Genomic DNA, 71,805 nt, shown 5'->3' on the forward strand with positions numbered 1-71,805 from the left:
TGCGCTCAGGGGAGGTGTGCGCACAGGGGAGGTGTGCGTACAGGGCAGGTTTGTGCCTTTCGGCCTGGATGGGACTCTCCCCGGAGCGGCCACCTGCTTCGTTGCATTTATTGGTTTTGACAGCATGGCCACTACAGGTGCTGTGGCCGTCCCTCCCGAGGCCGCCGCGACATAGATCGGGCTGCCCTTGGGCTTAGAGCTGGTGGAGCCCGCCTGCTTTGGGGAGTGTGCGCGGGGGGGGGGGAGAGGGCCCTGTGCCCCTCAGTGTGTGTCCCCTGCAGGGGAGGAGGCCCGCCACCCTCAGCTCCGCTGTGTGACATGCTCTGACGTCTCCTCCGCGCTCACTCCCAGGACGCCCTACTACCAGTAGGTCCCTGGGCTGTGGTCCTCCCCTTGGTACCAGTTCCACGCCCAGAGCAGGACCGAGGCTTTGTGCACGTGGGGTGGGCTCCTGCCCGGTAAGCCATGGCCATGGGCACCCTGTGTGCCCTTTCCTTCAGGTGGGTGCCAAGAGCTTTTCCCATCTGCTGTCGGGTTCTTAGGGTTCCCAGCCCTCAGGACTGAGACGGAGGGAGGGACCTGCCGCTCTGCAGAAGTCAAGACGGAAGGCCTGTTTCCACAGCTCCATGCCCTCAGCTGGTCCCTTTCCTCCTCCAGTCTCCAGGGGTCCGTGTTCCCTGAGCCTTGGGTGACCTATGCCATGGCGGAGGATGGGCTGCTCTTCCTGAGGCTCATGCCAGGTCACACATCGCGCCCTGGCCACTATCATTCTGGAATCCCCACAGGTGAGACAGCCTGCACCCTCCCTGAGGGACTTCCTGAACTTGGATGTTTCCCCAGCCAGTTTCACCTTGTCCCCCTTCCCGCCTCACCCTTCTGGTGCCCTAATTCTAGCATCCATGGCCTTCCCCTTTGGGCTCAGTGACCTTGTGGACCTCACGTCCATTGGGTCCCTGCTGGCCTACTCCCTGGTGGCCTCTCTGTCCTGGTCCTCAGGTGAGACTCCCTCAGCCCTGACAAGCTTGCTGAGCCTGGCTGCCTGATGGTGGATGTGTGGGGTGGCTGCAGTCTCGCCCGCTCACCTCTCATCCAGGTGCAGCCAGAAGAGAACTCAAGTTCCCGCAAGAATGAGGAAAATAGAGGTGGACATGCTTGTGGTGAACCCTGGACAGAAGCAGCTCAGGAGCCTGTGTGTCCCCTCCACTGCCACCCGACTCTGAAATCTGGCCAGCTGGTCTCTGATGTGCTTCCTTGCTTGGTGAGCTGCAGGATCACTTCTGGGTTCTGAAGCTGAGGGTGGGGTTGGGTTTGTGGGGATGTGGACAGGGGCCTTTTTTACTTGGCTCTGGAACTGGACCCGTCCTCCCCAATGTCCCTTTCAGTCCCCCTGCTTACCATCCTGTGCCTGATCCTGGCCCCTGTGGCCCCAGCGCCTGTTCTCTGTAGACTCTGATTCCGTGACAGTGGCTGTGCTGCTGCTTATTGTTGGGATGGTACTGGCCATCTGGAGACAGCCCCAGAATAGCACCCCTCTTCACTTCAAGGTAGGAGACCTGCTGTCCCTAGACTACACATCCTGGAGCACAGACCTGGGAGAACATGAAGGGAGCGGGCGCAGAAACCAGCAGTCGTTCACTGCCCCTGCCTGGTCCCTGGCACTCAGTGCTAATCCGTCCCTCTCCCGTCTCTTCTGGAGTGCCCCACGGGGTCCCTGGCATGGACTGGCATAACTGCACAATGTGAATAGGGCTGGTCCTCCCACCCTGAGGGGGACGGGAGCTCTCAGATGGCTGGTGTGCTTGGGGACATGGCTTGGTCCACAGGTCCCTGTGCTGCCCGTCCTCCCCTTGGTATCATTGTGGGACCTGGGTGTGATTTGGGGTCTGGATGGCAATCGGTGAGTGGTCTTCTGGGGGAAGAGGGCTCCACAGTTCTCTATAGCTTCCCCCGGACCAGTCTCCAGCCTGACGTGGAAACCCTTGAGGCTAAAGCAGTGACTGCCTCCCACCTGGCTGTCCTACTTCCCCACTAGGATTTGCTCTCTGTTTTGGATTTGGGATCTGGCACAGCCTGGAGAAGAACGAGCAACAGCCATCAGCCTCAAGCTCCCCAGCTCCCCCTGAAAACACCTCTAATGCTGAGTCCATTTGAGTTCAGAGAAGAGCAGCTCCGGGCCCTGTAGGCGCCCCCTGGACCAGGACGGCCGGACCTGCTGGACTGTGAAGGCTGGGCGTGTTCAGAGCCCTCCAGCACCAGGGAGCAGAATGCCTTGAAAAGTGTTTTTTTTTTTTTAATATTTATTTTTTAGTTGTAGTTGGACACAATACTTTTATTTTATTTATATGTGGTGCTGAGGATTGAACCAGGGCCTCACACGTGCTCAGTGAGTGCTGTACCACTGAGCCATAAACCCAGCCCCCTTGAAAAGTTTTTTATTTTTTGGGGGGATACCAGGGATTGAACTCGGGCACTTGACCACTGAGCCACATCGCACCCCTATTTTGTATTTTATTATAGACAGGTCTCACTGAGTTGCTTAGCACCTCGCTAAATTGCTGAGGCTGACTTTGAACTTGTGATCCTCCTGCCTCTGTCATCTGAGCCGCTGGGATTCCAGGTGTGGGTCACTGTACCCGGTCTTGTTTATTCTTTTAGTTGACAAAAATTTTTGTACATGCATGACTCATGTCTTGACATCTATGGACTGTGAATGGCTAAACCGAGAGGGGACATGTTCATTCCCTCAGGTACTTATTTTTTTGGGGGTGAAAACGTTGGGGATGGAACCTAGGGTGCTTTATCTCTGAGCCACACTCCCAGCCCCTTTATTTTGAGACAGTCTGGCTACATTGCTGAGGATGACCTCGCTCTCCTGCCTCAGCCTCCCTCAGGCTCCCTCGTGGCTGGGTACGGGTGGGTGTGTGCTGCCACTGCTCCCGGCTTGTGAAAAACATCAAACTCCCCTTAGGGGTCTTTGCATATACAGTACATGGGCATCTTAAGGCGGATGAACTTGGGGGACACTAAGTGAGTGAAATAAACCAGGCACAGGAAGACAATTATCATATGTTCCCAATGAGGGACCTACAGGAGCTGCACTCAGAAGCAGAGAGGGGCAGGGGTGTTGTGCGGTGGCAGGACCCAGAGCCCAGCAGGCACTGGGTGGGGAAGCAGCAGAGAGCATGGTGCCGAGGGGCTGGATCCAGTGAGCCGGCAGAGTGAGTTCAGGAGAACCGCGGGCACACAGCATGGTGGAGGTGCCTCTCATGTACAGGGGTCTGCCAGCCCTTTCTCAGCTTAAGACAGGATCTCACAAAGCTGCCCCCGATGGCCCGGAATGTGCGATCCTACTGCCTTGCCACCGTGGTGCCCGGCTCCACCTCCTGTCAGCCACCCAGGAGGCGCTCAGACTGCCTTTCTGCTCGGGAGCCTCGCAGTCCTGTTTCTGCTCCACCGTGGAGCACACCCCTTCCACGGACTTCCAGCCCCTCCTCACGACACACGTGTCCCCTTGCCCTCCTTACTGCCCCCCCCCGCCCACTCCTGTTTATATAGAATTGGCAGGAAAGGCAGTACCCACCCATTAATGTAGCGCTGGGTGGCAAAGAGGGGCCCCTGGGTCCATTCTGCTGTGGCTGGCTTAGAGTCCATAGAGAAGGGGGTACCAGGAAGGACGGTGGCCTCTACGAGGCTGTCTGGTGTGGCACATGGTCCAGAAAGGAACGGCCTTGAGGCCTGAGTCTGACCCTTACCCGAACATGCTCCCTCAAGGACTCAATCTGTCACTTAGCCAAACAGTGAGCACTAAGTAGCTCTAGCTGACATGCAGCCCCAACCCTGAGAAGAGTCAGACTTCAGCCCTGCTCTGATCTTGCTCTGGAGCCTTTGCCCACCTCCACAGGACACCCCGGGGCCCAGACACGGCTGTCTGCCCTGTGCTGAAGGGTCTTCCACTGGCTGAGGCAGCTCCCCCGCACCTCCCAGGCCCCCCTCCCAGCTCCTGAGCCCCACCCCCAGCCCGCCCTCATCAGTCTCCCAGAACCTGGCCCTGAGCTCTGGTCCCCATGGCCCAGGCTTGCTCTCCTCTCTCCGACACAAGCCCTCGCAGTCTCAGCTCCTGCTCAGTGCTTGGCTTTCCCCAGAGACAACCTGGACCTCACTTCAGGAGCTTACGGTGGCTCAGGTCCCTTCTGAGACTGACTGCTCTCTCAGGCCTCCCGGGAGAGCTGGCCTGGCTCCTTCCCCAGGACAGCCACTTGCCTGCCTCCTCTGCAAGGCTCTGGACAGCCCTAGCTCCTCCCCAAGAGTCCAGCTCAAATGTGCCTTTAAAAATTTCTTTATTAGTATTTTTTGACAAATAACTGAATTACACTTTTTACTGTTTATGTTACATTTACAGAGTACAAAGGGATGTTTTGATACATGTATACAATGTGGAATGACTGAATCACACACGTCCTCACCTCACTTGTCCTTCGTGGTAAGACACTTGAAGTATAGTCTCAGCTGCTGTGACTTTGACCTGTGCCATCCGGCGCCCCCGTCTTCACTGGCACTGTACTTGGAGAGCCACGATGCTGAGCTTGTTTCCATGTGCTTCCCCCGCTGCTGAGCCTTCTCTGTGAAGTGCTTACTCTTCCCCTCTTAGCTGGTCTGTTTTCTGAGTCCCTCGTAGGTGCATGCAGAGTGAGCATCTGCTTGCCCTTTCTCCATCTTGCAGCATCATTTCACAGGCCTTGCACTTAACCTTTTATGTCCATGCCTTCTGTGCACCGACATGACTGTCCAGCCCAAGATGTGACAGTCATCTTCTGTGCTCTCTGAAGCCTAGATGTTTGATCATCTCTTCTAAACTCACTGCACTCCAGGTGGTCTTGATAACTCACTAAGAACACGAATGGTGATGATCACAAGAACAATAGGTGATAAATACTGATCTGAAACAATACCCCAGATACATTTTCAGAGAGTTTACATGTACCGAACATTTAATTTCCACATAGCAGTTTTAGGTAGGTGTGATTATCCCTGTGTACAAACAATGCACATGACATGCATTCTACAAATGTAGACGGTCTGGATTTACAGATATTTCAACTTTCATCTTTTTAACATAATGTGCAAGAAGTGTACCCAAAACAGCCAAGGTTTTTCAACTTCACGATGGTGCGAAAGCGTACCCAGTAGAGCCACTGATTTAGAATTTCACGATGGCAGAAAGCTACCCAGTAGAGCCATGATTTAGAACTTCACGATGGCGGAAAGCTACCCAGTAGAACCACTGATTTAGAACTTCACGATGGCGGAAAGCTACCCAGTAGAGCCATGATTTAGAACTTCACGATGGCGGAAAGCTACCCAGTAGAGCCACTGATTTAGAACTTCACGATGGCGGAAAGCGTACCCAATAGAACCACTGATTTAGAACTTCACGATGGCGGAAACTACCCAGTAGAACCACTGATTGAGAACTTCACGATGGCGGAAAGCTACCCAGTAGAACCACTGATTTAGAACTTCACGATGGCGGAAAGCTACCCAGTAGAGCCATGATTTAGAACTTCACGATGGCGGAAAGCTACCCAGTAGAACCACTGATTTAGAACTTCACGATGGCGGAAAGCTACCCAGTAGAACCACTGATTTAGAACTTCACGATGGCGGAAAGCTACCCAGTAGAACCACTGATTGAGAACTTCACGATGGCGGAAAGCTACCCAGTAGAGCCATGATTTAGAACTTCACGATGGCGGAAAGCTACCCAGTAGAACCACTGATTTAGAACTTCACGATGGCGGAAAGCGTACCCAATACGGCCACTGATTTTAGAGCTTCCCAATGGTGGGAAGTGTGCCCAAGAGAACCACTGATTTTAGAACGTACCAGTGGAGGAAAGTGTGCCCAAAAGAATCACTATTTTAGAGCTTCCCAATGGTGGAAAGTGTGCCCAATAGAACCATTGATTTTCACTTTCTATATAATATTTAATAAGTTAGGTGAGACATTCACCACTATTATTGAATACCCTTGGTGTTAGATGATTTTGCCCAACTTAGGCTAATGGGAGTGTTCTGGGCACATTTCAGGTAGGCTGGGCTGACCTACGATGTTTGTTGAGTCAGGTGTATTAAATGCAGTTGTGAATGTCTTTTCAAGTAGGGTGGGTTTGTTGGGATATGACCCTACTGTGTGCCAAGGAGCATCTGTAATGCACAGGCGATGAGCAGAGTGCTGTGTGTCTCACTGGGGGTAGAGGTGGATGGTGATAACTGGCAGGGGACGGGTCATGGCTAACGGCCTCCTCACGTTACATCAGCAGAGTTGTTCCTAGAATGAACCTCAAACATAAAAAAAGATGGAATGGTATTGGCAAGCTCTGTGCATTTGCTCAGCCAACCTGTCCAGTAAAAATGACCGAGCATGTCATACTCATTAAGAAAAGTGACTTCTCCAACTCTCCAAGTTTGCCTCTAGTATGACTTGTGATGTTCTGTAATTAGAAGGATGACCAGTGAAGGCTTTCTTATGTTAAATTAAATCATGGGTTTCCCTCATGTTGAGGAAGGAGTGAATGCAGGAGGGAGGCCTTGGTGTGTCGTGTGTGTTGGGAGGTTTCAGCTGTTATGTGTCTTCTGATGCTCTCTAAGATGGTTCGCATGGTTGAATACCTTTCCACAATCCTTACATGTGTATGACTTTGCAATATGTGTTTTCTGATGCTGTGTGAGCTGATGGCCGTGACTAAAGGCCTTCCCACACTCCTTACACTTATAGGGTTTCTCTCCTGTATGAATTCGCTCGTGTTTGACAAGGCTTGACCCATAAATGAAGGCCTTCCCACACTCCTTACATTTGTAAGGCGTCTCACCGGTGTGGATTCTCTCATGCTGAGTGAGGTGGTAGCCGCAGTTGAAGGCCTTCCCGCACTCTGTGCACTTGTAGGGCTTCTCACCTGTGTGGATTCTCTCGTGCTTCACAAGACTCGAGCCCCAGCGGAAGGCCTTCCCACATTCCCGGCACTCGTGAGGCTTCTCCCCAGTGTGGATCTTCTGGTGCTGAGTGAGGTAGTTGACCCGCGTGAAGGCCTTCCCACACTCTTGGCATTCATAGGGCTTCTCGCCAGTGTGGATCCTCTTATGCTGGATGAGGCTGGAGCCGCAGATGAAGGCCTTGCCGCAGTCCTTGCACTCGTAGGGCTTCTCCCCGCTGTGGATCCTCTTGTGCTGGATGAGCTTGTACAGACGGCTGAAGGTCTTCCCACAGTCTTTGCACTCGTAGTCTTTCTCCCCGGTGTGAAACCGCTGGTGCTGAGTGAGCTCATCGCCGCGCCTGAAGGCCTTGCCGCAATCCTTGCACTTGTAGGGCTTCTCCCCAGTGTGGATCCTCTTGTGGATGACGAGGCTGGAGCCCCAGCGGAAGGCCTTGCCGCAATCCTTACACTCGTAGGGCTTCTCCCCGGTGTGGATCTTCTGGTGCTGAGTGAGCTGGTTACCCCAGCGGAAGGCCTTCTTACACTCCTTGCACTCGTAGGGCTTCTCGCCCGTGTGGATCTTCTGGTGCTGACTGAGCTGGTAGCCGCGGCTGAAGGCCTTGCCGCACTCCTTACACTCGTAGGAGCTCTCCTTGCCGTGCGGCCGCGCGTGGGGTCTCGGAGGGGTGCGGTCTCTGCTGGCAGGCGCCTTTCTCGAGTTGACTTTTACTCGGCTGCGATTTCTCTCTTGAGAGCCCTGTGGGACTTCAGACTCACCTTCAGGCATCCTGTTCGGGGGATGAGACTTACTTTTGCTACCTGAATTCCTTTTGTGAAGATTCATTTTGTAAATACTCTTCTGTATAGCTAAACTCTTAGCCTCATAGGATGATTCCAAATCTGAAAGAAAAACAACATATTTTCTTTACAGGAAAACAAAATCAAACCTAACCCCAAGCCAAAAGCTAAAGGCCTTCAGTAGAACAAACAAGGGTCACCCCGAGCTCCTGGTAGTGCAGATTCTACTCCTGGCACCTCAACAGTCAAAGGGGAAGCACTGGAGTCACTGCCACTAACATCAAATAGGAAGAGCATATCGGTGGCCAAGCCCCGTCGTTTCCTGTCAGCTGACACATTTCAGTAAAAGGAGTTAGAGGGAAAAATCTCAAAAGTGAAGATGAAACAAGAACACTCTGTGGATGATGTGATGGCATTCCTAGAAAATCCAAGAAAATCAAACGCAGAACGACTATGAAACAACACAAACATGCAGTTGGAGAGTTGTGCTTTTATACTCAGCCATAAAAAAGAATAAGCTTCTAACCTTTGGGCAACATGGAGGAGCCTAAGATAAGCCAGGCACAGAAAAATCAATGCCACACGTTCTCTCTCATGTGGAAGCTAAAGGAGGCGATTTCAGAAGTAGAGGGTAGAGCAGTGGGTACCAGAGGTGGTGGGGGTGGAGGGAGGTAGGTGAGGTTGGCAAAGGAGCACAAGATTGCCGTTGGACAAGAGGAGTGTGTTCTAGTGCTCCACACCACTACAGGGGACTACAGTTGACCATGACTTATTGTATGTGCCAAAGTAGACACAGAACAGAGGACTTAAATGCTTTGGCTACAAACAAAGGATAAATGTTTCAGGTGATGGATGTGCTAATTATCTTGATCTGATCACTATTACCACATACATGTATCAAAATATCACCCTGGAGCCATGTGTGGGGTGTGTGCCTATAATCCCAGAGACTCAGGAGGCTGAGGCAGGAGGATCGTGAGTTCAAAGTCACTGTCAGCAACTTAGCGAGGTCCTAAGCAACTCAGTGAGACCCTGTCTCTAAATAAAAAATAAAAAAGGGCTGGGGATGTGAATCAGTGGTTAAGTGCTCCTAGGTTTAATCCCCAATAACTACCCCCCAAAAAAAAACAAATAACCTGGGGGTCTGAGGTAGATCCTCAAAGTACCAAAGACCATTAAGAGCAATTAACATGGTAGCCTAAGATAAAGCTTCATTTCTTTGAAGATGGCCATGGAATAAATACCCCAGAATTCCAATTCACCCCTTGGTTACTAAGGCAGAGAGACACACAGGAGGCCAGACAAAGGTGGGAAGATAAGTGGCAGATGGGAAGATGAAGGTGTGTAATGTCCTCTTCCATACTGCGGAGCTCAGAACGTTCCCTTGGGAGCAGGAGGCAGACATTTGGCTAGTCTCCTGAGAGGTGTTCCTGAAAATCAGACATTCCAGGCAGCAGAGTCCAAGACAGGGAGGCGACGACTTACTCAGTGAGACCAGGTTACTGTAGTTCTCCAACATGACATCCCAGTACAGGTCCCTCTGGGCAGAGGTCAGACAGGCCCACTCCTCCTGAGAGAAGTCTATGGCCACATCTGAAAATGTCACCGAACCCTGCAAACAGGATGAGAGACAGAAAGGGCTTCAGGATGAGAGAAGAGACAGTGGCTTCCCTGGGTGGGGTGGGATAAATACAGTGGGTCACAGGAAGGCTGAGGCACCAGTGCCTGGGGGCAGGACCCTGTGTGCCCCCACACTGAGCCCTGCTGAGGCACGGGAAGCAGCCCACACCCTGACTTGCACCTGCCCGGGAGGAGTAGACAAGGTAGTCCCAGCTGTCCTTGAATTCACAGCAGAGCCTGCCAGTGTCTTGTAAATGCCCGACCAGTGTGGGTTCCCACAGTATCCCCCCCCCCCATTTTTGGGAATATTTTTAGTTACAGATGGACACAATACCTTTATTTATTTATTTATTTATTTATTTATTTATTTATTTATTTATTTATTTATTTATTTATGATGCTGAGGATCAAACCCAGTGCCTCACACGTGCTAGGCAAGGGCTCCACCTCTGAGCCACAACCCCGGCCTCTCCTTTTTTTTTTAAATCAGGTCTTTTATTTTAGAAGACAGGGCTTGGCATATTTTAATGTTTTCAAGCCTCAAATTCACCATCATGCCAGAGCAGACTTTAAACAGTGTTCCTCTGTAATGACAAAAGCTAATTCAGGTACAGTGGCTCATGCCTGTAATTCCAGCTATTTGGGAGGCTGAGGCAGGATGATTGCAAGTTCAAGGTCAGCCTTAGCAACAGCAAGACCCTGTCTCAAAAATAAAATAGGGCTGGGGGTGTAGCTCAGAGGTAAAGCGCCCTTGGCTCACTTTCCAATACTGGGGGAGGGAACGTGATTTGTGTCCACAGGCCCTCCTCATAGCCACATCTAATTCTGCCCAACTGTGAAAGCCCCCCAGACCGGCATCTCACTGCATGCTAAGACTGAGATCAGTGGATCTGAAAGTTCCCTCCTGTGCACCCAGAAAACAAGATCAGCGGAGAATCTGTCTCCTCTTGAGGTCAAGTGGGACCAACATATTTAAGGCAGCAAGCCACAGACAGGACTGAGCACCCCTCAAGAGGCTTGGTTCCTGCATCACTTCAACAGTTCTCTGGAGAAAAAACTGAGTGTACGGGAGACCGAGTAAGCAGCTCAGGACAATTCACAACGATCCCAAAAGCCTGACTGTCATATTCTAAGAATGAAAAGTAATACGCTCTTACGTGGGCCATGGCGTCAGACCTCTGGGCTTGACTGGTCATCTTGGGATTTCTTCCACTGAAGACACAGAATCTGGGGGGTCAGAATGAAAAATGAGAATGAAAAAAGGAATAAAAAAAGAGACATAAAAACCACCTGCAGTTTGGGTTTCCAAATGACCTAATGTGACCTCACTCCTCACCCTTTCTTCCCAACATGCACATGAACATGACACCCTGGGGAAGGTGAAGGGGTACTGGACAAATCCAGGCCCCCCAGGAGCCCAGAGCCCAGCTGCACATGGCCTTGGCCACCAGATTCTGTTCTGTGAGGTAACCTGTCGTACCTGATAGGAACGCCTTTCTTTGTTTCAGGTGGGGGCTGACCACACTGGAGAGAGCAGCCGGTGATTCAGGGTGGACTGGGAGACACGGAAGCAGCTGATCTGGAGACTGAAATTAACCATACAGAAGATCAGTTGTGTCTCCAGGCTGAAGTCCACTACAGTACCACAATGCCGAATCCAAACCTGGAGTGACAGTACCAACTCATAGTGTGGAATGAAAAGATTATAAGCCATAACCGTCTCAATTATAAGGAAGATAATCAACCCAAACACCTAGTCATACATAATGATGGATGTAAGGTAGCTGTTGTTATGGAGGATCAAGAACATCACACATCCATTTAGGTTTCTTTCTTTCTTTCTTTTTTTGTGGTGCTGGGGATTAAACCCAGGGCCTTGCTCATGGTAGGCCAGTGATATCCCAGGTCCCATTTAATGTTTTCATAAAAGAAAGTCAAGCCTGCCCTTCCCCATTTGTTCTTAGGCTGAAGTTTGTGCTGTTCAAAATTGCTGCCTATATAATCAACACTAAAAACTTTCAGAACCTGATCTCAAGAATAAACTCTTAATCAAATTAGCAAAGGAAATTCTGATATATTACAGAAAACATGCTCCCTCTCCACAAGCACCCAGGGGAACAGAGACATGATTCTGCATCAAAAATCAAGCTCAGAGACTGATCTGAGAAGATGACAGCTTGAGAAATTAGAAATTGTTTGTTTCCTTTGTGGTGCTGGGGATTAATCCCAGGGCCTCATATATGGTAGACAAGTGCCAAACCACTGAGCTATATCCTAGCTGTTTTTATTTTGAAATGGTATCTCACTAAGTTTCTCAAGCTGGCCTTCAAATCTGGGATCCTCCTGCCTCAGCCTCCTCAATTGCCAAGATTACATGTGTATGTATGAACATTTTAACTGCTGCAACCCTATTCTTTTATCCTGGAAATGTTACTTATATTGCCCACATCTATTACTTGTGTTCATGAATCTTGCAGGTGTAATTTGTTCAGTCCCTACTTGTAAAGTACCCAGTGATATTGTAGCATTGTTCATCAGCACATACTGGGATGTTCTGTGAAAAAAAAACAACAACATTAAAATCCTGAATTTAATTATGAACGACTGTTGGGAGGTCTGGAACATACCAAAATTTTAAAAGTGGTTTTCTCTGAATGGTACAATTAGAATTTTTTTTTTTTTTTTTTTTTTTTTTTTTTTAGATGGGGTTTTGTAAGTTGCCTAGGCTGGGATGGAACTTGTGATTCTCCAGCTTCAGCTTCCCAGGTAGCTAGAGTTACAGGTATGGCCACTGTACCTAAGGATTGTGGATAATTTAAATTTCTTCTTTATGAGCTCTCTTGGGGTCTCAATTATTTTATAGCAGGTCAGTGTTAATTCCATTGTAAGAAATAACATGAAGAATAAAAAGGAGCCTTGGGGTGTAGCTCAGTAGTAGAATACTTGCCTAGCATGTGGGAGGCCCTGGGTTCAGTTCTCAGCCACACACACACACACACTCACACAGCTTGCCTACAAAAAGGGTCACATTGGTAGGGAGCAGGCACACTGGAGTCACTGGTCAAACTCTGAATAGACAGGTCTGTGTCAGGCATCATTGTCTCAAAGATATCCACATGGTAATTCTGGCACTGTGAATGTCACCTTAATGGCAAAGGGAAGTTAAAGTTGCAGATGGACTTAAAATTGCTAGCCTTTGAACTTTAAAATAGGGATGATTATCCAGAATTATCTCAGTGAGCCCAATGTAACCGAAAGGATCCATAAGCAAAGGGGGGGGGGGTTAAGAAGAGAAAGATGTGATGGCAGAAGCAGGGTCAGAATGAGGTGACAGGAAGGACTTGACTTGTCTTTGTTGGTAAAAGAAGGGTCAGAAGCCACACAGGGCCAGCAGCTGCAGGAACCCTTACTAGGAACATGACCAGAGCTCTGCCAACACCTTGGTCTCAGCTCAGGGAGGCTGATTTCAGATGTGTGACCACTAGGGCTCTGTTACCAATAAATCTATGGTAATTTTTTACAGCAACAAAGAAATTCGATATAAGGCCTAATATTGCAAAAAGGGTGTTGCTAAAATCATTATCACCTTACTGTCCTGGATTATCTTTTCCCTGTCTTTGGAACACAAATCAGACCCTTGAGCAAATAATGTAGCCAAGTTGCCTCTGCAGACTCCCTGCTGACTGAATGCTGTGTCCAATCAAAATGCCTAAATTGAAATCCTGTCCCCCAAGGTGAAGGACCAGGAGTGGGGCCTTTGTAAATGATTATGTCAAGAAGGTGAGATCCTCATAAATGGCATTAATGCATTTACAAAAAGGATCCTTAAGCCCTGAGCTCTCATTATGCCATGTGAGGACACGGTAGGAAAGGGCAGTCTGCAATTTGAAGGCCTCACTCCAACGCAACCAGGTTTTCACCCTTATCTTGGCCTTCCAGCCTCAAAACTGCAAAACACATATCTGTTTTTTTTTTTTTAAGCCATCCAGACTGTGCACTTTTTAATTTATTATTATTATTTTTTAGTTGTAGTTGGACATAATATCTTTATTTTATTTATTTATCTTTATGTGGTGCTGAGGATTGAACCCAGTGCCTCACACGTGCCAGGCAAAAACTCTACTACTGAGTTAAAACCCCAGTCTGAAGATACATTTTCTGTTTTTGATACCAGTGATTGAACTCAGGGGCACTTGGCCACTGAGCTACATCCTCAGCCCTATTTTGTATTTTAGTAGGGTCAGGGTCTCACTGAGTTGCTAAGTGCCTTCCATTGCTGAAGCTGTCTTTGAACTCGTGATCCTCCTGTCTCAGCCTCCCTAGCTGCTGGGATTATAGTATGCGCCACTGCACCTGGCCCAAAGATACACTTTCTTAATGCCATGGAATCACAGTTTTTCTTTAAGGGGGAAAACACTGACATATTACTGTACAACAAACACTACTGTATAATAAACATGGTATATGTGTGAGTGCATTTTATAATTTTGGAAAGTTATAGATGGAGCTCAAGGAAGGGCCTCAAGATGAGCTTCCTGTGCTGGGCTGTCTGAAGCTCTGGTTCACTGTATGACCTCTTAGTATACAGTCACATTCACATGGATGTGGCTCACTGTGAACACCCAGGCTCTCCACACAGCCTCTAAAGCTGGCATGTCCTGAGCACTTATGCTTTAGGGGGCCTCAATATGTTTTTAAGTGTATTAAAAAATTTCATCCTCATCACAACTCTATTTTCAGAAAGCTAAAAAAGGTAGGAAAAAGATGGGTGTGGTAGCACACACCTGTAATCCCAGTGGCTTGGGAGGCTGAGGCACGAGGATCGCAAGTTCAAAGCCAGCCTCACCAAAAGCTAGGTGCTAAGCAACTCTGCTCTTGCTCTGTCTCGAAATTAAAGGGCTGAGGATGTGACTCAGTGGTTAAGTGTCCCTGGGCTTAATCCCTGGTTAAAAAAAAAAAAAAAAAAAAAAGCAGAGGCAAGAACAATATGCTCTTGATGAACACCTTTAAGTCTCTTGTCAAGATCTAGGGAAAAATCATTCAAAACCAAGACATGTAACTCACCTGAACCTTGACTTCACGATGTGTGATTAGTCTTCCAACTGAGGATGCTTTCTCTTTAGCTGGATTGGGGAGAGGGGAAAACAAGAATGAGGCACCAGGGTCTTTCTGCTGCACAGGCTAACACAGAAAGCACACTTAGAGGTACACCTGTCCCTAGGTCCTGAATGTCTGAGAGTTCCCTGAGCACCAGGCTCAAACACTAAGGTTCTGGAACGTGACGCAGCTCTGCTGGCTCAGGGTGATCTCCCATCACCTAAAAAACCCCGCACTTTTAGGCCATCTTCTTTCGTCCAGATCGCCCGTGGGGAGAACAGTTAGGACTCTGAAACTGTCATCTCACGACCATGTCTTTGTCCTTGTTGGTCATTTTCATAAGGAGATTCAGGCTCTGATCTCTGTCCCCTGGGGCCCATTGCTCTCAGGTAGGTACTACTCAGTAGAAGCAGGAAGGAAACAAACTATAGGTTGCAAGATCACACATCTGTCATCACCAAAAATGCCATCTGTTGAAAAGCCACCCAAAAAGCACAAATCCGTGCCAGACATGGTCTCACAAACCTACACCCCACCACGGACTGTACCTCGGCGCGTCACACCCACCGGCTCAGCCTGTCACACCTCGGGACACGGAGACGCTCGGCAGCAGCCCACACACCTGTGGCTCCCGGAGTGGAGAGGTGGCTCCGGACGGATGGATGCTTCCCGCCTCCCGCTGCCTGCGCAGCAATGGACAGCAGTCCACACAGTGGAGCAAGTGCGTTAACCTCTGCTTGGCGCCCCGCATCCCGGTGACGCACACAGCACACCTGCGTCACCGTTACCGGGACACAGCTCCGCGTCAGGGCTGCACGCCCCCACACAACGTGTTGCTTGCGGTCCCTGCGACCCCGGGCCAGGACAGGCGCATGCGCAGAGCTTGGAGCCCCCCCCCCCCCCAGGCCTCCTTGTGCTCGCGCACACCCAGCAACACACGAGAACACGCTCGTTCCAACTCCTGTCTTGGGCCTCTTGGGGACGCTGCCCCCGTGATATCGGAACTGCCCTCGCCGCAGAGTGTGCGTTTCCATGGCACCCAGGCCTCGCACCGCTTCCCAGCATGCAGCGGGGGCCGCGCGGGAGGGGCCGCGGCAGACGCGGCGCTGGACATCCCACCCCCCGCGCCAGGCGGCGGGGGCCCACCCAGAAGCCAGAGGGCTTCAGACACAGGGCCACTGTGACGCAGCGAGGCCCCGGCCAGTGCACAGCGAGGGGGACGCTGGGCTAACAAACCAGGCAGTGCAGCCTGCGGTGGTGCCCAGTGCACGCGACCTCCAGTGCCACAGCGCCCACCGCGTCCACGTCGCAGTAGGTGTGACTCATCGGGAGGCCATATCAAGTGCACCAGGGGATGTGTACAGGTTTATACAAACGCCACATTTTCTATAAAGGACTATCATCCTCGAAAAGGGGGCAGGGCAGTCAAACACCGTGTCCCTGAATGCCCCCCCCCAAACCTATGTATTTTTGTCCTTTTTAGATATACATGACAGTAGAGTGCATTTTGACATACATTCATAGACCATAACTTCCCATTCTTGAGGGTGTACATGATGTGGAGTTACACTGGTCGTGTTCATATATGAACATAGGAAAGTCATGTCCGATTCATTCTACTGTCTCTACTATTCTCATCCCCCTTCCCTTCTCATCATTCCATTTGTCTAATCCAATGAACTTCTATCCCCACCCCCTCTTATTGTGTTAGCATCTGCATATCTTCATATCAGAGGGAACAACCAGCCTTTGTTTTTTTGGGACTTGCTTATTTCACATAGCTCGATAGTCTCCCGTTCCATCCATTTACCAGCAAACACCATACTTTTATTCTTTATGGCTGAGTAATATTTCATTGTAGGTGTGTGTGTGTGTGTCTACCTCACATTTCTTTCTCCATTCATCTGTTGAAGGGCACCTAGGTTAGTCCCATAGCTTGGTTTTTGTGAACTGAGCTGCTATAAACATTAATGTGATTGTGTCACTGAAATATGCTGATTTTAAGTCCTTTGGGTATATACTGAGGAGTATATAACTGAGTCAAATGGTGGTTCCATTCCAAGTTTTCTGAGGGCTCTCCATGTTGTTTTCCAGAGTGCTTGCACAAATCTGCAGTCCCAACAGCAGTGCTATGAGTGTACTTTTCCCCCCTCATCCTTGCCAACTTATTGTTACCTGTAGTCTTGATAACTGTCATATGACTGGAGTGAGAGGGAATCTCAGTGTAGTTTTATTTGCGTTTCTCTAATTGCTAAAGATGTTGAATTTTTTCATATATTTATAGGTCATTCATATTTCTTCTTCTGTGAAGTGCATGTTCAGGTCCTTTGCCCATTTTTTGACTGGGTTATATGGTTTTTGGTAAGTTTTTTGAGTTCTTTATATATCCAGGAGATTAATGCTCTATCTGAGGTGCAGGTGGCAAAGATTTTCTCCCATTCTGCAGGCTCTCTGATTCTTGATTTTACTTCTTGCACCTTAGGAGTCTTGCGGAAGGATGGAGAATCGGGCCTACAGTTTCTTCTAGCAGGTGCAGCATCATTTGTCTAATTCCTATGTCCTTGATTTACTTTGATTTTGTGGAGGGTGAGAGATTGAGGTTTAATCTCATTTTGCTACATGTGGATGTCCACTTTTCCCAGCACCATTTGTTGAAGAGACTATCTTTTCTCCAATATATGTTTATGTGATTACCCCCTTTCTGTTCCCAAAATCCTAGCCAAGTGAATGAGAGCAAGTCTGGGCAGGAACGTCCAGATACACTATCTAGGAGGATACTAGATTTCTCTTATGCACACTGGGAACTAGGGCAAGTCTGTGTTACCTGTGGAAACTACTTTTTTTTTGGGGGGGGGGTACCAGGGATTTAACCTAGGGGTGCTTAACCAGTGGGCCACATCCCCAGCCCTTTTTATTTTTTGAGACAAGGTTTCACTAAGTTGCTTAAGGCCTCACTATGATGCTGAGGCTGGCTTTGAACCTGTAATTCTCCTGCCTCAGCCTCCTGAGCTGCTGAAATTCCAGGTGCATGCCACCATGCCTGGCAAAAGCTACTTTCTTGCATGTGCACAACAGGTGCTCCTTGGGATGCTGGTCATACAAGCAAACTCAGCAAACTGATGCCAACAATGTTGCTGCTTCCGAAGCCTAACAGGTAAAACCCCCCTGAGTGGGGACGGTTGCAGAACTGAGGGCACTGTGTCACGTGTCCAGCTAGCTGCTCTGGGCAGAGTGCTGTGAAGTGGCCGGGGGGGGGGGGGGGGCTCTGTTTGCCAAAGCAGCACAAGGGTCAGAGGTATGCTCAGCCTGTCACCACAGAACTCTCTGTGGTGTCGTCTCTGGCCTCTTTTTTTTTTCTTAATTTTGTTTTAAATGATGGGAACACATAAAAATATCTAAAACTGAAGCTTCTGGAAGAACCATTTGTTCTTGCCTGTCTTGTACCTCTCCTCAAACTTAATCTTGGCCTCCCAACGGGCCTACATTTAAAAGCAGATCTCTGAAGACATCCTTGTTGATGACAGTTTTGTCCAAGGGGATACCCACAGAGTACCTTTTGGGCATGAGGTGATTGTAATTATAAATTTTCACAAAAGACTTGATCTTTGAGCTTTTGGTGATTTTTCTTCTTGCCCATGGTAGCTGTCACTTTGTGGGGACAGCAGTCAATTCCAGCCACCAGGGCATGGCTGTAGGGGTGATCTGATGTGCCATCATCAATATCTTCACGATGACAGCTTTGCGTCCAGAGTGATCCCATCTCTCATGTTGTCTCCAGGCACTTTCTTTTCTTTTTTTTTTTTTTTTTAAAACCCCCACATTTATTTTGTAGGTGTAGATGGACACAACACAATGCCTTTATTTTTATGTGGTACTGAGGATCGAACCCAGGTCCCGCCTGTGCTAGGCAAGCACTCTACCGCTGAGCCACAATCCCAGCCCCTCCAGGCACTTTCTTTGGCATGTCTACAACCTACTCCACTGCCCTGGCACACCTGGGCAAAGGGCGAGACAAGGGACGTGAGAATGTGTGGATTTTGATATCTGCTCTTGCAGAGGAGGGAGGGTGTGTGTGTGTGTGTGTGTGTGTGTACTGGGACCAATTCCACTGAGATACTGCTGGACAACTGTATACCTCATGAGTCAAACAAGTGATGTGTTCCTTTAACATGTGTGCATGTACTTGTAAATGATTAAAAGATTTGGAGTCTAGGCAAGCACTCCATTATTGAGTTACCTCCCCAACCCCCAACTTTTTTTTTTTTTAAGTTTAGCCTTGAGTGTGCAGGAAGAGTTCAGAAGATATTAATTTGGACTAATTTGCTGAAAACCTTTCCTTTGTTTCCTGGCACTTAGCAATACCCAAACCAGCTCTCTGATGTCTACCCAGGGACACAGGTGGAGCACTGACTGGAATGTGGCTCCAATTCCAAACTGTGCCTTGTGGACACTGACGGCTCCCTCTGTGCTGCCTCCTTTCAGGTGGTGAAGGGAGTGTGGATTGTACTTCTGCCCTTGTCACCACCTGATTAGTCTGCACCTGTGGTCGGACATGTTAGAGAGAGGAGGTAAGGAGGGAGACCTGAAGACCAGCTCTCCACCTGCACAGGGCTGGGGCGTTAGACCTGTTACTGAGCAATCCTCACAACAGTGTCCCTTCCCAGCAGCTCCTGGAGCAGCACCAGGCCTGTCATTCTCCGCAGGCCTCGACCAGGGGCTGCCTGAGCTTCCTCCTCAGCATCCCCCTTTGGTGGGTTAAGACCATGTGAGGGAGCAGCTATGCCCTGGCATCATGCCTTCACCTCCAAGTTGGAATGTCACGGGCTCTGGAGACCTCAGGCACTTAGCTGCCGGAGTCTGACTAAAGACTCTACAGTTTGAAAATCATCAAGGAAATAACTGTAGTTCACAAATGTATGCTTAAGCTTACTTAGAGGATTAATTTGTTTTTGTGAAAAATGTTATTTTTTGAAATTTTTAGGTTTTGAGATAGAATCATGCTTTGTTGCTCAGGCTAGCCTCAAGCCTGTGATCCCGGCCGCAGCCTCCTGGGGTGACTGGAACGTAGGAGTATGCCACAGCTCTTGCACTTCTTTTTATTTTACTTATTTTTTGCAGTACTGGCACCTGAAGCCAGGGCTGTTTTACCTACAATGCCAGCCCTTTTCCCCCTACTTATTTACTTACTTTTATGACATGAGGATTGAACCTACGGGCACTCTACCACTGAGCTGTATCCCGACCCTTTTTATTTTGAGATGGAGTCTAATTTGCCTTGCTTGGCCGGGAACTTGTGATTCTCCTGCCTCAGCTTTCTGAGTCCCTGAGACCACAGGTGTGTGCCACTATGCCTGCTTCTTTTTATTTTGATACAGACTTGTTAAGGTGTGGAGGCTGGCCTTGAATTTGAGATTCTCCTGCCTTGTCCTCCCAAGTACCTGGGATTACATATGTGATTGGTTAGGGGGCTTCTTATTAAATTAAGAGAATTATAGATTCATATACAGTTGTGAGAATACTGAGATATCCTGTGTATCTTTCACCCATTTATACCAACTAGTAATTATATTATAGTTTAATATCACGACCAGGATGCTACCAGTGATATAATTCATTGATGTAACCTAGATTTTCCAGAGAATGAATAAATAAGTTACATATATACACATGTATATATACATTTTTTAAAATTTTTGTGGTGCTTGATATCAAATCCAGGGCCTCAAACATGTTAGGCAAGTGCTATACCTCCCACTCAGCCATACCTCCAGTCCTCCAGGAAATAAAATTTTGAATAAAATCAAGGCCAGGCGTAGTGGTGCATGCCTATTATTCCAGTAGCTCGGGAGGCTAAGGTAGGGGGATCATGAGTTCAAAGCCAGCCTCAGCAGCTTAGCAAGGCCCTAAGTAACTTAGCAAGACCCTAAAAAGGGCTGGGGATGTGGCTCATAGGTTAACGCCCCTGGGTTCAATTCCCAGTACAAAAACCAAACCAAACCAAAACAACAAACAAAACACCAAACAAACAAAAGAGAAATATCTCACAGTAAGAGATGGAGGTGGACTGTGAAAGGTCTGGATAACTTGGTAAGGGATATCTTGGTGAAATTAAGAATGCAGGCTCTGGGGTTGGGGATATAGCTCAGTTGGTAGAGTTCTTGCCCTGTATGCCCAAAGTCTTGGGTTCAATCCCCAGCACCACAAAAAACAAAAACAAAAACAATACAAAACAAAAAGAATGCAGGCTCTGACTTTCAGGATGTGATTCTAAGCTCTGACAGGTACTAAGTTGTGTCTGCTTCCTCACTAGTATGATAAGACGCTATGAAGATTGAGATAATCTACACAGAACACGTTATGATTATTCAGTACAAATTGGCTGCTGATTCTAAAAATCAGTAACATTAAACATCCCTTAATATATGTTTATGAATAAAATCCAAGCTGCCATTTCCTTCCTTTCTATGCTGGGGATTGGACCCAGGGTGCTTTACCACTGAGCTATACCCCCAGTCATTTTTACTTATTTTGGGACAAAAGCTTGCTAAGTTGCAGAGGCTGGCCTTGAACTTGTGATTCTCTTGCCTAAGTCTCTAGAGCTGCTGGGATTACAGGTGTGTCCCACGTCTGCCTGGCATTTTCCTTTTTTTCTTACATCGGAATATGTATGAGCTTCTTAAACCAGCTGCCAATATAATGAATGCAAACTAAAAACAACTTTCAGAGCCTGTTAAGAATGAAATTCATTTTATTTAGCAATATTGGCACAAATGATTCTATGACACACAAAGAGGAAATGTTCCCTCTCCACAAGCAGGCAGGGGGCAGAGGCATGATTCTGCATCAGAAATGAAGCTGAGAGATTCTAATTTGAGAAGATATCAAATTGGGAACATTGGTAAGAGACTTGAATTGTGCACTCCCTTTGATGAGGGAGGTTTGTGTGAATATTTTTAATTACTCCCTCTTCTTTTTTACATATTCTAAATTTACTACTTGTATAGTGTATATATTTAAAGCACCAGGCCCCAGTAATGATTGTCATGTTTTGTGAAACAAACTAGAAAATCATAGAAAATCTAATTCTGAAAGGCTGTATTTTTTAATGTTTTATTATGGGATTAGTTTCAAACCATGACATTAATCCTATAAGGTATAACATGTGAGTGATTTTTAAAAAAATTTGTCTTTAGTTGTTGATGGACCTTTATTTTATTTATTTTTATGTGGTGCTGAGGATTGAACCCAGTGCCTCACACATGCTAGGCAAGCGCTCTACCACTGAGTTTCAGCCCCAGCCCATGTAAGTGGTTTTGATGAGAAGAAAAAGTACTAGTACTGAAGGGCAGAGGCCAAGCAGTGCTACAGCCTTTTGAGGCTGGGAAGGTAGGGAAACATTTTGAGACAGAAGCTTGCTAAGTTGCCTGGATTTGGTATCTTTTTGTTGTTGTTGTTGTTCTAATCCATTAATTATTTTTTTTTTGTGGTACTAGAGATTGAATCCATGGCACTGTATCACTAAGTTATATCCCTAGCCCTTTTCAATTAATTAATTAATTAAATTTTGCAGTACTGGGGATTGAACCAGGGGTTCTTTATCACTGATTGACATATCCAGTTGTTTTTATTTATTTATTTTAAAATTTGAGACAGAGTCTTGCTAAGTTGCCCAGGATGGTCTTGAACTTGTACTCCTCTTCCCTCAGTGTCCTGAGTTGCTGGGATTACAGGTGTGTGCCACCATGCCCAGCAAATCACTGATGTTTTAAGCCACCAACTGTGTGTGTTTGTTTCAGCAGCAAAGGAAATGAACACAAGCTCTAACACTGTAAAACTGATTCAAACAAGTTTTCTCCCTGAACTTGAACATCTTTGACCACATCTCAGCTACTGAATAAGACCCTGAACATAATAGAGCAACTCTCTGCCTGAGCAGACTGAGCCAGGGAGCTGTGCGGAGCAGACAGAGGGTGTTCAGTGATGAGAATGGTCTCTCCACACCTGGCCACCCTCCTTTCCTAATTGTACTGAAGACCAAGTAAATGTTACGTTGGGTCTGAGACCTACAAAGTGTCTCTTGAAAGGAGAATTTCAAATGGTTAAAAATTTTCATGCACACTATGATTTATGACTATTAACATTCCATAATTTTATCCTGTTTAACACTTCACCTCTAAGTAATGTCAACATAAAAAACAAGAAATGTCCCAATAACAGACACAGCGGGGAATCTAAGGAGCTCTGACAATGAAATGTCACATTTTGTCCTGGAGAGGGAGCTGGAACAGATGAACTTTAGGTAGGAAGGGAAACTTGAGTAAAGCATGGAGCTTAACTTATATGACAAGTAGAAAGTGGGCTATTAATTGTCACTATGCCCCATATTCTTAACTCTGGTGTAGGAAACTCTTTGTAATACTGGTTCATCTGAAAGTGGTCAAGTAAAATTCATGAAAAGTGGAGAGTGAAGACAGCAATGTGGCTGGATGGGGGTCCCTGCCTTGTGTTTCCTCCCCGTTATGCCACAGCCACCATGGGCAGCAGGCTCTGTGGGTGCTTAGAAGTTCAAGTAGGAATATGTGATACCCTGATGGAGCCCAGGACAGAAAGAGTGTCTCAGCTCAAGAACTGGAAACATCCCTGTCACTATGTGGGGACTACCACATTCCCCTCTGGCCTTGATTCTGTTGCTAAAACTTGCTGAAGATGGGCTCAGGCAGAGTAGGGCACAGTAGCGCCTCATGTCCTGGCTGTGTATCTTGCAAGTCTGCAGATGTTGGTAACACAGCAGATGAGGTGTTGGCCCTGAGTCTCTTACCTGGACCCTCTCTGCTAGGGCTGTGGAGTGGTTCTGCCAGTTTGGGGACCTTGAGGGAGGTACACCTGGTCAGTGCTCCTGTAGGCTGACCTGCTGAGCTTACTCGCACTGTTGTACCTGAAAGCAGCCACAGAAATCAGCTCCAGATCATTTCAACTATAGTAATACAGGAGGCTCACCTGTGCAGGAAATTCTGGGACACACACCCACTGTTGCCCCAGAGAGAGGTCTGAAGGCCTGGATCTTGGTTGTTGACCCTGAAGCAGCCCTAACATTTGGTTCCAGACACTCAGTTGTACACCATGCCAATACTGCTCGTCCACCCAGGGGCTAGACAATGCCACACCCATCTGTTACTCAGTAATAGGACTGAGCCTGTGGACCCTGGAGAGTTCCAGGTGCCACTTCAAAGGGCAAGGGTCGTGGAGACAGATGATATACCTAGGGGCAGAGAGGACCTTGGGCTGTAGAGTACCTGGAGAAAGGCCTGCTAAGCACAGACCCCAGTGGGAACTCCGTGGTGGCTGAGTGACTTGGCTCATCCTCCACTCCACAGTGCCCCGAGTAAGTTACTCAGCCTGGAGTCCTAAGGATTAGTGTAATGTATAGAAATGCCACGTAAAGACTGGAAGTGGTGTATGCTCTCTCAAGTGCACAGACCCCAGTCAAAGGCTGCAAGGAAAAGGGAGAATCGGGAAAATATGACACCAACAAATGAAAGGAATAAAGCTGTAGATACTACCCAGAAGAAATGGAGAGCTGGCTGGGAACAGTGGCCACACCTGTGATCCCAGAGACTTGGGAGGCTGAGGCACGAGGACCACAAAGTTCCAGGCCAGCCTGGGCAACCTGGGCTATAGCTCAATGGTAAAGTGCCTCTAGGCTCAAGCCCCAGTACCTCTTCCTCCCCCCAAAATACCATCAGGCAAAAAATGCATAAAGAAAAAAAAATGAGAGGGATTGGGCGCAGTGGCACATGCCTATAATATTAGTGGCTCTCGAGGCTGAGGCATGAGGATCACAGGTTCAAAGTCAGTCTCAGCAACTTAGTGAGACCCTGTCTCAAAATTAAAAAAAGAGTTGGGGATATAGCTCAGTGGTTAAGCATCCTTGGGTTCAAACTCTGGTACTGGGAAAAAAAAATAAAAGAATTGAGGGGGACATACAAATATTTTTAGGGAGTAGATAAATATTAAGAGGAGAGGATCACAATTGTCAAAACAAGGATGTCAGGAAAAACTGTTGGATGGAATAAGGTGTTTGTAAAAAGGAGGTGTAGGTACCACTAAGGGCACCTGGGAGGGCATGCGTATGCCTGAAATTGGGATCTGTCCCGGCAAACTGTGCAGGTGAGCAAGAGAAAGGAAAGAGGAGAAGGGTTTCCTAGGGAGAAGGATATGAAAGAAAGTCCTGAGGTGAACAGGAAAAACGTTAGGGTGAAAGCTGGGTCCAGAAGGGGCAGAATGGAGGACCAGAGGTCTGGCCTCTCCAAGGCAGGAGTTGTTTAGGGGGAGGGTTCAAGTGGCCCTCCTGACTTGTCACTCTTGCCCCTAGATCCATGGAACCCTGTGAAATGACTGCTGCCCAACTAAAAAAAAAAAAAAAAAAAAAAAAAAAAAAAAGATGAAGTACCTTTGAGATACTATCAAAGTAAAAAATTTACAGATTATTCACATTTGATAAGGAGAAGAAAGAGAGAAAGAAGCAGAAAGCAATTCAAATTCTACATGTCAACCTCCCAAATCTTGGTTGGGATTTGGGTACCCAGTTCAGGAAATTAAAACAACTCTAAGCAAGACTGATCCAAAGAAGAATATTTTGAAATACATTATAATAATCGAACTATCAAAAGTCAAATACAAAGATACTGGAGAGTGGTGACAGATAGGAGGCTCATCACATTCAAGGGAAACTCTGTGAGGCTAAAGTAGACACTGTGACAGAGACTTTGTGGGCCAGGAGGGAGTGAAATGATCTGTTCAAAACAGAGAGAAAAAACATCCACTCAGGAAGAGGATTCCCAGCAAAGCTGTCCTTCATAAATGAAGACGATGACATTTCAGGACACAGAATAGCTGAGAGTCCATCACCCTGCAATCTGCTGTATAAGAAATGCTAGAGAGTTTAAGTGGAAACAAAAGGATATTAAGCAACAACATGATAACACAGAAAAGTATACAACTCACTAATAAAGGTAAGTGCACAAAACTCTAATTCTGAATGGTGATATATTCAGGAGAGTGGGGTAGGAGGGGCCGAGTTGGAGGCAACAAACAAATACCCCGACCAACAAAAGATAGCTGCAAGACGGCTGCAATGATTTGTTGAAGGGTACACAATTTAGAAGGTGTAAAATCTGACTTAACATAATATGGGCATAATGTTATAATTCCCCCCCTAATGCTAAGTTGTTATCAGCTTAAACTAACAACTATTAAAGATGCTTTATGTAGTCCTATGGTAATGACAAATAGCAGAGTGTCTGGAAGATACATAAAAGGTAAAGGACCAAAACATACTACCAGCCACACGAAATCCCTGTGGCAGGAGGACTGAGGTGCTAAGCAACTCAGTGAGATCCTGCCTCTAAATAAAATAAACTTTACACCAAACAGACCTAATAGACACAAAATAGGGCTGGGGATGTGGCTCAGTGGTGGAGTGCAACATACTACCAGAAAAACTGGACATATAGAGAACAACAGCCAAGATTGGAAAAAAGAAATACAACAGTAAACAAAGATCAGGAAGATCCTAAATTCAAAGCCAGCCTCAGCAATTTAGCAAGGCCCTAAAAACTTGGTGAGGGGCTGGGGATATAGGTCAGTTGGTAGAGTGCTTTCCTAGCATGCACAAGTCCCTGGGCTCAATCTCCAGCACACACACACACACACACACACGCACGCTCACACACACACACACACACACACACACACACACACCAAAAAAAAAAAAGAAAGAAGGGGCTGGGGATGTGGCCGAGTGGTTAAATGCCCCTGAGTTTAATCCCTGGTACAAAAAAAAAAAAAAAAAAAAAAAAAAAAATCCAGTAATATGTTCCTTGCAAGAAACACACTAACACACTTTAGCCTTAAGGACAGACATAGAAAAGTAAAGGGAGGGGAAAAATATTCCAGACAGGAGCAGCTACATCTATGAGACAAAATAGAATTTGAAACCTGTGGAAAAAGCAAGGTCATTCTATAATCGTAAAGGTATCAATTCCTCAAGATAATTTATTATTTGTAAATATATTTGCCACTCCTGACATCAGAGCACCTAAATAAATTCAGCAAATATTAATGAATATGGAGAAAAATAGACAGCAATACAGCAATAGCAGGGTCTTCCATACCCTATTTCCAACAGTAGACAGATCATCCTGACAGAAGAGTCAGGAAACCTTAGGCTGGAATTAACTTTACAACAAACAGACCTAATAGACACATACACAACACCCCATCCAACAGCAGCAGAATACACATTCTCAAGTGCACACAAAACCTTGCCCAAGATATGTTTAGTCACACAGCAAGTTTTAGCTAATGTTATAAGACTGAAATTAAATAATGTATCCTTTCTGTCTATAGCATTATGATCCTGGAAATCAATAACAGGAAGAATGCTAGAAAAGTTTAAATTATGTGGAAATTAAAAAAAAACATGATCATAAACACTAATGGCTCAAGGAAGACAATAAAAGTGAAATTAAAATATATTCTGAGAATCTGGGTGTGGTGGTGCATGCTCGTAATCCCAGAGACTCAGGAGGCTTAGGCAGCAGGAACACAAGTTTGGGCCAACCCCTCAGTTCAGTGAGGCCCTAAAAAAACAGCTGATATGTTGCTCAGTGGTAAAATGACTCCGGGTTTAGTCCCTAGTACCAAAGACTAGCAAATTGAACTCACAAGCACATTAAAAGGAACATTTAACATGATCAAGTGGGATTTATCCCAGGGATACAAGTATGGTTCGACATACATCAGTCTATGAAAGTGATACACCAAATTAATAGAAGGACAAAAGCCACATGATTATCTCAAAAGATGCGAAAAAAAAAATACCTCAACACAGTAAGGTTATATATCTCAAGCACACAGCTAACATCATAATGAAGAGCAAAGCTGAAACCCTTCATTCAGGATCAGGAACAAGACAAAGATGCCCACTCTTACCATTTCTAATCAAAACAGGACTAGTTGTATCAGCCCAGAGAAATTAGGCAAGAAAAAGAAATAAAAGGCATCCAAACTGGAAAGGAAGAAATTGTTTGCAAATGACATGACCCTAAATTTAAAAAACACAATAGAAGGTATTAAAAATAATAAATGAATTCAGTAAAGGCACAGCATACAAAATAACAGAGAAGTCAGTAGCATTTCTGTACACTAACAATGAACTATTTGAAAAGGAATCAAGACAGCAGTATCATTATAGTATCAAAATACAAAAACACCAAACCAAAACAAACAAATCCACTTAGGGATAAATCTCATCTAGGAGTTGACCTGTATGTGGAAAAGTATAAAACATGGTTGAAAGAAATGGAAGAAAACACAAATAAACAGAAAGATAGCCCTCATTTATGGTTTGGAAAAATCAATATAGTTGAAATGGCCACATTAACCAAAGTGATCCACAGTTTCTACAACCCCGCCACTTCTCTCTCTCTCTCTCTCTCTCTCTCTCTCTCTCACACACACACACACACACACACACACACACACTCTTTCCTAAATTTTGCAAGGAATCACAAAAGATTCCAAATAGTCAAAGCAACATTGAGCAAAAAGAACAAAGTGAAGCCTTCACACTACCTGAACTTGAAATCCACTACAAAGGTACAGGTTTTGTACTCACACGTAACAGGAACATCCTGGTATGATTCAATCATTCCCCCAATATATACACTAATCAAAACATCAAGTTGCACACCATATTTATGACTTGTCATTTGTCAGTTACATAAAAATTTTGAAACACTAATGTTGCTAAAAAAAAATAAACAATTACAATAACCCATTACTCTCATGTCAAAGAAATCTAGTGCTGGTTCCATTTAAAATCCAGTCCCCTCCCCTTCAAACCACACACTAATATAAAGCACTAGAATTAGCTTCTAGGAGGTATAGAAAATACCATCAGATTCTTAGAAAGGCAGAGCTCACCAGGAAATGTGAACAATTTTCCAAATGAGTCTGTGAATATTCCCTGAAGAGATTCGGTCAGAGGAGAATACATTGAGGCCACTGCATGGCCCTGACACATCCTGGGGAGGAATTACTGGGATAAGATGCTTTTAGGAAAGACATTTAAGACCAAGGAAAGTAAAAGTCCTAAAAGTAATCTTAGCACAAGACATTTAAGGAACAAAAAGGAAACTCACCTGAACCTTGACTTTCAGTTGTACAAATTGTTCTGCCTTACGATGACTTTTTTTTTTTTTTTAAAGCTGGCCTAGGAGAAAGAGGAGAATGAAGCAACACCAGTGACTTTTTGGAGCACAGGCCACTTTAGAAAATACACGTGAAGGAAGAGTTGTCCCAGGCCATAGTAAAATCAACTAGAAATAAGAGGGCCAGAGATCTCTGGGGTCCAGGACCAAGTTCCTGTCCTGAAGCACGGGGCTGAGCCTGTCTCCCACATCAGGTACCTGTACCCAAAGAGCAGGAAGTATAGACCTGGGGCTTTCTCCTGTCACTCAGGATCCTGCACAGAGGCAGGGGAGCACTTGCTTCTCCAAAACTTGTCACCTCCCGACCATGTGTTTTTGGGAAGGGGGATCGAACCCAAGGCCTGCGTGCTAAGCACCAGCTCCACCCCTGGGCTCCACTCCAGCCCTTCCGGGTCCCTGTCGGTCATCGTTGGGGCAGGTATGCGGACACAGGTGAGGGCAGAGACCGCAGGGGAGAACAGGCCACCCAGCGCACGCCGGGGCAGGTCCCGGGACCTCGCGCCGCTACCGGTCACACCCACTGCCGCCTGGCCGGCCTGCCTCCGAGGGGGGCGCTCCCTCGCCCGCACACCTCTGCGCCCTCGGACCCGTCGTCCCGAGGCCCCGCACACACCTGTGTCGCAGCTGAAGCCACAAAGCCCGGCGGTCAGCCCAGGCTTGAAGGCACCAGGCAGGCTGGAGGCTGCGTCACAGGCACAGCCGCTCACCTAGCGCGTTCCCATGGACACCAATGACGCCCACTCACGCACCTGTGCCATGGTTACGGGGACAGCGGACAGCCCGCGTCAAGCCCGCCCACGCCTGCCACCAGCTAGGCCAGTGCGCATGCGCACTGGCCGCGACCGGGGACCGGCCACCGACACGTTGGCCCACCGCGGCAACCTGCGCATGCGCAAGGTGCCTCCCCGTACACAGGCGCCCGCGCACCCCAAAGGCCCCAGAACACGGGACGGTGTCCTTAGAAACCCGGGCCGTATCCATGGGAACGGGGCTGAGCACCAGCGACCTGGCGCGTTGCGCAGGGGCCCCCGGGAGGCGCGGGGTGAGCGCGGCACCCTGTGCGGCACGCGCCCGGCCGGCGATTTGGCGGTCCCAGAAGGCGGGGCGGCAAAGGTGCATGGGTCGTGTGGCCTGGGTTGTGGGTCGGGGACCCGCGGAGACACCTCAGCCGCACAGCACGCCCGGGAGGTGGACGCCACCCACGGCCGTGACTTGTGAATTTGAAACGCGCACCGCAGATGGGTCAGGGTCTGCCGAGTAAAGGCGCACTGTCGCCCGCTCCGGCTACGTGCTCACTAACTGGGGAAGGACTTGTCACGAATCCCCAGCGGAAGAAGGTGTGGCAAGGGGTGTCTGCAGAGCTGGGGAGTGGCTCTATGGAGTGCTTGAACACAGGCTTTGTGGTATGACCAGATGTGAATCTTTGTAGTGACAGGTGCTCACCCAATTGTTTCCTTAATGGCAAAGGTGGGCTAAAAATACCACAAAGTATGGACTTCCTAACTATTATGTGAAAGAATCTACAAAAAATACGCAGTTCATGTTGGCCACCTCTAGTCCAAAAATCAAAATTCCAAAATGCTCAGGATTTTCTGGATTCAGGATTTGGTTTTTTAATACTGGGGATCGAACCCAGGGGTGTCTACCAGTCAGCTACACATATCTCCAGTCCATTTTATTTTTTATTTTGAGACAGTGTCTCACTAAATTGTCCAGGCTGGACTTGAACTTGCAATCCTCCTGTCTCAGCCTCCAGAGTTGGTGGGATTACAGATGTTACCCAGGAAAATTCTATACAAATATCCCCAAATCTGAAAAACTCCAAAATCGTAAGCACTTCTGTTTCCAAGTATTTTGGATAAAGGATACTAAAAAACTAGCTTTTTTTTTTTTTTTTTCATTTCTTTTTCTTTTTGTACTACTGGGGATGGAACCTAGGGCCTTGGGCATGCTAGGCACAAATGCTCTACCAATGCGTAATATCCCCAGGTCATTAATATGTAATTTAATGTAGGTTAGCTACTATTTTGAGATCAGTAACATCACACATTCCTTAATTAATTTTTTTGGGGGATGGAGATACCAGGGATTGAACTCAGGGGCACTTGACCACTGAGCCACACCCCCAGCCTTTTTTTGTATTTTATTTAGAGATAGGATCTTGCTGAGTTGCTTAGTGCCTCATTTTTGCTGAGACTGGCTTTGAACTTGCGATCCTCCAGAGCCACTGGGATTATAGGCATGATCCATTGTGCCTGGCCTTAATCCATTTTTATAAAAGAAATTAAACTCAATTTCCCTTATGCTAAAAAGGACATGCTTCCCAATTCTGCTATCTAATTAATCAATGCTAAATAAAAACAACTTTCAGAGCATGATCGTTAAGCATGAGATTCTTTTTAATTAGCAAAATAAGTAAAACAGATTCTAAGACACAGAAGGAGGAATTGTTTCCTCTCCATCTGCAACCAGGGAGACAGGGACATGATTCTTCATCAAAAATCTAGCTCAAGGAATGACAAGATTCTAAATTGAGAACACTGGCAAGAGACTGAATCATGTGATCTAACTGATATGAAAGACTTATGTAAACATTTTAAACTATTGTCATCTTAAACATTCTTCATAAATCTTGGACTTTTTCCTTGTATATATTTTTATTATATATGTAATCTCAGCAATGTCATTTTTAAAAATTTCTATTTGTAAGGCATCAGATCAATAATTATTATGTTCTGTGGGGGGGAAAAAAAAACATCAAAAAACTCCCTAAAATCCTGGATAACCTAATTCTGAAAGGATGTCTTGATCATTTGTTGATGTGGGATTAGCTTCAAATAATGTATTTCTTATCCTATAATGTGTGAATATGAGGTTTATCAAAGCAAGAGAAATATCCCTGGTGCACCCCTTCCCTCACAAGCTCACAGGTATAATGTGACCCATCTGCAGCATGGATTCCTTTTACCAACTAAGATCTGGAGAGTCTTTGACTCATTTATGCGATCAGTTAGAAGGATTTATACTCTGGAAATAAACACAGCCATGCTTAGAGGGGGAGTGAGGATTGGAAACACATATGAAAATAGCAATGATTAGCAGTGTATAGTACTACTATGGGTAATTTTGACATTCTTTTTCTTTTTGTTTTGTTTCTGTGGTGTTGGGGATCAAATTCAGGGCCTGGTGCATGCAACGCAAGCACTTTACCAACTGAGCTATATCCCCAGCCCAATTCTGACATTCTTCATGAACTCTTTAGGGGCCTCAATTTTTTTTTTTTTTTGCAGCAGAAATTCATTAGTCCCATTATAAAATATGTAATTTAAGGAAGACCTAATAAAAAAGATTAAAAAAGAAGGAAGACCAGATTTATGGGGAATCTGGTGTCTTTTCATCATTAAGGAGAATGCATGTAGAAGCCTGTGGTAGGCATGGATGTGGCTCATCATCTATGAACACCCAGGCTTTCCACATAGCCTCTGCAGGAGGCATTTACTGAGCACTTATGCTCCAGTGGCTCATCTCTGGGCTTGTGGTATATTAACACATTTTGTCTTCATCACAATCTTAATCCAGTCTCAGTCTGCTATGGATAGCCAGAGTTGATGAGCATTTTAAAAGTGTTTATAAATGGAAATATACAAGAAGAAGGGAGAGGGAGCATAATTCTTTCCTGAAATGTGAGCTGAGCACAGTAACTTCCATTCAAAGAGTACAGTATGGGGAGGCAGAAAAAGGAGTAATTTTATAGTTCTGAAAACTCATCTAGGAGATCAAGGTCAAGCTCAGTAGTCATAAACCAGGTTAAGAGTATCCCTGCTAAGATGAGATAAACATGGCAATTACCTCTGTGTTCATCTTCACTGTAGACATAAGACCCAGTCTAATCATGAGAAAAATGTTAGTCAAATTCCAGAGAGGAGCATCTGACAAAATACTTCACCTTGGGAATTGTTGAAGTCATTGAAACTGAAGTCTGTAAAGCCACTGCAAGCATGATGAATCTAAGATGTGACAACAGCTGCAATGTGGTGTCTTGGAGGGGACCCTGGAATGCACAAAGAAAGTTAGGTAAACACTACAGAAAGTGGGATAAGTCACAAAATTTAATTAGTAATAGTACATGAAAATTGGCCTATTAATTAATTGTAAAAATATCTCCTACTAACCCATTATTATTATTATTATTTTTTGGTATTAGGGACTGAACCCAGGGGACCTTAACCACTGAGCCACACCCCCAATCTTTATTTTGAGACAGGGGCTTGCTAAGTTGTGGAGGCTGGCTTCAAACTTGTGATCCTACTGCCTCTGCCTCCTGAGTTGTTGGAATTACAGGTGAGGGCCACCACGCCTACTATAACCTCAGAAATTAATTGAGAATTGGGTGTAGATGTCTGGAAACTCTGTACTATCTTTGCAATTTTTCTACAAATTTAAAACTGTTTTGGAAAGAAAAAAAACTATAAAAAGAAGAAAAATGTTCAACCATCAATAGTACACAAAGCATAAAATATTCACCACCTACACTTTACAGAAAAAACCTCTAACTCTGATTTTAGATCCTGAACTAATTTAAATCATATTGCTTCTTGCAATTCACACAGAGAAGCAACTGAAAATATCTGAGACTAACAGATTTAAAGGCAGAGTTAACAGGGTGAAAAAAAAATTTTTTGTGAGTGGTTCTGGAGAATGAATCCAGGAAGTCTATAACTGAGCCATATTTCCAGCTCTTTTTATTTTGAGACGCAGTCTTGATAAATTGTTGAGGCTAGCTCTAAACTTGTGATATGTTTAGGAACTTCATGCCTTAGTTTCCTGAGTAGCTGGGATGTTAGGTGTGCACAACTGTGCATGGCTAGAGCAAAATCTGTCTTATTGGTTACTGGGAAAAATTCCTGCCTTTGCAGACCCCACTCTCAAAACTTTCACACAGCTGCCACTTTTGCCACTTACCAAAATAAAAAGAACCAAATCACCTTTACTTTTGCTGTGCTCTGAAACTGAAACTATGGAAAAGACTATAAAAATTTCTGCTGTTTGATTTTACCTAGAAACGAATCCCCTTCTTATCAAAACACGTAAAATAAAGTGCCAACATTATCTCCCTAGGAGGTATTTGAGGATGCTTTTTCTGAAGGACAGGTGGTCAGGGGGAATGAGGGAGTCGGAATGAGGCACAAGGACCTTTCTGGATGCAAGCTACATCAGGAAATATCCTCGGAAGGCACTCCTGCCCCCGGCACATATTACAATCCATCCGCAAATAGGAGAGCACTGGGATTGGAGCGTCTCCAGAGCCGCCTGGGGCGCCAAGTTGGCCTCCCGGGGTTTCCCAAGTTAGTACTTCCTCCTCAAAGGAAGCCTGTCCAGTCGGGCTCTCGGCACCAGGGGCAATTCCGGCTGCAGCTGCACCCACGGTGGGAGGCCAAGTCCGAGAAGGCGGCTCGGCTGGCGGCGGGGCACACGCGGCCCGCCCCGCTCCTAACCAGCCACACGCCGAGCGCGTTCCCCGCACGGCCCCAGCCCCTGCGGCCTCACCCCGCAGCCGCCTGCACTGCCCACGCACCCGCGTCTGGCTGACCGGGACCCAGCCCGCCCCGAGCCTGCCACTCACACGGCCGCACGTGGGCTTCTCGGCGCCTCCCAAGCCGCGGCCAGGTTATTTTCGGGTCTCCTCTCTCGGGTCCTCTTCCTCGCGCCATCCTCGCCGCCCGCCGTGCGTGTTCCCCCTGCGACCCCGACAACTCCTCACTCCCGCAGACTCGCCCTCCACGCCGCCTGAGGAGGGGACGCGGGGTTTGAGCACTCCGGAGGCCGTCCAGAGGCAGCCCGTTTCAAACTCCCGCCAGCCGAACTGGCCTCCCGACAGGCAACTCGGCCGGGCCTCCAAGGCCGTGCCCCGGAGGCCTCTGGGAAACGTAGTCCCGAGCCGGGAGTCCAGGGAACGGAAGCGGCCGCCTTTCTCCCCTGCGTGCAGCCGGGCACAGCCCTAAGGGCGCCGAGCCCAGAGACCTCGGGGAGGTGCGTCCAGCATGGCAATGGAGGCCCCGGGCAGCGTGTCAGTGGCCCTCCTGGGCTTACGGCCCACTTTTTCTTTTTTTGTTGTATAATTGGAAAATAGGACCCAGGGCTTCTGGCAGGCAAGGAAAGCGCTCTAACACAGAACACAGTCCCCAGCCCTCTTGCCCATTTTTTTTCTTTTTCTTTTCTTTTCTTGCTTTTTTTTTTTTTTTTTTTTTTTTTTAATATATGAGGGATTGAACCCAGGGGGTGCTTAACACTGGACCACATCCCCAGCTCTTTTTGTTTTTCAATCTTGCTAAATGGCTAAAGCTGGCCTTGAACTTGGGACCCTTCTGCCTCAGCCTCTCCTGCCACAGGGATTACAGGCGCCGCAGGTCTGGCAGGTCTACGTCTTCATGTTGAATAATTCAGTATTTCTTAGGTCTTCTTGTCTAGTTTGTTTTGTCTGTGTTCGCAATGTAAGGTCTACGTCCTGGTCCTTTGCAGATTATCCTTTAACCCAGGGTCACTGTTTCCAACTGAGCACTAGATGGTGACCTAAGCCCAGGTTTGCCTGAGCTCAGCCACTTTTGAATTCACCAAGATGTGTGGCCTGGCTGGACCCAGGAGAGCCAAGGAAGCGACCAGCCTAGTTGGGGAAGCCAGCCTGGGACTGCCATCCAAGGGCAGCGGAGCTCTGCTCCAGCATGCTTGGCGCACCCACGGATGCGAGTGGAGCCCTCCCGGGTGGGGATGCTGCCTTAGTGCCAAGGCAGGACCCTTTACCCGCCAGGGAACCCTTGCTGGTGGAGGGGCTGCTGTCTGCCTCAACCTCACTTTTTCCTGGTGACAACTTTGTCAGGGATAGGCACGCTAGTGGCGTCCTTCTTTCTTTCTCTTCTCTCAACCACTGAGCCACATCCCCAGTCCTATTTTGTTGCTTTCTTGCTGGCTGCTCAAGGTGCTTTGCAACCCAAGGAATTGTCACAGTCCTTGCTTTGAGTTCTGAGATATCCCAGGCGATAATTTAGCTCCTTGACCTTTTTATTTTTAAGTTCCTTTATATACACATTTACTTGCTACTGAAAATTAAAACAGCACATCAAAATTTCCTTTTATTGCAACTCAAATTTTTGAAAACCAGGAAATCTAATTATCTACTCTAATTATTACACTCTAATCAAACTATCCAATATTCTCTTTACATCTCTTCCAGTTCCTGAGTTTTACTTCAGATTTCAGGCTTTTAAAATCCACAGGAAGATTTTGAGACCTATTGGCACTTCTTTGAGTCAAACAGGAAAGTAAAACTAAAGTATATTGAAATCATTTATGCACATTTTAACTGCTCAGATTCCTTATAAATTACTGGCATTAAGGCATGAAGGGATCCCTAACACCAAAATAAAAAAAAAAAAAAGGATGCAAAAGAATGAAGACATCACAGAACTCATACATAAGCTATTCAAAATCATTGGTATGCAGTCTAAGTATAGAAAAGTGTGCCTAAAATTACCATAATGAAAACAAGTACACTTTACACCTGTATTGACTCTGTGTCATAATCATACCCTATTCTAGCATTCTCAGAAGGATCCCATCCACGATATATGCAGAAACTGCAGGTACATTTGAATGGTACACTTCGTGATTCATTCTGAACTTCCTTAAGATTGTTGTCTCTTTCTTGTTCTTCTTGAAGACTTAGGAGATATCTCCATCTTGCCACACGGTCTTTCCTGCAGATAACAATGTCCAGACTCCTCGTCGCCTGTTGGGAAAGCCCCTTCTGACCTCCCGTAAGGCCCTGTCACTCCTGTCCAGTGATTGAGGTGGACCTTTGGCTGAGAGTCCACTTGTGTATGTCAAGGCACTGAGGCAGATTCATGAAGAGGGAGAGACTGAATCTTCTTCATTTTCAGACATCGGAAAAGACTCCTGGGTCGAGGTTGGGTTAAATTTTTGCAATGGGTCCATTGGGAGGTGAGCAGAACCCTCAAAAAAGTTGCTCCCACTGTTGCTTGGGAAGAAAAAAAAACCTGTAGCCCTGAGACTAAAATCTCAAACGTCAACAGCTGGTGAGACGAATGGAGCCAATCTGCTCCTTGACCATTGTAACTGGTTATCTGTGGGACAGAGTGAAGTGCCATGCAGGGTATCTATTTGTCTCTGCTTCCTCTCTTACTGCCTTCTTTTGTGTTAATTTTTCTAGTGTCACTTTCTGATCTCTTTCTCATTTTATCTTCTATAGCTATTTCTTTGTGATTACCTTGGGTATTATATAAAACATCTCAATCCATACAAATGCCCATTTTTTTTACATTCCTCATTGTATGTTATTGATGTCACAAACTATCTTGTTATATTGTGTATCCACTAACACAGATTTATGATTATTTTATGCTTTTGTCTTTTAAAACAACAGATCATAATGGAATGAAATTAGAAATTAACAGAAAAAAAACAACAACCCACAAACTAATAGAAACAACAAACAGAGGAACAATTATCTTTTAAATAAGGAATGGATCAAGAAATGAGAGAAGAAATCAAGACATTCTTAGAACCAAATGAGAACAGACACAACATACCAAAATCTGTGGGATATTTTGAAGGCTGTTCTTACAGCAAAATTTATAGCACTGAGTGCCTACATTAAAGAGTAGATTCTAAATAGTTAATCTTAAGCTCTGAAAAAGGCCTAAGAAAGGGAAGAACATATGATTCCTATATATGTAGAAGAGGAAATATTAAATATCAGACTTGAAATTAATGAAATTGAGAATACAAAACTACACAGGATCAATGCAACAAAGAATTGTTTCCTCAAAAATATAAACAAAATTGAAAAACCCTTAGCCAAACTAACCAAAAGAAAGACAAGACACAAATGAATAAAATTAGAGATGAAAAAGGAGATTTAACCACAGGCCTTTTTAAAATCCAGAAGATTGTTATAGAACTATTTTTGAAAATTTATATTCCAATAAACTGTAAAATCTAGAGGACACAGAAAAATTTCTAGACATACATGACCTGTCCAAATTGAATCAGGATGATATAGAAAAACCTAAAAAGAACAATATCATGTAATGAAGTTGAAACAGTAATTAAAAGCCTTCTAATGAAGAAAAGCCTAGGACCAAATGGATTCTCAGCTGCATTCTTTTTTTTTAAATCTTTGTACTTTTTCATCTGTTTTATTTATTTATTTATTTTAATTTTTTTAGAGAGAGAGAGAGAAAGAGAAAGAAAGAGAGAGAGAGAAAATTTTAATATTTGTTTTTCAGTTTTCAGCAGACACAACATCTTTGTATGTGGTGCTGAGGATCGAACCCGGGGCGCACCCATGCCAGGGGAGTGCGCTACTGCTTGAGCCACATCCCCAGCCCCTCTCAGCTGCATTCTAACAGACTTTTAACGAAGAACTAACACTAGTCTCTCTCAAATTATTCCATGAAATTGAAAGGGAGGGACCACTCCCAAACACATTCTATGAAGCCAGTATAACCCTAAAAACTACACAAGGACAGATCAAGGAAAGGAAATTAAAGACCAATATCCCTGATGAATGTAGATGCAAAAATCCTTAACAAAATATTATCAAAACACATTTAACACATTTAAAAACACATCAAGAAGATAATATACCATGATCTACTGGGTTTCATCCTAGGAATGCAAGGTTGGCTCATCATATGCAAATCAATAAAGGTAGAAGAATGATGCTGGAGGCATCACAATACCTGATCTCCAATTATATTACAGAGCTGTGGTAACAGAAATAGTAAAAGGAACTCAAGTAGAGCAGAGAAAGGAGAATGGGAGAGTGGAGGGAAAAGGAGAATCATAAACTGAAATGGAATTCCATGCATATATGAGTTTGTTGGGATGAACCCCACTACTATGCATAACTACAAAGCTCTAATTAAAAAAGAATTCATTTCTATTTCCTAGATATATTTTTATTGTTTATATGTTTACAAAGGCAGATGTGTTTTTTTAATATAACACCCATAATGTAGGTATACTTATTGATGGCTTACCTGTTCTAAATTTAATTAAATATTAAGGAGGCTGTGGTTGGCACCTGGTAATATTTTCCTTTAAAGACAATGATAGGACTGGGGATAGAGCTCAGTTGGTATAGTGCTTGCCTTGCAAACATAAGGCCCTGGGTTCAATCTCCAGTACCCCATGCTCCCCTTCCCCCAAATACAATGATAATTGAGCTAAGAGGAGGTTATGAGACTCTGAGTTTCAGTGAAGTCCTGTGTTGAGTCTGGAAGATGTGTTTTCCTGCATTGGGTCACACTGTGTCACACAATCATAATTACTTGTATGTCTACTAAGTAATGCAAACCTGCAGGTAACTTGTGCTATTTCAAACTCTCCAGAACTCCACGGAAACTCCGCGAGAACCAACGGGAACTCAACGGGAACTCCGTGAGAACTCAAAAGTAGCGGGCACCGGAGGCAGCAGGAGCCGCCCCACTGCTGGACAGCAGAGGTCCACATACACAACTGAATACACAGCTTGCCCCAGTCCAGCATCATCCAGTTACAGCAATCAGTCACCATCCCAATAATTATACACAGCTTAACTTAATCAGCATCATCCCAATGGCTCGTTGGTGTCACCTCCCAACCTCTCCTTCTGGCAAAATGCCAGGCACCATCCCGACCTGGCTGTGGCTCTCAACATCCCTGTACCTGTGGAGCATCTGCTCTCTTTCTGCCCCTCCCTACCCTTCCTGACCTCTGGTTACCACTTTTTGACTGTGTGCATGCTAAGCTATATGGCTTAAAATGTAAGTGAGAACATGCAGTAACTGTGTTTGAGTTTCTCAATTTTTACTTAATACAGTGACTCCGGGACTCTTCCATGTTGTCACAAATGACAATGTTTCATTCCTTTTTGTGGCTGAGTAGTATTCCTGGGGAGGTATGTATGCTCATTTTCTTTTTCCAGTCATCCATCCATGGACACCCAGCATTCCCTGCTCTTCTTTCTGTGCTCCACTGTCTGTGTCCAGGGATCAAGGAAAGGAGCCTCCCCAGACACTGCCAAGTCTCTTTGGAGATGCCAGGTAGGAGCTAGGAGCTTGTTTCGGTAATTGCAACTGGGCAAAAAGTTTTCTGTTGATCTCAGCTTCCCCAGCTACAAGGTCCTTGCCGTGACAGGTGTCATGATCATGGCAGCTGTGCAGGGCGGTGAGGTCACATAGTCACAAAGCCGTATCTCAGGGTCTGGCTGCCTCCACCCACACAGCCCTGCCTGTCAGGACCACTGGGTGTGCTCACCAGTCAGCAGAATGGAGGAAGGAGGGAATTTGCTACTGGAGCCTGACAGAATGTGTGAGGGAAGGAGGCACGTTGGAGTCTAGGTAAATGAGGTGTTGGATAAAGGGGATGTTAGAGTTTGGACGTGCTCCAGTGCCAAAGCCACTCAGGAGTAGAAATTCCTGAGGCCTGAGCTGAGCTAGTGCAGGCAGGTGAGAGCAGCAGACCCCCACCAGTGTCTGGTGCCCTCAATTGAAGTCAGTGTCCCCATCAGTGAAAAATACTTTTGTTGTTAATCCACGTGATATTGAAACTTGAGTGTCAATTGCTTAAAGAATGAAATTCTAAAATCGATCTGCTCTCCAGCCTGCTTTTTTAAAATTTATTTTTAGTTTTAGGTGGACACAATATCTTTATCTTATTTTTATGTGGTATTGAGGATCGAACCCAGTGCCTCATGCATGCCAGGTGAGCAATCTACCACTGAGCCACAACCCCAGCTCCTTCAGCCAGCTTTATATCAATTGTCCATATGACTTTTAGAGTAACTATGTATGTACTTATATAATCTCTATTCTTACAATGTATAGTAGGATAAGCCTGCAAGAATTGTGTAGTCCCATGCAGTTTCTGTGCATTGAATTTTGCTGGCTGGAATAGAAATGCTTCCTCAACTCTGCTGTAGGAGGTGCTGAGTGGAACAGTAACTGCATCTGCACTGGGGACATGAGGGGCTGTTGGTCATGGTGAGACAGTCCTTATTCCTGAGGTTCAGGAGACAGTGTGGAATGAACAGGTGACTTATGATAGTGTCACATGGCAGTTGTCAGACCTTGATAGTTCTTGTTATGAGTTTCCTTGCTTTATGAAATTTTAATTTCACCTTAACAACTTCCAATAAGATTAGTTCATGAGCTTGTAGATATGTTAATTCACTTATCAACACTTTCTCCAATGTATAAATAGATCAGAACATTTCATTTTAGCAAATACATATAATTATCTGTCATTTGGAAATAAATGTAGACCCCAAGTCTACCATTTTAATAGGTAAAATGCACATGATTTCATGCTTTATAATTTTCCATAATTGTCTTGCATTAGTATTTCCCCTGTATCTCATTATATGAGCAGTTGTTTCCTGTAAAACATACATTGATTAATGTCTGTAAGAAGAAAATCTGGCAAACTGAATTTCTGCCCTACCCATTCAAGTACTATTGTTTCAGTGTTGTAGTTAAGTGTGTGGTGTCAGAAGTTTAATAAATCCTGTGCTAGGGGCTCTTTCCATTTTTTTTAATGTAATAAAAGGAAATGAGTCTATCACGACTGTCTTGATGTGAGGATAATATATTAAATAAATAATCTTGATTTAAGCCACCCTGATCCTGGCACAGCTTCTTCCAAATTCATATTATAATCAGTGCATCTGACTTTCATCATCATCTTTTAATTTATTATAATGGCTGGGTAAAATTACTTCTATGTGAGTGGTAACTAGCTGAAAATTATAAAGTTACTTACATGTGGTGTAAAACATAAGGACAGGTTGTTAAGGACTGATTAAACACATACCTGGAAAAGTGGAGGAACTCGGTTAACTATCCTGGACAGTAGGGCAGTGTGGGCTAAATGCACTGTTTGGAACTGACACAGGAAGGATCGATTCCCCGTAGTACTAACCAAATGGAATCGAAAAAAAATCAGATGTCCTTAAATTGTCCACAGTTGTGGTGGCCTCACAGAATGCAAAGAATTCTAAAGAATAAATAGGTCACATATGTCTGCTCCTAGAATAGCTTTAATACATTTCTATACACTTTATGACTGACATTCTAATGTTGGAATTCTCTTAATAACAGAAACACCTTAAAGTACAGGTTCCTAAATGTGAACTAATAGAAAGCAGAGGCACTGGACTTTAGATGACCCTTTCAATGTAGCCCTTACCTCTTGTCCTCATGCAGGATCCTGGGATCTGAAGATCAACATCGTCTGTGGGAACTGGCAGAATGGCCTCTGGGGACCTGACCCTGGGTGTGGTCTTCTTGAGCCAGACTGTGGTTGGAATCCTGGGGAATTTCTGTCTCCTCTCCTCCTCCCTCTGCCTTTACTGCTCTGGGTGTAGGTTAAGAGGCACAGATTGGATTTTTAGGCACCTGACTGTAGCCAACTCCTTTTTCCTGCTCTTCAGGGGATCCCACAGACCATGGCAGCTCTTGGCTTTAGACATTTCTTCAGGGATCTTGGATGCAAACTTGTTTTCTATGTTCACAGGGTGGGCAGGGGTATGTCCTTCAGCAGCACCTGCCTCTTGAGTGTCTTCCAGGCCATCACCATCAGCCCCAGGGACTCCAGGTGGGCAGAGCTCCAAGTGAAAGCCCCCAGGTACACTGGCACCTGGGTGCTCCTGTGCTGGATCCTCCACCTGCTGGTCAATATCATTGTTCCTGTGTGTAACTGACAGAGGTAGTAATAATATCACAAAGAGATTTTGGATACTGCTCTGGTGGTGCTCATGACAACACTAGAGAGGCACTAAGTATAGCCTTGCTGTCCTTCCCTGATGTGCTCTGTTTGGGGATCATGCCCGGGGCCAGTGGCTCCATGGTTCTCATCCTGTACAGGCACAAGCAGAGGTTCCAGCACCTCCATGGCATTTGTCCTTCCCGCAGATCCTCGGCTGAGTCCAGAGCTACTGAAACAGTCCTTCTTCTTGTGAGCACCTTTATGTCTCTCTACACTCTCTCCTTCACCATGCACATTTGGTGGGTATTTCTGGTAATGTGAGTGAGCTGCTGGTGCACCTCTCTGCCTTAACCAATGCATCTTTCCCTGCTCTCAGCCCCTTTATTCTCATGAGCAGAGACACCAGTGTGTCTAGGCTCTGCTGGAGTAGAACGTCCCCTAGTGTCCTCAGGAACATGTGACCTGTGTGCACCTGTACAATGTCCTGCTGGTTATTGACTCATCTCCCTAGAGCTGAATGGTTTATGACAAATCAGAACATAAAAATTGTCACTGTACACACATAGATGGTTTTGAGTGTGTTCCTCTATGTGTGTGTATGTGTGTCTCTGTGACCATCTGTCTGGCTATGTGGATTACCTTGAAGCTGTAATTTGGGAAAATTGTATGTGAAAGCAAAAAAATAATATTAATGACAGGAATGAATTCCTACATTTTATGTCATGTATATATCGGTATGGTTATGGTGAATGGTTTATATTTATTTTAATTATTATGCTGCTTCTATATGTACAGAAATGTGAGTTGGCTTCTTTAAGAACTTCCCTGTTGGTGGCCATGTTCTTCCCCCTGCATTCATTGTCAGCAACACTAAGCTAGAGAAAGCAGGAACTGTGCAGGGTCCTTCCACCAAGATCCATTATATAGACACAAATGCTGCTTCTATATGTAGAGAAATATTTGTTCTCAATAGCATGGCCTTTGTCTGTTTTGTTGAGTAAACAATGGAAACATTTGGAACTAGATTCATCAACTTACTGTTTTGCTTCATGATTCCTGCTCTATTGTCCTTTTCTATCATAACATACTTCATAATAATCCAAACAGAATCCTTCTTTTCAGTCTTTTTCTGTGGAAGTTGTGCATTTATTACATTTTCATGTTTAACCTAGAAATGACAGCTTATTTTAAGACACTGATCACAGTTTCAAGTAGTTTGATACTTATGGAAAATATAACAATAAATTACTTTCCTTCCTTCCATATTAAATAAATCCTAATTTGGTAAAGTTATTTAAAGGCCCATGAACAAGGTCATTGTTGGACAACACAATGGAATTTTAAAAACTGGACACAACTCCATAGAGTCTTTCTAGAAGAAATCAGGACATGTTCTGCCCACAGATTTCACCTCAGGATTCTCCGTTGACTCTCCTCAGTGATGAGCAGTATTCTGACATCTATCAGCCGAGAGCACTGTAAACTCCTTTGTAATTTATGCAACGCTTATAAACCAGGAAATATTTCTGGTGGATTTACGTTTTACAGGTTGTTTTAAATTCATGTGCGTTTTTAAATGGAATTGTGGGTCCCTTTACAACACTGAGTGCCAGTGTTTATGTCAGCGTCATTGACCTAACTGTCCACTACAGATGCACAGGTGAGTGTTTTCAGTGGGCTGTCAGGAAGAATGCTGGGCGTGCGAGTTCTAGGAAGCTTTTAGGTGACACATGGACGAACCTGGTACACATATATACTGAGGAAGTGGTGAGGAGGGAGAGGTGCGGAGGGAGAGGCGCGGAGGGAGTCGTGCGGAGGGAGTCGTGCGGAGGGAGTCGTGCGGAGGGAGAGGCGCGGAGGGAGAGGCGCGGAGGGAGAGGCGCGGAGGTGTGTAAATCCCCTCAGCGTTAGGTGGTACTGCTCAGTAGATTTATAAGTTTTGTATGGAGGCCATTCTGTTACCAGGTGCATTTCCCACACCCTGGACTGCAAAGAGCTGGTGGAGCCCCCATGGGACCTGCTTGCTCCTTCCTCACTGATCCTGAGGACTAGACTCCATTGCCATGAGGACGTTGGGTGTCAGCATGTGTCCATCTTCATCTCTCACAACAGGAACATTGGCAATATCACGGCTCATGAAGTCATGGTCAGGATTTGTCCCAAACAAAAGTTCCCAATGAAGACAGAATGGAGATCTGGCTTTGATGGCTATGGGAAAAATTTGTAGGGTTACCCTTGGGGTTGGCAGGTCGGCCGTTGGTACAGCCTTGCCTAGCATGCCACGAGTAACCTTGACTCTAATACAGAGAAAAATGAAAACAAGTCATTGGATACAGACGCATTGGGTAAGGGCATCAGAAGCAAAAATTTGAGAGTTTTGAATATTTGGCGTTTCAGCCAGCTGAAGCCACTGCCAAGGTCATCGCGCCTTTGGGTGACAGCGGGGGTGGGGAGAAGAACGGCGGCCACCCCAGCGCCGCGGAGGCCAGCGGGGGCTGCGAGGTCCAAGGAGCGTGGACACGGGAAAGCTCCGCGCTGCGGTGGACAGCTGGACCGCGGAGCCGCGCAGACCAGGGCCCTCGGGAGCGCTCCTGGTCTCACCAAGGCCAACCTGGAACCGTCCTGGAAAGTGAGCGAAGTCCCCGAAGACGACCACCGGTGGACGGTCAGCGGCCTCGCCTGTTGGCGTTGGTTCTACCAAAGAGAGAAACGTAGAGTCACTTGCCGTATCTGACCAGTCAGAACCCCCGCCACCCTTGGGGAAGGATTGCTGGCCGTTCCAGCAGGCCTGTGGATGTAGGGGAAAAGCTGCTCTCCACCTGCCCCCACCCTTCAAAACCTGTGCGACATCTGGACATTCTAGATGTGAAGAGGAGCCCGACGTGTGATAGAGTTAGAAAATAACGTCTTGTAAATGTCCATTTGTTTGAAAAAATCAGAAATGCCTTCTGGAAGTGGCTGACTTTGAAATGGATTTGTTAGGCCCCCTTCAGGAGCAACACTTGTCCACGTTGGTTCAGTGGGTTGTTGGACATGGAGAGGAGTGGCCGTGAGAAGGAGGTCCTGCGCCACACTGGTTTTACGTGAAGACATTTTTCAAATAATGACCATTGTTTTGTGTGTGCATTTTATTCCTCATTAGTGTATATATAGTTGAAAATGCTAAGCAATTTTTTTTAATAGCTAGGCTTTCTAGATGTTCTAAAGTGCCTGCCTGATACATGTTAAAAGTAGAAGTGGTAAAATAAATAACACATTTTGTAAATTTATTTTTGTTAAAATTATTACAAAAATGTTGGCGGGGTGGTGCTATAGCCAACCCCTGTTGAGTAGTCCAGAGTTGTGTGCTGGTCCTGGGGAGCACCGAGCCAGTGTGCTTACCGAGAGCCAAGAGTTGTCTGTGGGTTTTATTTTACTTTGCTGTGTACATACTGTGTGTGAAGGACAAATGAGTCCTCCTAATCTTTATCTAGTCTTTCTAGACGTTAAAGAGGTTGCCAGTGTGTGACAAAAGTAGAATTAGTAAACCAATTTTGTATGTTTTGTGTTAAAATTCTTAGGAAGGACTGTCTTCTGAAAATTTGAGCATTATAGCCCACTGGTCAATGAAGGGTCAGAATGCTCATATTTTGAAGTCATTTTCAAATGAAAACTATTGATACATGTGTGCAGTGTATTGAAGACTGTTACAGAGTGGACAAATTGTGTCCTCTAGACTTGTCTAGATGTTTAGAGGTGCCCGATGCATGTTAAATGTAGAGGTAGTAAAATATCATTTTGTAAATATCTTTCTGCTAAAATTCATATGAAATAGTCTTTTAGGAATGGAAGTATTAAACCACCTCTGTGAGCGGTATAGTACTGTTAGTACTTGCTCGGTGATGTGGAGGAGGTAGGACGGAAGCAATTGCAAAAGGTAATATATTAGTGTGTTCATACTTGGACGTTCTCAGACATCAGTTTTCTGTGTTTTGTGCATTTAGTTTTGCTGTGTATATAGTGTATATAATTGACAAAAAAAAAACGAGTCCCAATTTTGCTATATCTAGTCTCTAGAGGTTGCCAGTGTATGACCAAGTAGTTAGTAAAATTAGAACATTTTGTACATTTTTTGTTGAAATTCATAGGGAAAGTTTGTCCTCTGTAATGACTTTTGGATATGGATTTGTTCATTCGTCTCAAGTGTTACATATGCCTGGACTGGTCCCACTCAATCTAGCTAATCGAGAATGCCCCCTCGTTAGGCGCCAAATTCCACCATGCGACCAGTGCACTGGTTTCATTAAAGAGGTTCATGGCATAAAAGTTAACGAGTGAGACCAAATAAACACACAGACTCAATTACCTTTTTCTATGACCAGGTCCCAGACGGCTCTCACCTCTCTGACTCAACCTCAAACCACCCGGTAGGGCAGCAAGGCTTACTCAGAGCTAGCAGGAGAGAGACAGAGGGAGAACGCCAGGGAGTGGCTTTGTATTGGGGAACAAGAAATTCAGGGGAAAATTCCATCCAATGAAGGTCGAGGGGGGCAGCACTGCAAGGTCAGGGTCAGTGATTGGCCTCAGGGTCAGTGGTCAGTCACAGCCCCACACGGACAGGCTCTCACACCTGGAGAGGGTGGGGAAAGCTCCAACACAGTTTAGCCAGAGTGCCTCACACCCAATCCGGGAGGTGCCCAATCACATGCGAGAATGGCTTCCCACAAGTTTAGTTACAAATAAACCTTTAGCAACTTAAATGTTTTTATCATTTACTCAGACTTTATATCTCTTTCCCTTGAGAAACCTTGTATTTACCTCCCTTGACAAACTTTATCTTTTTTCTCCACAAATCTTATATCCCTTCATAAACCTTCTTATATCTCTTTACTAGCTGTTGATTCTTTTTAAACTTTACATTCTCAAACAATCATGATAAAATGTATGAGGTATTTCCAATTACTGCTTTCAGGAAGATAAATATTTTATGTTATTCACAGTATGTTCATTGAAATACAGCTGAAACTTTTTCCCTCCTTTGCATATAGAATTACACCTGTTCCAGTATCAGAGGCAGAGTGTGTGAGGGAAAGAGGTACATCAGGATCCAGGTAATGACCATACCAGGAAATCAATTCTTCTGGATCTAAATTTGTCCAGGGCCAAAGACACATGGAGAGGAAGAATGATTCCTGGAGTGTGAGCCGAACTCGGAAACTGAGGCAGGGTCTCTTCCCCTACCCCCACCAATCCCTGGTGGTTCCTAATGCACAGTGACCTGATTGCTGGTGTTCAGTGCAAGTGACAATGAAACCCGGACTTTGACTGTTAAGGACACAGCTTTGTAGTCCATGTGTTACCCAGCCTACATTAGATAAATCATTGCTAACATGTAGGATCAGTGGACCTCCTCAGCACACCTCCATGCTTAGAGTAAGACTGGAATAATCTACAGGAATCGCCACATAAAGAGTTTGGATACGGTTCAGCTCTTCATCATCAAAGACCAGAAAAGTCCTGCAGGCAGCATTGTTGTCTCTCCCTGATGGGTGGGTGGGGGGCTCCTTCTGTGGGCCTCCAGCTCCGTGGGGCTCACCCTTGCAGGCATGAGCAGAAACATGTGGTATGTTCATAACACCAGCTCCCCCAGGTCCTCCCCTGAGTTCAGAGCCACCAAACCATCCTCCTTCTGGTGAGCGCCATTGTCTCTTTTTACACCCTCTCTTCTAGGTACATAACTCTTTTAGTTTTTTATAATTCCCTGACTTGACCCTGGTGAACACAGGGCCAATAGTCACGGGGTGTTTCCCAGCTGCAGGCCCCTTTTATGTATCCATGCTCTGCTGTTCCTGGATAGAAATAGAAAAACCCTGAATCCGGTGCGAAACGTGTACCTTGCAGGTTTCTACACAAGTTTTAGGTGTTTATTGAGTCACTTCCATAGAACATCCTGAGCTCAGTTATGCACAGCCCCATTCCAAGCTTGGTGGACAGTGAGACTGCATCTGCTGCCACAATGAACTCTATCAACAGCCACGAGAAATGAACTTTATGTCCTGATTGTAAAAGGAGCCTCATGTTTAATGAGACATTCCTAATTTCAAAACACCCTACTATCTTTTCCCTCCTTACATAAATGGTTTTTTTCTGTTTAAGAAATTTTTTCCTATTGTAAAACCACAAAAATGTTCTAAGTTTCTTGAAAAACTTTTAATCTTCAAGATATTTAGCAGCAATTTTCAAGATTATGGTCCAGTGGGCTGGGGATGTGGCTCAAGCGGTAGCGCGCTCGCCTGGCATGCGTGCGGCCCGGGTTCGATCCTCAGCACCACATACCAACAAAGATGTTGTGTCCGCCGAGAACTAAAAAATAAATATTAAAAAATTCTCTCTCTCTCTCTCTCCTCTCTCACTCTCTCTTAAAAAAAAAAAAAACTTCTCTTTAAAAAAAAAAAAAAGATTATGGTCCAGTTGTGCCAAAGCTTATACCGAGTCTGGGATGTCACATGATGTGAAAGGAAACCAAAAACAGCCCCCACCCCAAAACAAAACAAAACAAAACACAGCAAACGAATTCACCAAAACTTGAGAGCTATCAAAGCTAAATGGTGGAGGAATGAGGTTCCTTATATTTCTTTTCTGATTTGCAGGATTTCCAGATTTTTTATTACAAGACTAAAATCAAATAAAAATTTAATTGTGAAAAAAAAACTAAAATCAAGTTGTTGCTGTGTTTCAGAAAAATGTTTTGATTTGTTATGTGGTATGGTTTAGGATTGGCATATCTTTTCTACAACACAGATAAAACAGTTTACTCTGAAAATGTTTGTACCTCTTTTCTTTTTCTTTTCTTCCATCTCTCGTTGCTGTGCCCTCTTCCTCTCTCCTAGTGTTTAGCACAGTATACCCAGGGTCCTATCTTGTTTTGAAACTCTAATGGGCATTGCATTCCTTATTAGAGTGTTTCTCTGACATCGTCCAAGTCACTGTGGTTATTCCATGACCCAGGATTACTTTCTGTCTTTGAATCATAAGGTAAGTTTTTATTAATGCTCAACACCAAACTACTAGTTGAACCTTCCTGTCAATCACACTGCAGCATTCAGAAACTTTTTGGCCTGCAGTTTCAAAAGTGCCCACAAGGTGGCACGCATGGGCTTTGACAGTGAGCTCCAATTTACAGCCCCAAGGCAATCAAGCACTTGCAAACTCATGTCTTAATGTGGATTATAGGGGTTCAGAGGTATTAAGAAAGAGGCTGCCTTTTGCATTCCAGGGATGGCCCCTGGATTTGTCTGTGCCATTGTTCCAATGTGATCTTCTTTGGGGGCAGTTTTATGGGGAACAGCTAGAAACATTCCCAGATGTGGAATATGCTCCCTGTTTATTTCCAGTGGTAGGTAAAGACAGCAGTTTATTTCCAGGTACCTGTGGGATGCCCAGCAATTTCCCAGTGCTTTACCCATTGGTTCTCTTGAACATTGCAGGATTTATTCACCAGCCTCCTTGGGTGTGGCATCCCTATTATCTTTAGGCAGTCCTACCTGGATTGTGCTTTATTTTCTGATATGATGTCTTCAACATAGTACATAATCACACTGAGGACCTGTATCAAACTCAAAGGCCTTTCCAGCCAAATTGTGGTGACAAAAGGCTGAATTCAAGCCTCTATGGCAATGTTGTCAATATAAACTTCGATCCTTCTCACCTGAAGCTGAATGATAGCCGGCTTCTGAGATCAAGGCTTAGAATTACAGTGTTTTCAAGGTCTGTCCCTGAGGACCAGAATCCTTTAGCCTTCTGGTGGCTTTCCCTGCCAAGCCACTTGGGGCACAGCACCTGCTCCGGGTGGTGTGGCTTTGTTGCAGCCCCAGCACCTTGCTGTGTATTTGCATGGGCCATCCATGTTTTGCATGTATTCTATAGAGAATGTGTTGCTACAGGACTCTAGCTATTAAGAAGCTACACGTTGTTGGCCTCTTTGTCAAGAACCTGATGGCTACATCAGTGTGGGTGTGTCTCTGTGTCTTCTAATTCACTCATTTTCATGCCTTCTTTTATGCCTATACTACCTTACCTTTTTAAAGTATACCTCAGCAGTATACTATTAAGTCAAGTATCGCAATGTCCTATCCTTTCTCTTACTGATTTTTTTATTATTGGTATTTTATTCTTCCATGAATTTTAAGATTATTTTGCTAGATCTGTGGAGGAAATAATTGGTATCAAAGGTATTTTAATGGAAAACGCATTAAAGTAATGAAGGGGTTTTTCACCTTCTTCAACAGATTTATTCCCAGGGTTATTCTTTGTGGTTATTATGAATGGATTTTTTTCCAAAACCAGTAGAACACAGAAAATAATTAAGACCAGAGCCAACATTAATGAGAGTTGAAAAAAGTGAAGATCAATGCAACAGAATGTTGCTTCTTTGAAAATATAACACAGATTCATAAATCAGTAACCAAAGTAACCAAAAGAAAGAGAAAGATCCACATCAACAGAACTGGAAGTAAAATAGAGATATCCCCACAGATATCCCACAGACATCGCCAGATATCACCACCAGCAGTGCTGCAGCTCAGACAGGGCAGAGTTTCCCTTGTGATGAACAGCCAGTGGTCAGTTCTCTGCCAGTAGATGTCAGAGCTGAGGCCTCCACACTCCTGCACCTGGACCTACCTGTCTTCCGGGTTTCCAGGGCTTGGAAGAGCTCTTCCAGGGTTAGGAAGCCTTGGCTGTTCTTCCTTTGCATCTGGGGCCCTACAAACTGCACCCAGCTGTCTCAATTCTGTTGTGGTCCTACAGATATTTTTCCATTCTGCTTTTAATGTGCTGCTCAGATGGTAGAACAGGCCTAGGATACAGACTCACGGTGGGAAAATTAGGCAAGAAGGAGAACGTGGGATCCAAGCAAATTCAAAAGCTAGCAAGCAGATGTTGCAGTAATTTACTTGCAGGTGAGCATGGGAAAAGAAAGAAGAAGAAGAAGCAGAGCAAGCGAAGCAGCAGCAGGAAAAAAAAAAGTCCTTTATTGCGTACAAGCAATCTTTTTATAGTATTGTGAACAAAGAAGGCAGCCTTCCAACATCAATAAATCAGGTCTTTCAGCTAATTAAACATAGCATACAGAAGTCTTACTTTCTAATCAGAAGTGACCCACTTCTCATGGCTAATCTATTCTCGGCCCAGAGTATGTTGAGCTCTGCTCTTTGTTAAGAACAGATAATAAAATTTTTCTCAGCGCCCTCCTAGCCCACTTGGCAGAACATCCCGTTTGCAGGCAAGTCCTCCCAAGGACAGCAGACACCTCGTTTTCAAGCATGTCCGCTGTTACTTATCTATACGTTGACAGAATATCCCGTTTGCAGGCAGACTCCATCAAGAACAGTAATAGTAACGCAGTTACATCTGATTCTCTACAAGCAGACTCCATGAAAACTTGACTTAAGAATAATTCTCTTGGGCTTTACGCTCTGTCGTCCAGGCCAACTGAGCTGTGAGTCCTGCTCTGGAGACTCAGTAGATTAGGCTCCCCATCCCCACTCTTCTGCTCTTAAGTATATTGAAAAGAAAATACCAAAGGTGTGTCTGACCAAACATTTGATAAGAAGATTAGCATGAATGTGAGTACTGGACTTGGTCACTGTCCCATCAAGAGGCAAAAATAGAGACAGGGTACTACTGTGAGCAGAAACCTGTGAGCAGAGCTCAGAAAATGGGCAAAATGAAGGAAACTTATCATATTTCTTCTGCCCCACAGAGCTGGACTATAGAACTATATGGCTGAAAATGGGGATGTTTTTAAGACAAGGGAAAAGGGACTCTTTCCCAAGTGTGGGAATGGGGGATGTGGTGGAGTCTTTAAAAGCATGGCCTAGTGAGATGTCCTTAGGGTACTGGGGAAGCTGCCCTTAGAAGGAGTTCCGGAAGGATACCTCGGATAGGGTCCCTGAGCTTTCAAGGAGAATGAGTCATAACAAGAACCACCTTGATCCCTTGATTGCTCTTAGTCCTGTTTGGCAATGGAAACTCTCCCTCTGTTATGAGCTCCTGTATGCGCCTCCTGCTGTCTGCCATGAGGCCATCATGAGAGCTGAGCTGATGCCAGCACCATACCATCGAATCTCCTGAACTATCAGCTAAATTAACCTCTTTCTTAATAAAGTTATCCTTTGATGAAAATGTTCTGATATAGACCTCAAATGCAATTCAGAAAACATCATGGCTGCCATTCCAGAGTGTATGGGCCCCCAGGTCAGGGCTACATCCACCTTGATTTCAGAACTTGGGACGAAATCCAAGGAGAGTCATACAGTTGAACTCTGGGGGCAAACATCATCTCAACCAAGAACTATGGCATGGATGGAGCCAAGGCAAAGAGCCCCAACCTGGGCAATGCCCTAGCAGAAACTTCCACAGAACTGCCACCCAGAGAACTGCTTTTGGGAACATTCTGCAAAACCCCAACCGAAAACACTCAGGTGCACATCAGCAGGAAGTAATTAAATCAGTGGTCTAGTATTCACACGGTAGAGTTCAATGCTGGAAAAGGATCCACACCACAAGCAAAATCTCAGATAAACTCAGAATGATGACATTTAAAATGAGTGGACAGAGGAATTTCTGCTGTCTGATATTCATAGAGAGTACAAAAGAGGCTACAGTGCTGTGTGCTGATGGATGGAGGAATGGTGTGCACTCTCAGGAGAGGGAGAGCAAGGACCAGTAGTCCAACCTGCCCTGTCTTATATAAAAGACTCATACAGATTTGGGTTCGGTGTTTGAAATTCTATTGTTAAGTCCAACAATGACCTGTGCATGAATCTTTAGGTATTTTACATCTATGTTACAATTCATTTAACATGGAAGAAAGGGAAAGGGCTTAATGTAATAGTGTCTGCAAATATTAAGTTGCTTGACACCATGATTGATCTTTTAAACAAGGTATCAATTCTAGGTTATAAACTAAGATATAACAGACATACAACTCCCAGGGTAAAAGAGTAAAAGGTAGGATTCTCTTTGAATTAATACAAAAGATATTAAGAGACAGAAAAACAACAGTGCAAATATCATAAAAAGCAAACAGTAAGTTGATGAAACTAGTTCCAAATAGTTCCATTATTTTACTCAACAAATGTAGACTGCCTTTCTAATAGTGACAAATACTTTGCTGACAAAAATTATTTCTTCATGGTACCATGCATACTCTGACTGGTTGTCATATATACAGAAATAGAGGCATGCACACATGTACGTGATCACCCAGTAGTAGGTCTGTTCTGACAGATCCCTGTACTGTGACTGTGCCACCCTTGTGTTTATGGCTCAGGGAGGTAATAACCAGGAGACATGGGACAGGGGCACACACATCACATGTTTCTGAGGACACTAGGGGAGGTTCTCCTCTTTATCCAGGAAACGCAGACCCTAGTGACACTAGCATCTCTGCTCAGGAGAATAAAGGGGCTGAGAGCAGAGACACCTGCATTGATTAAGGCAGAGAGGTGCAGCCTCCTCTGACTGGGAGGACCAGAAACACCCCACCAGAGATGAATGGTGAAGGAGAGAGTGTAGAGGGACATGAAGGTGCACACCAGAAGGAGGACGGTTTGGGTAGCTCTGGACTCTGGGGAGGACCTGGGGGACGGACTGTTGCCGCGGAGGTGCTGGAACCTCTGCTTGTGCCTGTACAGGATGAGAACCATGGAGCCACTGGCCCCGGGCATGATCCCCAAACAGAGCACATCAGGGAAGGACAGCAAGGTTATACTTAGTGCCTCTCTAGTGTTGTCATGAGCACCACCAGAGCAGTATCCAAAATCTCTTTGTGATATTATTACTACCTCTGTCAGTTACACACAGGAACAATGATATTGACCAGCAGGTGGAGGATCCAGCACAGGAGCACCCAGGTGCCAGTGTACCTGGGGGCTTTCACTTGGAGCTCTGCCCACCTGGAGTTGCTTGGCTGATGGTGATGGCCTGGAAGACACTCAAGAGGCAGGTGCTGTTGAAGGACATACCCCTGCCCACCCTGTGAACATAGAAAACAAGTTTGCATACAAGATCCCTGAAGAAATGTCTAAAGCCAAGAGCTGCCATGGTCTGTGGGACTCCCCTGAAGAGCAGGAAAAAGGAGTTGGCTACAGTCAGGTGCCTAAAAATCCAATCTGTGCCTCTTAACCTACACCCAGAGCAGTAAAGGCAGAGGGAGGAGGAGAGGAGACAGAAATTCCCCAGGATTCCAACCACAGTCTGGGTCAAGAAGACCACACCCAGGGTCAGGTCCCCAGAGGCCATTCTGCCAGTTCCCACAGACGATGTTGATCTTCAGATCCCAGGATCCTGCATGAGGACAAGAGGTAAGGGCTACATTGAAAGGGTCATCTAAAGTCCAGTGCTTCTGTTTACTATTAGTTCACATTTAGGAACCTGTACTTTAAGGTGTTTCTATTACTAAAAGGATTCCATCATTAAAACATCTGTTTAATATATTAAAATGTGTTAAAAAACACTGTAACATGTATAATGGCATAATTTGGCATGAACATTCTTTATATACAGAGTTACGAAAAATTGTGCTGTAAATGGGTAATAATGGGTGTAATGCATTCCACTATTGTCATATATGTAGAAAACAAATAAATAAATAAAATAAAAAACCCATTATAAAGGAAAGATGTATACAGCCTTTTAATTTTTTACATTTTTAAACACTCCATGAGACAGGTACTTCAGTATAAAGTCGAGGGATGTTTAAACTGAGGGATGTTATCTGATTTTCCAAATCCACACTGGTTGAGATATCATGGGCTGATGTAGAACGAGGCATTTAAACATCATGCTCTACTATCAAACCTAGTTTCTAGAGTTTCTCCAGTTATCCATACATATATTGAACTTTTACTGAACACATTAATACATTTCAGATACAGAATTTTATTATTTTGGCTTTAAAAAAGATGTGCTGATTTGTAAACGATAATCCCACCAGCCACTATCAATTAAGATTGAACCTTAAAAGATCTTGATGAAAGACAGATGTACTGATTCCTGTAAGATTTATAGGAATCTGTCCCATGATCAGGGTGGCTTTAATGAGCATCAGGTTATCCCCACATAAACAGAGCCACAGGAAGACACATTTGTTTTACTTCCAGGAAACATTGTAAAACAGCTCCTACCAGAGGAATCATTGTACTCACTCTTTGACACCCTGAACCAAGGCACATGAGATACTAGTCAATGATGGAGTACAGAGGTTAAAGGTTAGTTTACTAGTTTAGTTCATATACTCATCAATTGATGCATAATTTACGTAAAACAGCTAGCAATGAGGTAAGATGTACAAAGAGTATTAATACAGAATACTGTAACATGAAAGCTGCAGGCAGGAATCATTTAATACACACTATGCACTGACATAGTTGCTTTTGAAATTGGTTAAAAAGACATTTAAAACTCAACAAGATTCATTGAAGTGTGTTAACTGCCATCTGACATTGATTATCACAAGTCACCTGTTCTTTCCATGCTTCCTAAAGAACCTCAGGAATAAAGGCCATCTTACCATCACCAACAGCCCCTCATGTCCCCAGTGCAGATGCAGTTACCATCCCATTCAGCACCTCCTAAGAGAATTGAGGAAGCATTTCTATTCCAGCCAGCAAAATTCAATGCACAGAATCTGCACAGGACTAGATAATTCCTACAGGTTTATCCTAGTCTTTATGGAAAGCATGAGGGTGATATAGGTGTACCTCTAGTTACCCCCCACATTGTGTCTCTGATTGGAGTAAAGCAGGCTGGACAGCAGGTTAATTTGAGAATTACAGTCGAGCACCTTGTCATTCTGGTGTCATTGTCACATGGGTTAAGAACAAAAGAGTTTATTACTGTAGCTGTGGTAACTTTCACTGGGGGCACCAGACACTGGGGGGGGTCTGCTGCCCTCAACTCCCTGCACTAGGGCAGCTCGGGCCTCAGGAATTTCGACTCCTGAACGGCTTTGGCACTGGAGCACGTCTGAACTCTAACATCCCCTTTATCCAACACCTCATTTACCTAGACTCCAACGTGCCTCCTTCCCTCACACATTCTGTCAGGCTCCAGTAGCAAATTCCCCCCTTCCTCCATTCTGCTGACTGGTGAGCACACCCAGTGGTCCTGACAGGCAGGGCTGTGTGGGTGGAGGCAGCCAGACCCTGAGATATGGCTTTGTGACTATGTGACCTCACCACCCTGCACAGCTGCCATGATCATGTCACCTGTCACGGCAAGGACCATGTAGCTGGGGAAGCTGAGATCATCAGAAAACTTTTTGCCCAGTTGCAATTACCAAAGCAAGCCCCTAGCTCCTACCTGGCATCTCCAAAGAGACTTGGCAGTGTCTGGGGAGGCTCCTTTCCTTGATCCCTGGACACAGACAGTGGGGCACAGAAAGAAGAGCAGGGAATGCTGGGTGTCCATGGATGGATGACTGGATGAAGGAAATGAACATGCATACCTCTCCTGGAATACTATTCAGCTATTAAAAGGAATGAAATATTGTCATTTGTGGCAGCATTGAAGAAATTGGAGGACATTGTCATAAGTAGAAATGTAGACTCTGTTGTACAAATACAGAAAGTGTGACGTATTCTCACTTATATGTGGAAGCTTAAAATGTTTGTCTCAGGAGAGAGAATAAGTGAACAGAGGTAAGGACACAGGGTAGGAAGGTAAGGCACAGGCCCACAGGGAAAGTTGATAGGAGTGATATCTACTAATATTCTATAGCACAGTAGATAAATACCATGAATGCCCCTTAATTGTATATTTCAAAACAAGTAGTAGAGAATAGTTTGTTTCCAACACATAATACATGATAAATGTTTGATGTGATATGCCAGTTATGCTCTTTGGAGCATTGTATATTTTATGCATGTATTGAAATGTCACTCTGGTCATCCCAGATGCCAGAGTTGAGAGAAGTACATCCACGTGTTTAATGTCCCAGTGTTGTCTTAGACCAAAGGAGAAGGTTAATCCAGTAACGAAGGTAGTATTTGGAATTTTCCTTTTCTTTAAACACGGTGTATATAAGGAATCCTTGATAATTTTTACCATACAGGGATTTAGCATTTTATTTTATTTTTTGGGTACTACGGATTGACAAAGGGGCACTTGGCCACTGAGCCAGGTCCTTTTTGAATTTTATTTAGAGACAGGGTCTCACTGAGTTGCATATGGCCTCGCTGTTGCTGAGGCTGACTTTGAATTCAAGATCCTCCTGCCTTAGGATCCCGAGCCGCTGGGATTACAGGCGTGTGCCACTTTGCCCAGAAAAACAGTTATTTTAGATTTAGATTTTTCTTATACTTTTTAAGTGCAGTATCTTTTACATATTATCTTGGATCTCTTTAAAATATATAGATGGTATATTCAATTAGGTGATTTTCTTGTTTTACTTTGTAGCATTTTTTTGATTTTTTTTTGCTTTTGCAATATATATCCCTGTATATTATAAACTCATTTAATTCCTGTGTTTTATTGCCATTAATATCACTTCCTAAACAGTATTTGATAAGCTAGGCACATTGGCAAATTCCTGTAATCCTAGTAACTCCAGAGGCCGAGGTGGGAGGATTGCAAGATCAAAGCCATCCTCAGCAAATGAGAAAGGTCCTAAGCAACTTAGTGAGACCCTGTCTCAAAATAAAAAAAAATAAAAAGGACTGGGGATGTGGCTCAGTGTTTGTTGCCCTTGGGGTAAATTCCTAGTAGAGCCTCCTTTCATATACTAGATAATATAGAAAATGGAGGTTGCCTCCTGGTGCTCTCTTGGACTTCACTTGGAATTAAGTCAGCTATTTCTCTATAGGAAAGATAAATTGATGCTTAGTGACATTTCTTTGTCACGTTGAATGAACAGTCATGGTATCTTGCTTTATTTTTATCATTATCATATGTAGGATTCTGCCTTATCTCTTTGCTTGCATCAGTTCAACCATATGTCCTTCAGCTTATCTTGATTAAGAAATGAATTGACTTATATATTTTCTAACAGAAATAATTTTCAAAAGATATCTGCAAATCACAGAGTTCCTTTCATAGAAGCTCATACGAGGATGAGTGAATCTCATATAACAGCAACAACTATTGCAGTTCTTATATGAGAATCACTTGGTCCTCATATAATCTTCAGTGTGCCAATATTTGCTAACACTAGTTTTAGTATTTTTTAATTCCAATGATTTCAGAGGTGACAAATATATTTTTGAAAATATCAGTGAGTATTTTGTGAACTATTTGGAAATCTTATTCTTCAATGCCTTTGAGTACCTTAAGTTTCATTGAATTCTCCAATATTTGGGGGATAGTATAGGATATCAGATCCATGGCCTCACACATGCTACTCACCCACTGTACTACATAGCTACATCTTCTGACCCTAAAATATTTCTTTTGGTACTTGGTATTGAAATGAGCAATAACAAAAAGCCTTCCAATAACAATGATGAAAAAGCCAGGAGAAGATGGATTCTCAGATGAGTTCTTCCCGACGTTTAATCAGAAACTAATGTAACTCCTCTCTGAAGTATTCCAAGAAATATTAAAGGAATGAATGCTTCCATTTTTTTCTGTGAATCCAGTATCACCATAATTCCAAAACCAGATGAGGACAAATGAAGGAAAGAAAACTGAACAATATTCCTGGTTTGTTTGCTTGCATCACAGTGGGTCATTACTCGAAACTAGGCAAGTGCTCTCCTGCTGACCTGTGCCTCAGCATGGTCGAAACTTCAGTTGGTGTGAGATCCATGCCAAACGTGTAACAATTATTCCAAAATCTTCCTGCTAACACACAGACCTGACCTATGATTCTACTGGTAAATGAGAATGCAGGGACCTATTGTCATTAGACACACCATAGTCCCATTCTGTACACAGAGAAAGCCCAGCAGACTTTCTTTTTTCCGAACATGTACCGGGGATTCAATGCAGGGGCACCCTACCACTGAGCCACATCCACAGTCTTTTTGATTCTGAATTTGAGGCAGAGTCTTGTTAAGTTACAGCTTTGCCAAGTTGCGGAGCTAGCTTGGCACTTGCAATCCTCGTGCCTCAGCCTCCTGCCTTGCTTGAATTACAGGTATGCTCTGCTGTGGTGCAGGTCTGTCCTTGGATCTTCTTAAATACTAGTTCTCAATGGTATCTCAGAGGCCAGGGTCTAAAGGATTTCATATGTTAAATTTTGGACATTTTCTGGACCAGTGTGGTGCCCTCCCATGCCCTCGCAGAATGGTGGGGTAGAGCTGTGGTCTGCAGCCCCAGTCAGCCCTGTGACCACAGAGAAAACACTAATTCTCCAGTGTACTACTATGTTGCTAAGCTCTAGAATTCAGTAGGTCATGTGCCTAAATGCATTTTTCACTTTGGATATTTCAACTTAACATAGAATGTGTAACCTCATTCTAAGCTGAGAAGCATCTAAATATGTGTGTATTTATTGAACATTTTATTGGTGCATTATAATTATACATTAGAGTGGAATCAAATTTTTTTAGTTGTAGATGAACAAAACAAATTCTTTCTTTCTTTCATTCTTTCTTTCATTCTTCCTTCCTTCCTTCCTTCCTTCCTTCCTTCCTTCCTTCCTTCCTTCCTTCCTTCCATGGAGCAGAGAATGGAACTCAGTGCTAGGCAAGTGCTCCACCACTGAGTCACACCCAAAACCTCCTCTTTTGCCTTAAAATCTCCCCTGCCCCAGCTTACAAATAAGTGATAGAAGATGCGACTCTTGGCTTTTTGGGTCTGGCTTATTTTGCTTAAAATGATGCTTTCCAGTACCATCCATTGTTATGCACATGACATTATTTCATTTTTTATATTATAAGAAGTTAGAGTCCCCAAAGTGTCGTCACTCTCACCTGAAGTTGTGTGGTTGAGCAGATAGAGTGGCCTTGGGTCCCTGGGTGGAGTGAATTTAAAGACTCCCAGGAATTGATACACTTGTATTTTATTTCAGGGTATTCATTGATTCAATAGGAGTTGGTTGAAATTATGACCCTGACCCTAGAATCATAGATCAAGTTGAGCAAGATCTGGCTGTGAGCTACTAAGTTGTTGGTGGAGGATAAGAGTCTTATCCTCAACTTGAACTTGGAAAATCTTCTCCACTTTTCTATTTTTTTCATTTTCTCTCCCTCCCTCCCTCCCTCCCTCTCTCTCTCTCTCTCTCTCTCTCTCTCTCTCTCTCTCTCTCTCTCTCTCTCTCTCTCTCCTGTCTCTGTCTTTTTATTTATATGTGTGTGTTTTAAAGTGTGTGTTACTGGGGAATTGAATCCAGGGGTTCTCTACCCCTGAGCCACATCCCCAGCCCTTTATATTTTTAGTTTTGAGATGGAGTCTTGCTAAGTTGTCCATGCTGATCTTGAAATTGAGATGCCCTCCCCTTCTTATTCTTCAGTTGCTGGGATTCAGATAATCATTTGCATTTTAAAAACAAATCAGACTTTATTTTAGATTTAAAATAGGTTTTCTCCCCATAGAATTTCTGAATTTGTTCTTTCCTTTTGCTGTGGCAAATATTGTCTTTTGTTTTCTCAATATAGTCCTTTCCAACAGATGTAGTATCTTTTTAGGACAGCCTGTTATAAGATGTCCTATTGTTTTCAAAGAAACCCTCCATCTTGTCATATTTTATTTATTTTTTCCTAAGAATCTATTTTCTGGCTAAAATTTCCATCCTTTTCTATTTTTAGTAATGTCATTTTGGGTCTCTAATTCATAAGCTGAGCACACCTTTACATTTTAGAACATGGTCATTTAGATGAAGACTTGCCCCTGAAGGCAGGATTTACACAGCTCCTAAGGTGGTCCACAAAAGGCTTTCTCTTTCATTTTACTGAGACTTTATGATTTCTATTTGAATTTCATTGTTTATTTCAAGCTACTCAATTTCAGGAATTTCAAAGAATGTGTTTCATAGGTTAAGACATATTTAACATTATAACGAAGTGACATGGCATAGCACTATTTAATTTTGTCAGATTAATATTTTTATTTTTATTATTTTTGGTCCTGGGATTGAACCCAGGTGCACTTAAGCACTGAGCCACACCCTAAGCCGTATTTTCTATTTTGTTTCGAGGCAGGGTCTCCCTGAGTTGATTAGTGCTTCTAAGCTGAGAAGCATCTGCATATGCGTGTAGTTATTAAACATTTTATTCCTTTTATACTTATTTATTAGAGTGGAATCAAATATTTTTAGTTGTAGATGGAGAAAAATTTATCTTTATTCTTTCTTTCTTTCTTTCTTTCTTTCTTTCTTTCTTCCTTCCTTCCTTCCTTCCTTCCTTCCTTCCTTCCTTCTTTATTTCTTCCTCTTTCTTTCTTTCTTTCTTTCTTTCTTTCTTTCTTTCTTTCTTTCTTTCTTTTCCTTCCTTCCTTCCTTCCTTCCTTCCTTCCTTCCTTCCTTCCTTCCTTTCTTTCTTTCTTTCTTTCTTTCTTTCTTTCTTTCTTTCTTTCTTTCTTTCTTCAGTAAGCTGAGGATGGAACCCAGTGCTAGGCAAGTGCTCTACACTGAGTCACACCCAAACCCCTCCTCTTTTGTCATAAAAGCTCCCTGCCACAGCTTACAAATTAGAAAGAGAAGTTTTGACCCTTGACTTTCTGGGTCTGGCTTATTATGCTTGACATGATGCTTTCCAGTACCATCCATTGTTATGAACATGACATAATTTCATTCTTTTTATGAATATTACTCTGTTTTGCACATAGGACACACCTTCTTTATCCATTCATCCATAGTTAGCAACTGAGCTGGTTTCAGAACTTGCCTGTTGGGACTTGCACTGCTAGAAATCTGGATATTACTGTGTATACAGAGTAACATCTATTTGTTGTTGAAAGCATACAGTTATATGCTAAGCTCTTTGCAGTCTTGGGAAGTGTAAGTAGAAATTAAATTCTTTTAAAGAATGTAATAAAATGAGCTGAAACACCAAACAGAACCTTCCATCAATCAATGAGTAGATCACGTGATTGTTTACATCAATCTGGTCAGGTCTTCCGGGGCAGAACCAGGGGTCCTGAGGCACTATATAAAGCCCGGTAGGAGGGGCCTTCCCTCAGTCCATCTTTTCAGCTCCTAGAAGCCACAGGGTCTCCAGTGGAGTTGGCTCTTTGTTCACATACCCGTGTGGCCAGAGACAGGCAGAAAGACAAAAGGTGACTTTTCATTATTATTTTTTTGCTGTGGTTTAATCCCAATAGAAATATAGGGATATGAAAAAAGATATTTAGTGTGTGATCTTAGGTATTAAGAATTAATTAGGTCTGGGTATATAGCTCAGCTGGTACAGTGCTTGCCTCGTATATACAAGGCCCTGGGTTCAATCCAAGGCTATACACACACACACACACACACACACACACACACACACAGAGAGAAAAGACTTCATTAGTGGGGTGATATCCTTTCTTTTTTTTCTTTATTTTTAATTTCCGTTAGTTATACATGAAGCAGAAGGCATTTCAACTTATTGGTGTCATAGCCTTTCTTAGTACAGAACATAATTGAAAACATTTTAGAAATATTATAAGAAGTCAGAGTTCCCAAAGTGTCGTCGCTCTCACCTGGAGTTGTGTGGTTGAGCAGATAGAGTGACCTTGGGTCCCTGGGTGGAAGGAATTTAAAGACTCTCAGGAATTGATACACTTGTATTTTATTTCAATGTATTCATTGATTTGATAGAAGTTGGTTGAAAAATATGATCCTGACCATAGAATCACATACCAAGATGAAAAGGATCTGGCTGTGAGCTTGTAAGGTGTTGGTGCAGGATGAGAGTCTTAACCTCAACTTGACCTTGGAAAATCTTCTCCACTTTTCTATTTTTGTTTGTTGCATTACTCTCTCTCTCTCTCTCTCTCTCTCATCTGTCTCTGTCTTTTTATTTATATGTGTGTGTTTTTAAGTGTGTGTTACTGGGGAATTGAATCCAGGGGTTCTCTACCCCTGAGCCACATCCCCAGCCCTTTATATTTTTAGTTTTGAGATGGAGTCTTGCTAAATTGTCCATGCTGATCTTGAAATTGAGATGCCCTCCCCTTCTTATTCTTCAGTTGCTGGGATTCAGATAATCATTTGCATTTTTTAAAAAAATCAGACTTTATTTTAGATTTAAAATAGGTTTTCTTCCCATAGAATTTCTGAATTTGTTCTTTCCTTTTGCTGTGGCAAATATTGTCTTTTGTTTTTTCAATATAGTCCTTTCCAACAGATGTAGTATCTTTTTAGGACAGCCTGTTATAAGATGTCCTATTGTTTTCAAAGAAACCCTCCATCTTGTCATATTTTATTTATTTTTTCCTAAGAATCTATTTTCTGGCTAAAATTTCCATCCTTTTCTATTTTTAGTAATGTCATTTTGGGTCTCTAATTCATAAGCTGAGCACACCTTTACATTTTAGAACATGGTCATTTAGATGAAGACTTGCCCCTGAAGGCAGGATTTACACAGCTCCTAAGGTGGTCCACAAAAGGCTTTCTCTTTCATTTTACTGAGACTTTATGATTTCTATTTGAATTTCATTGTTTATTTCAAGCTACTCAATTTCAGGAATTTCAAAGAATGTGTTTCATAGGTTAAGACATATTTAACATTATAACGAAGTGACATGGCATAGCACTATTTAATTTTGTCAGATTAATATTTTTATTTTTATTATTTTTGGTCCTGGGATTGAACCCAGGTGCACTTAAGCACTGAGCCACACCCTAAGCCGTATTTTCTATTTTGTTTCGAGGCAGGGTCTCCCTGAGTTGCTTAGTGCTTCTAAGCTGAGAAGCATCTGCATATGTGTGTAGTTATTAAACATTTTATTCCTTTTATAATTATTCATTAGAGTGGAATCAAATTTTTTTTTAGTTGTAGATGGAGAAAAATTTATCTTTATTTTTTCTTTCTTCCTTCCTTCCTTCCTTCCTTCCTTCCTTCCTTCCTTCCTTCCTTCCTTCCTTTCTTTCTTCAGTAGGCTGAGGATGGAACCCAGTGCTAGGCAAGTGCTCTACACTGAGTCACACCCAAACCCCTCCTCTTTTTTCATAAAAGCTCCCTGCCACAGCTTACAAATTAGAGAGAGAAGTTTTGACCCTTGAATTTCTGGGTCTCGCTTATTATGCTTGACATGATGCTTTCCAGTACCATCCATTGTTATGAACATGACATAATTTCATTCTTTTTATGAATATTACTCTGTTTTGCACATAGGACACACCTTCTTTATCCATTCATCCATAGTTAGCAACTGAGCTGGTTTCAGAACTTGCCTGTTGGGCCTTGCACTGCTAGAAATCTGGATATTACTGTGTATACAGAATCACATCTATTTGTTGTTGAAAGCATACAGTTATATGCTAAGCTCTTTGCATTCTTGGGAACTGTAAGTAGGAAATTAAATTCTTTTAAAGAATGTAATAAAATGAGCTGAAGCACCAAACAGAACCTTCCATCAGTCAATGAGTAGATCACGTGATTCCTTACATCAATCTGGTCAGGTCTTCCGGGGCAGAACCAGGGGTCCTGAGGCACTATATAAAGCCCGGTAGGAGGGGGCCTTCCCTCAGTCCATCTTTTCAGCTCCTGGAAGCCACAGGGTCTCCAGTGGAGTTGGCTCTTTGTTCACATACCCGTGTGGCCAGAGACAGGCAGAAAGACAAAAGGTGACTTTTCATTATTATTTTTTGCTGTGGTTTAAATCCAATAGAAAAATAGGGATATGAAAAAAGATATTTAGTGTGTGATCTTAGGTATTAAGAATTAATTAGGTCTGGGTATATAGCTCAGCTGGTACAGTGCTTGCCTTGTATATACAAGGCCCTGGGTTCAATCCAAGGCTACACACACACACACACACACACACACACACACACACACATACACAGAAAAGAATTCATTAGTGGTGTGATATCCTTTCTTTTTTTTATTTTATTTTTTATTTTTGTTAGTTATACATGACAGCAGAATGCATTTCAAGTCATTGGTGTGATAGCCTTTCTTAGTAGAGAACGTAATTAAAAACATTTTAGAAATATTATAAGAAGTCAGAGTTCCCATAGAGTCATCACTCTCACCTGGAGTTGTGTGGTTGAGCAGACAGAATGACCTTGGGTCCCTGGGTGGAAGGAATTTAAAGACTCTCAGGGATTGATACACTTTTATTTTATTTCAATGTATTCATTGATTTGATAGGAGTTCGTTGAGAAAAATGACCCTGACCCTAGAATCACATACCAAGATGAGCAGGATCTGGCTGTGAGCTGCTAAGGTGTTGGTGGAGGATGAGAGTCTTATCCTCAACTTGACCTTGGAAAATCTTCTCCACTTTTCTATTTTTGTTTTTGCATATCTCTCTCTTCCCCCCTTTCTCTCTCTCTCTTTATTTATATGTGTGTGTTATTGGAGGATTGAATCCAGGGGTGCTCTACCACTTGGCCACATCCCCAGCCCTTTGTATTTTTCATTTTGAGATGGAGTCTTGGTAAATTTTGCAGGCTGATCATGAATGTGAGATGCCCTCCCCTTCTTATTCTTCAATTGATGAGTTTCAAATAATCATTTGCATTTTTAAAACAAATCAGACTTATTTTTTATTTAAAATAGATTTTCCCCCATAGAATTTCTGAATTTGTTCTTTTCTTTTGCTGTGGCAAATATTGTCTTTTGTTTTCTTAACATAGATTTTTCCAACAGATTTAGTAACTTTTTATGACAGCCTATTATAAGGTGTTTTATTTTTTCAAAGAAACCCTCCATCTTGTCATATTTTATTCATTTTTTCCTTAGAATCTATTTTTGGCAAAAATTTCCATTATTTTTGGTTTTTAGTAATGTGATTTGGGGTCTCTAATTCATACACTGAGCCTACCTTTACATTTTAGAACATGGTCATTTAGATGAAGACTTGCCCCTGAAGGCAGGATTTAACTGCTGATAAAGATGTCCACAAAAGGCTTTCTCTTTCATTTTACTGAGACTTTATGATTTCTATTTGAATTTCATTGTTTATTTCAAGCTACTCGATTTCAGGAATTTCATTGAATGTGTTTCATAATTTACGACATATTTAACATTACAATGGAGTGACATGGCACAGCCCTATTTAATTTTGTCTGATTATTTTTTTAATTTTTATTATTTTTGGTACTGGGACTGAACCCACGGGCACTTAACCACTGAGTCACAACCTAAGCCCTATTTTATATTTTGTTTAGAGACTGGGTCTCACTGACTTGCTAAGTGTTTGGGTTTTGCTGATGCTGGCTTTGAACTCGCTATCCTTCTGTCTCAGCCTCTGGAGCCACTAAGATTCCAGGTGTGTGTCACCAGGCCATGCTAATTTTGTCAAATTATATCCAAGGGGAATACAGACTGAAAACATCCAGTTTTCTTTCTTTCTTTTTTTTCCTTTTTCTTTACTGGGGGATCCTCCTGCCTCAGACTCTCTAGCCACTGGGATTACAGGCGTCCGGCACCATGCCTGACTACTTTTCCAGTTTTCTAATATAGTTAATCTTGTGATGTGATTACATTCCAACAAATCTACAGTAAATTGAGTATAGCATAAGGCAAATATTTATTCAAAGCCTTCAACCTACAGAGCCTGGTGGTCAGCCACGCCCACCTTCAATGTGCTCAGAATACTTAAAGAAGCCTACTCCCCACACATGTTGACCATCTCCTGTCATTTACTGAATGCTGGTGTCCAACAAACACTGGCAGCATGGTGCACTGTGGAGTGTCCATTGGTTACCTCGTGGTTGTGTGGCTATCTGGGAGCTCCAACTGCCTGGCACCACTGCCCAGCATCGTCAGAGAGTATCCTGCCAAGTATTATTAGTCTGGGTCAAAAGCAAAGTTTAAAATGCAAAGGTTTGTATAGTACAGATGACACTTTTGTCCCATCATAAGGTGTGAAACGTGCTGCCTTAAGCTTGCAAGTTGGTGGCTATCAGTGTATCGAATTGTCTTGGAAGCCAATGACATGACAATTTTCCTTGGCATTGTATGATGGGGTATGAGGGTCTCTGCATTCCCTTTGTGTAAAGCAGGGTAGGTTTAGTAAGCAGACTTGCTCCCTGGGAATGACAGAATCCTCAGTGCCTCTGTGTGCGGGAGAATCCAGGGATGTGGGGACTCAGGGTCTCATTTTCTCTCCTCTAGGGAAACAGAACCCCTTGGGCAGGATCAGCACCAATGGATCCCAACACCCTCTCCATGGAACAGGGGAGGCAGTTCTTAAAGCAGTGTGGGATCCCACAAAGAGACGTAAGTGTGCGAGTCCTTGGGGCTAGTGAGAGGCTGGGGAAGGGGTGGAGTCAAAGAGAGAGTCCATTCTGAGGCAGGCTCTCTGCCTGGGCTGGGAGTGGGTGTTCATGGTTTAACAACTTCAAACACCTGGGTGCTGGCCAGTTAAAATGTGCAGGCACCATCAGGATGGACGCAGGTGCATGCATCTGCTGTGGGAATGCCAGCCTTGTCCTTGTACTCTCAGGTGGTGCCCTTTGGTGCCATGTAAAGGTCATGAGCCACCTCGTGGTGGGCTGTGGACTAAAGAGACTTTAATTGATTACACATCATGAGAACTAAAGGAATCAGGAGCTCACTCATCTCTTTATCCCAAGACCTCTTCCTGCCTAGAGAACGTGAACTGTATCTTGATTCTCTTCATCAGATTGATGTGTTGAAAGAGAAATGGATGATTGTCGCCTCTGTGGAGGTTCTGCTGAGATTCCCTCTGAGGCCAGGAGAGGACCCAGCAGCCCGCTGTGTCACCAGTGGAAAATACCAGCCTTTGGTGGACAGGCCCCGCATGATCTCACATAGAGGAGGAGAGCATAAGAAAGGGTAGGTCCAGCGTCAGGAGCACTGTGGGAACTGCCTGGGGGTGCCCAGGTGTAGACAGCAGATTTCTGCCTGAACTCTCTTGGGGGTGTCTGCCCTGCATGTTGCTAACTCTAACACAGCTTACACTTGAGTCGCCTAGGGGTAAGTTTGCACCTGTTGTTGGCTTGCTCAGGTACCCTGAGTTTGCTTGTCCTGGTGTGGCTTTGTGCCATCTTCCCTGTGGACTCTGCCGTGTGCTTATGGGGTCTCTGTGAAACATCCCAAAGTGCTCATGAGCTTACATATGAGAGCTCTGAAATGGTTTGTCATTGCATCTGGTTGGTTTTCTGATTAAGAAATTATTTTGTAAAACCAGTGGGTTTTCTGGCCAGATGAAGTTTTGCAGGCCTATAATTCTAGTGGCTTGTGAGGCTGAGGCAGGAGGATGTCAAATTCAAACCCAGCCTCAGCCAAAGCAAGGCACTAAGTAACTCAATGAGACCCTGTCTCTAAATCAAACACAAAATAGGCTTGGGGGTGTGGCTCAGTGGTCGAGTGACTCTGAGTTCATCCCCAGTACTAAAAAATAAACAAAGAAACAAGGAAATAAACAACAAAAGAAAAATAAAAGAAAACAAATAAAATAAAATAAATAAAAACAAAAATAACACTGTTGGGTTTTCTGATTTTCTGCATATAATTGGGAAAACCCAGGAGTTATTGGCTTCCTGTCTACTGGCTGTGATAAATATTGTTTGAGGCTTTAATCCTGTAGTGAGAGGCTGGGCAGAAACTCAGAGCCTAGAATACTTTCCTGCCAAGGGTGCACATGGCATTTTGCCCTCTGTAAGTCAGTGGGCTTCTCTCAGGCAGCGTCTCCTTTAGGGAGCTGGTCGATGCTGGCAGAGTGTCACAGAATGGGACATTAATCCTGAGAATACCAGATTGTGGTGGGTGTGACTTGGTGTCAGTTAGTCCTCCCATCTGGAGTTGGGTGTAGGCTGGACATTTTTCTTGTGTTTGTATAATTTTTAAAAATTCTTTTATCATCACCAGGAAATCTAACAATCAATTAATGAGCAAGACTGAGCAGAAGCCCAGGGCTGTGACACAAGTGTCAGGTGTTTACACGCATCTTCCACCTCAAGGAGCTGCTAAAGATAAGAACCTGAAGAAGCGACAGAGGGGATCAGATGGGCAGTGGGCTCCCGCACCAGAGGAGGAGGACACTGTGGTAAGTGTAGGGTTGGAACTTAGGAGAAGAGGGTTCTGCATGGACCCCAGAGAGCGGGTCTCCAGAGGGCCTTCTGTGTCTGTGACAACTGCTCTGTCGTATCTCAGGGACCTGGTTTGTGCTGTCTTCATCTGGCAATTTGGCCATTCAGAGCCCCTGAGGAACAACCCCATTCCCTGTTTGGTGGCACCTCCAGCCTGGTGTCTGTGCAATACCAAACTCTGATTTCTTGGCCTCACCCTTAGACACAAAAGTCCTTCCTTCTTGGGTGCCTGACAGGTTCTGGGTAGGACCATGATATCTTGAGTTTCCTGCAACTGTAGGCCATGCATCTAGGTTCCAAACACCCGTCCCTGTCCTGACCTCTGAAGGCTGCCTGTGGCTGCTTCCAACTCACTAGCAGGCGGTCTCTCCTCCACAGGCAACGTGCAAGGACTTCGGAGCCTCTGGGCACACCTCCCACAACCACAGGTGCCCGGGGAAGTGCTGTGCTCAAGCCCTTTCCTTGCAGCCCTTGGACTCAAATAAGGACAAGGAAAACCTGAAGCCGAGGAAGCCTCAGCCCCTGAGAGGCCAGGATGATTTAGTCAGGAGAGAGAAGGATCCAGGGCAAAGGTGAGGATGCTGCAGAATCAGAATGGCCTTTGCACCCTCAGTATCTCCCAATCCCTCTTCTGTGCATCCACCTGTGAGCACAGACAGGGACATGCCAGAGGGACAGGCCAGGGCTGCACATCTTGGGGCCACACCCAGAGCACACTGTGGGGCTGAGAAGCCCTGGTGTGGGGGACTTGGAATGCTGCTCAGAGCAGGCAGAGCCGCAGTGGGGTCTAGTGAAATTATGGAGTTCAGAAGTTCAGGGGAGAGGGGGGTTCCTGGAAGTGGGGGCTGCTTCTGGGATAAGGGATGGTGCAACATCAGATAAGAAGTGCACAGGGGCTGTCCTGCCTCCCTCGTCCCCACACTAGGGCTGGGACCCAGCTCTGGAATTGCCTTTGGCTCCCCATCCTTGGTGTGGACAGGAGGTCAGGCATGTCAGATGAGGTTCTCGGATCTGTTCTGCAGGCAGGAGGAGCAGCAGAGGAAGGCTCTGCCCCAGAGACTTCCCAAGAGGTCCTCAGAGGAGATGGCGAGGATCCGGGGGGCAACTGCAGGATCTCCTGTCCCCGTGCGGGTGAGTCTGGTCTCACAACCCGGTGCCCTGAGTGGCTCTCTTCTATGCCCCTAGTAGGGTTACGTTGTAACTGAGGCTGGCCTGCAGGACATCCTGCATATGCCGACTCCTTCCTTCCTTCCTTCCTTCCTTCCTTCCTTCCTTCCTTCCTTCCTTCCTTCCTTCCTTCCTTCCTTCCTTCTTCCTCCCTCCCTTCCTCCCTCACTTCCTCCCCTGCTCCTTCTTTTTCTTTTCCCTCCTCCTCCTTGTTCTCCTTTCCTCCACCTTCCTCTCATTCCTTGCCTCTTCATTCATTTTTTTCAGGACCAGGGACTGAACCCAGGTGTGTCTAATTACTGGGCCACATCCCCAGATCTTTTTATTTATTTATTTGAGTCAGAGTCTTGCTAAGTTGCTTGGGGCCTTGCTAAATTGCTGACTCTGTCCTTAAACTTGGGATCCTCCTGCCTCAGCCTCCCCATCCACTGGGGTACAGGTGTGCACCACTGTACTTAACTTTATATTGATTTATTTGGATATTTTATACTATTTTTTTTCCAAGATGACTCCCAATGAAAGGGGAAAAATTTTGTGCACCTGATGTTTTTGTACACGACCCTGTTATGTATATCTACAGGCATTTCCTACACTTTGGATAAAACTCCCAAATCTCCCTTCAAAAGAGTGTTTTCCATTATAGTCTCCATATTGTGGAGAAAAAGGCTTGTTTTCTTGATCTTAAAAACAGAATATGTGATGAAACTTAATTGATAGTCAAAAGAGTAATATCTGATGGGGAAGAAATCAAATGGTTAGGCCATAAAACCAAACCAAATCCAAACAGAAAAACAGCCCAGATTAGTATTGGGCTTTTTAAATCCCTGATTTAGATGAAACCCTAATGTCCCTGTTGTCTTATGTATTTTACTGGTGGCCATTTTCCTTCTTCCTAAACTGCTAGCTATTTTCACATAGTTTCTGTTAAATGCTGGGGAAAACGGTGGCACTTTCCATAGGGAGATAATTTTGAATGCCGA

At 44.4% G+C, this 71,805-nt stretch overlaps 1 protein-coding gene and 2 pseudogenes across 8 annotated transcripts; 1 reads left to right on the forward strand and 2 right to left on the reverse strand.

The window, feature by feature from the left end:
* Positions 1-4,320: 4,320 nt before the first annotated feature.
* On the reverse strand, positions 4,321-29,584 carry ZNF331 (zinc finger protein 331). 6 transcript variants are annotated; one of them, XR_014019741.1, is made up of 8 exons: positions 29,372-29,574; positions 28,690-28,760; positions 14,453-14,511; positions 10,869-10,974; positions 10,546-10,615; positions 9,254-9,380; positions 5,283-7,870; positions 4,321-5,192 (listed from the first exon to the last, which is right to left on the reverse strand). XR_014019741.1 is itself a non-coding variant. In XM_081275178.1 (7 exons), exons 5-7 carry the CDS (start codon positions 10,582-10,584, stop codon positions 6,615-6,617), a joined length of 1,422 nt encoding a protein of 473 aa, XP_081131304.1. In that variant the 5' UTR covers positions 10,585-10,615; positions 10,869-10,974; positions 14,453-14,511; positions 28,690-28,760; positions 29,508-29,584; the 3' UTR covers positions 4,321-6,614. The 6 variants fall into 6 exon arrangements, 5 of the variants coding, with proteins under 5 accessions (XP_081131304.1, XP_081131303.1, XP_081131305.1 ...); XM_081275178.1 differs by having other exon boundaries at positions 4,321-7,870; positions 29,508-29,584; XM_081275177.1 differs by having other exon boundaries at positions 4,321-7,870.
* A 12,481-nt stretch (positions 29,585-42,065) lies between these two features.
* On the forward strand, positions 42,066-45,237 carry LOC308637260 (vomeronasal type-1 receptor 4-like; annotated as a pseudogene). Its single transcript has 3 exons — positions 42,066-42,821; positions 44,488-44,668; positions 44,920-45,237. The product of its transcript is annotated as a vomeronasal type-1 receptor 4-like (transcript).
* Positions 45,238-53,876: 8,639 nt separating this feature from the next.
* LOC308637261 (vomeronasal type-1 receptor 4-like) lies at positions 53,877-54,807 on the reverse strand (annotated as a pseudogene). The gene has a single exon. The product of its transcript is annotated as a vomeronasal type-1 receptor 4-like (transcript).
* Positions 54,808-71,805: the final 16,998 nt, after the last annotated feature.

The sequence above is a fragment of the Spermophilus citellus genome, assembly GCF_964194105.1.
Source record: "Spermophilus citellus genome assembly, chromosome: 18".
In the NCBI taxonomy this organism is placed as follows: domain Eukaryota; kingdom Metazoa; phylum Chordata; class Mammalia; order Rodentia; family Sciuridae; genus Spermophilus; species Spermophilus citellus.

Coding starts and splice junctions, on each gene's coding strand:
- ZNF331 (XM_081275178.1), bottom strand. CDS start 10,584: ATGACCAGTCAAGCCCAGAGGTCTGACGCCATGGCCCAC. Junction 9,381..10,545: donor GGTCTGACGCCATGGCCCAC/GTAAGAGCGTAT, acceptor TCCTGTTTGCAG/GGTTCGGTGACATTTTCAGA. Junction 7,871..9,253: donor CAGTAACCTGGTCTCACTGA/GTAAGTCGTCGC, acceptor TTTTTCTTTCAG/ATTTGGAATCATCCTATGAG.